Source organism: Arachis stenosperma, chromosome 4 (genome assembly GCF_014773155.1).
Source record: "Arachis stenosperma cultivar V10309 chromosome 4, arast.V10309.gnm1.PFL2, whole genome shotgun sequence".
NCBI classification, from domain to species: Eukaryota; Viridiplantae; Streptophyta; class Magnoliopsida; order Fabales; family Fabaceae; genus Arachis; species Arachis stenosperma.
This window is the reverse complement of record NC_080380.1, coordinates 85329389-85401477: the sequence shown is the minus strand read 5'-3', so window position 1 is coordinate 85401477 and position 72089 is coordinate 85329389. Positions and strand designations below refer to the sequence as shown.

At 37.8% G+C, this 72089-nt stretch overlaps 1 protein-coding gene and 3 non-coding genes across 4 annotated transcripts; 1 reads left to right on the top strand and 3 right to left on the bottom strand.

The window, feature by feature from the left end:
• The first annotated feature begins 21666 nt into the window (after positions 1–21666).
• LOC130978423 (small nucleolar RNA R71) lies at positions 21667–21774 on the top strand. Its single transcript, XR_009086068.1, has one exon. It is a non-coding gene; the product is annotated as a small nucleolar RNA R71 (small nucleolar RNA).
• A 10337-nt stretch (positions 21775–32111) lies between these two features.
• On the bottom strand, positions 32112–38091 carry LOC130972929 (U-box domain-containing protein 13-like). The gene is made up of 5 exons (XM_057897274.1): positions 37709–38091; positions 36093–36209; positions 35291–35740; positions 33873–34152; positions 32112–33220 (listed from the first exon to the last, which is right to left on the bottom strand). Exons 1-5 carry the CDS (start codon positions 37985–37987, stop codon positions 32439–32441), a joined length of 1908 nt encoding a protein of 635 aa, XP_057753257.1. The 5' UTR covers positions 37988–38091; the 3' UTR covers positions 32112–32438.
• A 7091-nt stretch (positions 38092–45182) lies between these two features.
• On the bottom strand, positions 45183–45286 carry LOC130978086 (small nucleolar RNA R71). Its single transcript, XR_009085750.1, has one exon. It is a non-coding gene; the product is annotated as a small nucleolar RNA R71 (small nucleolar RNA).
• Positions 45287–54324: 9038 nt separating this feature from the next.
• Positions 54325–54432, bottom strand: LOC130977531 (small nucleolar RNA R71). Its single transcript, XR_009085220.1, has one exon. It is a non-coding gene; the product is annotated as a small nucleolar RNA R71 (small nucleolar RNA).
• Positions 54433–72089: the final 17657 nt, after the last annotated feature.

Below are 72089 nucleotides of genomic sequence, written 5' to 3'. Positions count from 1 at the left end.
AATGCATTGGTGAACTCATCTTTTCCTCCTCAATTCTAGTGGTTGATCTAAAGAGGGAACTCTTGTTCTTCAAAGATTCAACCACCATCGAGAGAGGGGTTAATCTATATGAATTATGTAGTGAATTTGAGGAATGAGCCACATAATTCAGTTTAGAGTTCATCCTTTCATAATTTCTTTAATCAATACACACCTTGGTTAGTATGTGAGATGTAACTCTCCTTGGTTGAGATTATGGGAGTTGTGTGGCTGGATTAGATTTGAGCTTCATCTCTTCTCATGAACACTTAGATCACGAGAGTTGCAATTGGTGGTCATGTTGAGAGAAATTGAATCACCAAGAGATTGGGATTCAATTACCCACTTGCCATGGATCTACACCCATGATTGTGAAGGATTTGACTAACATCAATTCATGAAAACTTGCATCTCTGATCCCTAATGATCCTCTCTATCATTACTTCTTATTTCTTTTGCTTCTAGTTGTTTGATTACCCATAACCCAATTCCCTTGTTACATTCTGTCAATTTATTATTTTTTGTCATCTACATTTTGTTCCCTTAATTCTTGCTATTTACTCTTATGTTCTTTAAGTTTCTGCACCCTTTAATTCCTTGCCATTTATCTTTGATGTCATTTAAGTTTCTTGCAATTTAAGTTTCCGTTAGTTACTTTCATTTTATTTCTATATTCCTGTTCTTAAACTCCTTGCCATTTAAATTCTTGCAATTTTGTTCAAAATTCACATTGCTCATAAAATCAAAACTATGTTCGCTTGACTAAATCTACCATTTAACTAAAGTTGCTTAATCTACCAATCCTCGTGGGATCGACCTCACTCCTAGTGAGTCTTATTACTTGATGCGACCCGGTATACTTGCCGGTTATACGTGAAATCTAAATTTTACATATCAAGTTTTTGGCGCCGTTGCCGGGGATTGATTAGATTGACAACGATTAAGTGAAAGGTGGTTTAGATTGAGCATTTTTTTAGTGTTTTTGTTAAGCCTACTAACTGTTTGATACTTTGTTTCACTAACCCCAATTCCACTCTAGCTTTAGAGTGTCTCACTTGTGATTTTGGTTTTGTTTGTGTATGTCAGGAACTAATAGACGTAGTATTGAGGACGTGAGAACTCTCCGAAGGATAAGGAGAGCAGAAAGAGGAAAGGGAATAGTTGGTGAAGAGGAGTCAGAGGGAGAAGATCAAGTCATGGAGGATGAGATGCAAAATCCTCCTGGAGGGGTCAACAACAATGATGGACCACCTAGAAGGGTGTTATCTTCATATACTATCCCTGATCCAAGACATTGTGGGAGCAGTATTGCTACACCAAATGTCCATGCTCATAACTTTGAGTTGAAACCTCAGCTTATCACTTTGGTACAGAACAACTGCTCTTATGGGGGGGGACCTCTTGAAGACCCAAATCAACATCTATCTATTTTTCTGAGGATATGCAATACAGTGAAGACAAATGGAGTGCAACCAGATGTCTACAAACTGCTACTATTTCCATTCTCTTTGAGGGACAAGGCCACTCAATGGCTAGAGTCATTCCCCAAGGAAAGCCTCAACAATTGGAATGATGTGATGGGCAGATTTCTAGCAAAGTTTTACCCACCTCAAAGAATCATCAAGTTGAAGACAGAGGTACAAACTTTCAGGCAAATGGAAGGGGAGTCATTGTATGAAGCCTGGGAAAGGTATAAGGCACTCATGAGAAGATGTCCACCTGACATGTTTAGTGACTGGGTCAAACTCCAAAACTTCTATGAAGGTTTAAACCTAGAAGCAAGGAAAGGACTAGACTACTCATCAGGAGGATCACTCAACATGATGAAAACTGCCGAGGAAGCTCAAGACCTCATTGAGATTGTGGCAAACAATCAATATTATTACTCATCAGAGAGGCAGCATAATCCGACCCCAAAGAAAGGTGTAATGGAGCTTGAAGGTGTTGATACTATCTTGGCACAAAACAAGTTAATGCACCAACAAATCGGAGATGATAACAAAGAGAATGGATGGTTTGCAACTTGCAGCAGTGAACACAACAAATCAATCATCACTTGAATGGGGCCAAGGTGAAGGGACCACTGTTGAACAACCACAAGAACAAGTTCAATACATGCAGAATACTTCAAATTCTCAGGATGAATTTCATGGTGATACATACAACTCATCTTGGAGAAATCATCCCAATCTAAAGTGGGGTGAAAACCATTGGCAAAAGAACAACAACCACAATCACTCCCGCAACACAAATAACCAAAATCACCATGCCAACAACACTAACCAATATAGAAAAACACAAAACACATATCAACACCCTCATAATAACTCACAAACTCACCAAAGCAACTTTTCTGCACCAACATCCAACGCACAGAATTACCACACTAATCCACCCAACAACTTTCAACAACAATCAACCCCCATCATATCCCCAATTGACCATCATGAGACTAGAATTTCAAGTCTTGAAGCAACCTTGCAAGCACTTGCTCAAACCACTCAAGCCTTAGCTAAGGGACACAAGGAACATGAGGTCATCATGAAGAATATTGAGAGACAAGGGACAATTAGCCAAACAAGCCGAGCGACCAACCAATGTTCTCCAAGTGACACAATACCCAACCCAAGAGAAGAATGTAAGGCTCTGCAGTTAAGGAGTGGCAAGGTAGTTGGTGAAAGTTCGAATAAAGAAGCAACAAAACCCAAAGAGGAGATACAAGTGGAAAGGCAGGATGAGGAAAGGGTTCAAACATCTAAAAGGCAAAGAGGTTGTCAAGCCACAAGGCAAACTTCCCTCAAGGAAGCAACCATGCTAGCAAGGAGAGTGTGAATCCACAACAAGAAAACAAGAATGAAGGAGTAAAAGCCTATGTACCCAAGCTTCCATCCCAACTAGGGTACAAAAGGAGCAAAGGACCAACAATTCCCAAGGTTCTAGAAATCTTCAAGAAACTTGAAATCAACATCCCATTGGCAGAAGCTCTGGAACAGATGCCATATATGCAAAGTTTCTTAAGGAATTGATCACCAAGAAGAGAAGTTGGCAGGAAAAAGAAACGGTGGTTCTCAATCAAGAGTGTAGTGCCATCATTCAAAAAGGGCTACCGCCAAAACTCAAAGATCCTGGCAGCTTCCTCATACCCTGCACGATTGGGAGCATGGCTGTTGAAATCACTTTGTGACCTGGGAGCAAGCATTAACCTAATGCCCCTTACCATGATGAAGAAAATGATGATGAAGAGCTTAAACCCACAAGGATGTCACTCCAACTTGCTGACAGATCCATCAAAATACCAAATGGAGTAGTTGAGAACCTCTTGGTGAAGGTGGGAAACTTCATATTCCCAGCTGATTTTGTGGTCCTAGACATGGATGAAGGGAAACAATTCAGTCATTCTTGGTAGACCCTTTCTGGCTACAGCTAGAACAATCATTGATGTGGAAAAGGGAGAGATGATTTTCAGAGTGCATGATGAGCAAATGACCATAAATGTCTTCAAAGCAATGCAACACCCTGTTGAGAAAGAAAAATGCATGAGGATTGATGTAATGGATTCGTGGTTGAAGAGGTACTTGACACAAACCATCAAGTGAAACAGGAGGAAGTCCAGAATGTTAAAGGACAAGAAGAGAACAAATTGGAAGCATCAGAGGAACCAAGTGAAACTATGAAAGAAGAGGCACCACAACAAGAGTTGAAACCACTACCCCTCATCTTAAATATGCATTCCTTGGTGAGAAGGACAGCTTCCCAGTGATCATCAATTCCACATTGAGTGCAGAGGAAGAAGAAAAGCTCCTTCTGGTTTTGAAGCTCACAAAGAGGCGTTGGGTTGGACCATTGATGACTTGAAAGGCATAAGCCCTGCCGTATGCATGCACAAGATACTTTTAGAGGAATTCCAAACCAGTGGTACAACCCCAAAGAAGATTGAATCCCACAATGAAGGAGGTTGTTCAAAAGGAAGTCCTGAAGTTGTGTAAAGCTGGGATCATCTACCCTATATCTGAGCCCATGGGTTAGTCCAGTGCAAGTAGTACCTAAGAAAGGGGGGATGACCGTCATTGTTAATGAGAAGAATGAGCTTATTCCAACACGAACAGTGACAGGGTGGAGATGTGCATAGACTATAGGAGGTTGAATGATGCCACACGAAAAGATCACTTTCCTCTCCCTTTCATTGACCAGATGCTTGAAAGGTTGGCTGGCCATGCCTATTTGTTTTCTTGATGGATATTCTGGGTATAACCAGATAGTGGTTGACCCCATGGATCAAGAGAAGACCTCCTTTACTTGTCCCTTTGAGGTCTTTGCATACAGGAGAATGCCATTTGGACTGTGTAATGCTCCAGCTACCTTTCAAAGATGCATGCTATCAATCTTCTCACATGGTAGAAAAATTTATTGAAGTATTCATGGATGATTTCTCTGTTTTTGGTGATTCCTTCAATACTTGCTTGCACCATAACCCTAGTCTTGAAAAGGTGCCAAGAAACAAATCTAGTTTTGAATTGGGAGAAATGCCATTTCATGGTACCCGAAGGCATTGTTCTTGGTCACAAAATTTCAAGAAAGGGTATAGAAGTTGACAAGGCAAAAGTAGAAATTATAGAAAAACTTCCTTTGCCAACTAGTGTGAAAGCCGTTAGAAGTTTCTTAGGACATGCTGGATTTTATAGGAGATTCATCAAAGATTTTTCCAAAATAGCAAAGCCACTAAGCAATTTACTGGTGGTAGACAATCCTTTTATCTTTGATGATGAATGCAAACATGCTTTTGAAACTCTAAAGGCTAAGCTCACCACAGCACCAATCATCACACCCCCAAGCTGGGGACTACCTTTTGAACTCATGTGTGATGCGAGTAACCTCGCAATCGGTGCTGTGTTGGGGCAGAGGAAGGAAAAGAAGCTTCATGTTATCTACTATGCAAGTAAGGTATTGAATGAAGCTCAAAGAAACTACACCACAACAGAGAAAGAGCTACTAGCTGTGGTATATGCTTTGATAAGTTTAGACAATTTGATTGGATCTAAAGTCTTAGTGTATACTGACCATGCTGCTCTTAAGTATCTTATATCAAAACAGGATGCCAACAAGGCTAATCAGATGGGTGCTACTCCTACAAGAGTTTGACATTGATAAAAGATAGAAAGGGCAATGAAAATCAAGTTGCTGATCACTTATCAAGGGTACCACAAGATGCATGCCAAGACAACCTTCCATCAATAAATGAAGAATTTCCAGATGAGCACCTCTTGCAAATTCACATGTCCCTTGGTTTGCAGACATGGCCAACTACAAGGCGGGAAGAATCATTCCACAAGAGTACAAAACAACAAGTCAAGAAGCTGCTGCATGAGGCTAAGTTCTTCTTCTGGGATGAACCTTCTTGTTCAAAAGATGCCCAGATGGAATGATAAGAAGTGTGTGTCGAAGGTGAGATGAAGGACATATTATGGCATTGTCACAACTCTAGTTATGGTGGTCATTTTGGAGCTGAAAGAACAGCTGCAAAGGTCCTTCAAAGTGGTTTCTACTGGCCTTCAATCTTCAAGGATGCTAGGGAGTTTGTGAGCCAATGCAATGAATGTCAAGAACAGGGGGTTTATCAAAAAAAAATGAGATGCCTCAAAAGTTCATTTTGGAAGTGGAACTCTTTGATCTGTGGGGAATAGATTTCATGGGACCCTTCCCTCCATCTTACACATTCAAATACATCTTGGTAGCAGTAGAGTATGTCTCCAAATGGGTAGAAGCAATAGCCACCACCACATGTGATACCAACGTGGTCTTGCAATTCCTCAAGAAGAACATCTTCACTAGATTTGGAGTGCCCAAAGGAATTATAAGTGATGGGGGAAGCCACTTCTGCAACAAGCAACTGAATTCTTCACTCCACAAGTATGGTGTTACACAAAGTGGCCCACCATACACCACAAACCAATGGCAAGCTGAACTTGCCACAGAGAGCTAAAAAGGATCTTGGAGAAACTGTGGGAACAAACAAGAAAGGATTGGGTTAGAAGCTGGATGATGCACTTTGGGCATACAGGACAGCCTTCAAGACACCATAGGAAAATCTCCATTTAGCTGGTGTATGGAAAGGCATGCCACCTCCTTGTGGAGCTTGAAATAAGGCTTTTGGGCACCAAACTTGAATTTAGATGCTCAAGCAGCAGCTTGAACATAAGGCCTTTTGGGCCACCAAACTTCTGAATTTAGATGCTCAAGCAGCAGGAGAGAAAAGGTTGCTACAACTCAATGAACTTGAGGAGTTCAGATTGGTGGCATATGAAAATGCCAAAATATACAAAGAGAGAGCAAAGAGATGGCATGATAAGAGGATCTCTCAAAGAACATTCGAACCAGGCCAAAGAGTGTTGTTATTCAATTCAAGATTGAAGATCTTTCCTGGGAAGCTGAGGTCTAGATGGACTGGTCCATACACCATCACCAAAGTATCACCTCATGGCTATGTCGAATTACTTGATGAAGCCTCAAAACAAACCTTCACAGCCAATGGACATAGGGTGAAGCACTATTTTGGTGGCCCCTGGAGCAAGGAAGAGAGTGTGCAACTCTTAACATGAGCAAAGAAGCTGTAGTGTCAAGCTAAGGACAATAAACAAGCGCTTCATGGGAGGCAACCCATGCACAGGGAGTCTTTTATTTTCATACTTTAGTAACCAATAATGATTAAGTAGACTAGTACATGGTGTATGCAAAGCACTAAGTTTGGTGTGGCCAATCTTGAAGTAATGGCAAAAGTGTGTTCTACAACACTTAGCCACAAACTAAGTTTGGTGTCCATACATACACGAAAATGCTAGACTATGAAAGTACAGTCATCATTTTAGTTATATATAAAAAAAAAAAACGTGAAATAGCATATAATGTTGGTAAAATACTAAGTTTGATGTGGCTATCTTTGGAATTAATTCCATAGAACACTTAGTCACAAACTAAGTTTGGTGTCTTTACTTACATTACTAATGCTAGAAAAAAAATAGATTAGGGAATCAATTCATAAATTTTAATTTTAGTTTAGTCAATTTTGCATAGGAATATCATCATAAGTTGTTAGCTAGTAATGTCACTTTAAGAATCTCAAGCTTTTGGAATTTTGTTGCAGGAAAGAAAGAAAGAAGTGATGGGGAATCTTGGAGAGAGAGGTCACGGATACACAAGGAAGAGAAAGTCACATGAGTCTTGAACTTTGTGCATGGGAAAAACAACTCAACATGCATTGGGCACAAGGAAGCATGCTCCCCATGCTATGACCGAACCCTTAGAGCCATGCATAGCACCACGGAACTCACTAGAATCATGCATCCCCCCAAAGTTCACTTTAAATACTTCAACCATATCATACCTCACTCTTCATCACTCATTCTTCTACCCCCCATAACCTCATTTCACCACCCGAAGTCACACTACACCCCCAACTCATTCCATGTTTCCTATATTCTTGCCTTAGGCCTAATCTTTACCCAACAAAACTCATGAAGCACTACACCCCCTCACATAACCGAAATACTCCACCTCCCCTCACCATCATTTTCTAGCTTGCCTAAGTCACGTTGTTGTCATATATCTCTCCCATTCACTACCATTTTCCTTGTGCTTGAGGACAAGCATTCATCTAAGTTTGGTGTGGAAGATTCAACCCTTGCAAGTGAATTTCAATGGCCTCATCATCAAGGGATAGGAGAGGAGATGAAGGACAAAACACCTTTGATGAAAGAAGATTCAAATCCAAACACAATGAGCGGATCTTTAGTTGGATGTCAAGCAAAGATGTTGTTCCGGAGTTACCTTTCAAGCTAAGAAAAGATGAATACCCTGAGATACAAAAAATAATCAGAAAAAGGGGGGAGCTTCTCTGTGACCAACCTCAAGAAGTGAGCATGCTTCTCATCCATGAGTTCTACACTAATGTGATAAGAGAATATGATGATGAAGAACCATACATGAGTTATGTAAGAGGTGTGACTGTTGATTTAGCCCGGACACCATCAACAGGGTGCTAAAGGTCAAGGCAAAACAGTTCAAACGAGCTAGCTATGAAGAAAGGGTTGAAAATGACCCAAGATATATGGATGTGGTAAGTGACTTATGTAGAGTAGGCACGGATTGGGTGTTGGATTCACATGGACAACCACTCAAACTTCGGAGAGTACCTCAAGCAAAAGGATGGCATGACATAGTGAGGAGATCATTGATGTCCACTTCAAATAATTCTGAGGTAACCGTGAATAGAGCAATAATGATCCATTGTATAATGAAAGGAGGGGAAATCAATGTTGGAGACATTATAGCCAAGAACATCATTGACATAGCTCAAAAAGTCAAACAGGACAGCTGGCTAAGATATCCCAGTACTATTCTGCGCCTATGTGAAGAAGCTGGAGTGCCTCTGGAAGAATTTGGAGAAACTGATGTGGTCTCTGTTGGAAAACCTCTTACCCGAGAAAGGTTGGAATTCATCACCACAACCCAATTGGAAAGGCAACCTTTAGCAAGAAGGAAGAAAAGGAAAGAAGCAGACAAAGAGGAGGAGCCTCAAGAAATGGAAGAACCTCATACATTCACAAATTCAAAGAAGCCAAGAGGAACAAGCTCAACAACAAAGGGACCTTTGGCAATTGATGGATCAACAAGAGGGGTTCAAGTTCAATGGATGAACCAACAAAATGAATACCAAGCACACATGATGGAACTACAACAAGAACAATATGCCAAGATGCATGAAGCCATCAACAATTCAACTGTTGAATATGGAAAAGCCATGGAGAAAGTAATACAAGAACAAGCTCAACTAAGGAAAGAGCAAGCTCAGCAAAGGGAGCTTCTCCATAGGTTGGATGCTAGACATGATACATTTCACAAAGATTTCAATGAAAGCAGAATGTTCAGGGAAGCCAGGCACAAGGACAGACTTGACTATGATATATGCACCCAAGAAAAGCTCAGTTACCTCTGTTCCACACCCCCATTACTCAACCCACAAATTAAAACCTTCAATGAAGCTCGCAAGATATTTGAAGAGCAGGAACTTGCAAGGGTGAGATTTAATCAACAGAGGCTAAAGGAGACAATGATAAGCTCAGGAATTTGGCAAAGAGAGGGGGATACAACAACAAAACAACAGGAGAGCTAAGAAGGAAAAAAGAAAGAAGATCCAAAGGGGGATACAACAACAACAAAACAACAAGGAGAGTTGAGGAGAAAAAGAAAGAAGATCCAAAGGGCAAAGGAAAGCAAGGAGAATCAAGCAAAGGAAAAAGGGACATGAAGACTAAAGGTGGTGAAGTTCCTTTGTTTTTTTTTATGTTTTATTAATAAAGAAGATGTATGTCTGAAATATGGTATACTTCTAGGATGCATTTTCTTTTTTGAAGCATTGTCTTTTATGTTGCCCATTCCATGCATCACCACTCCAGATTTAGAATGGTTGCTGTCTTAAGTACTTTTACATGTCAATGGAATAAAAGATGTAGTTTGAGCAAGAACAGAGAGAATTCTAGCTTAAAAAGAATCATGTTGTCCCATGAGAAAAGTACTAGCATACATGCATTTATTGTGAAAGAATCAAGGCTCAATGAACTCAAAGAATGCTTGCCTATACAAGACTAGTTCGGTTAAAGATCACAAAGACTTTATCAGTAATAGCACAAATAACCTTGACAATAAGAAAACAGAAGACAAAGAATGAAAGGCTAGCATCAATGACAAAGTTTGGATATGTGTCTGGTGATTGATTAGGAGACATACTTGGGCTAGTAAATCCGAGGGGTGCTTCATCACCCGATAACTTGAGTTAACTAACTCGGGATTCGATTGAAAACTCACAATCAAGAGTACTCTATAACAGAACATTAGCAACCCAAAGAGGTGCTGGACACCACTATCCAAACAAAAATTTCAATGTTATATGCCTGTGATTGAATGTGTTAAGGAGAGAGGCTTGAGTTAGTAAATCTTTAAGAGTGTCTCAACACTAACAACTTGAACCAACTGGTTTGGGATTGTTGATGAAAGCTTATGATAAGAGCCGCCTTAAGACAAGATTCGAGCTTAATTGAAGAAAAAAATGGAAAGAAAAAAAGAGAAGCAGAAAAAAATGGTTCAAGGATCATGTGCTACGTATAGAAAAGGAAGTCTAGTGAAGTTAACCAATTTAGTATGAAGCAAGCATTTTAATTGAAAAATTGAATAGCCATGTTCATTTACAATAAATCAAGGACCACACAAATGATGGATGACATGTTCAATGAAAAATTCTTCTCTGGAAAAACATTCAAGTCTTACATCTTAGATTCTTGTGACAAAGTCCTTTTATTTTGCTTGAGGACAAGCAACACTTTAAGTTTGGTGTTGTGATGCAAGTGCATATTTGCTATATTAGTTTTAGTTTAGTTGGTTTTAGCTTAATTTCACTCATTTTCTCAAATAAACAAGTCCTTTTATGAGTTTTGTCTCCATAAATAAACAAGTCCTTTTATGAGTTTGTCTCCATGCATGAGAATACCAAGGAACATGTTGATTCTAGCCAAATTCATGCAAATGATTTAAGGAAAGCATATATGATGAGTATGAATGAATCTCATGAAATTTATGCATGAATTGGTAAGACTTTGAAGCTATTTCCCTTGTGATGATAGGTGATGAAACAAGAAAGCATGGAAGCAAGAATGATGCAAGCTGGGCAAGAAGAAGTTGGCGTTGCCAACTTGGAGATAGGGGGCGTGTTCATGGCAACGCCAGGCAGCCCTGAAGTAGAGAAGTTGGCGTTTGCCAACTTGGAGATAGGGGGCGTGTTCTGGCAACGCCAGGCACCTTGGAAGAGCATATGTTGGCGTTGCCAAACTTGGAGAAGGGCTGCGTTATTGGAGGCAACGCCAGCAGCCTTGGAAGAGAAGTGGCGTGCCAACTTGGAGAAAGGAGTGAGTTTTTATGGGCAACGCACACAGCAAGGAACTTGGGCCATGAAGGAGCTTCGGGGGCGTTGCCAACGTGGGGGAATGGCGTTATTCAAGGCAACGCCAAGCACAAGAATGAAGCCTTGAAGAGGCTCGAGGGCGTTGCCAACGCCAAGAACCATGGCGTATTCAGGCAACGCCAAGCAACCTTGGCACCATAGGAAACAACCTCGAGCACGTTGCCAACGCCCTATCATGGCGTGTCCTTGGCAACGCCAGAAATGGTTGCTTGGCTAGGCACCGCCATTCACGTTGCTAACGCCAGGGAGGAGTGCCTTCACGTTGCTAACGCCAGGGAGGAGTGCCATTCAACGTGTTAACGCCAGGAGGAGTGCCAACCACGTTGCCAACGCCAGCTTCAGGCGTGTCAATGGCACGTGGGAAGCAATATTTGGAGCTAGGAAAGAGCATCGAGCACGTTGCCAACTCAAGAAAGCATTGGCGTGTTTTGGTAACAACGCCAGGAAGCTTTGGATGGTGAAGAGCACGTTGCTAACTTGGAATATAGGGGCGTTATCCACAACAACTCCAACAAGGCAGCTGACCTTACTCCTTCAATGGAAGATATCTTGAGCTACAGAGATCCAAATGAATGCTTCAGTTGCGTTGGAAAGCTAACATTCAGAGCTTTCCAACAAATATATATAGTCTATGGTGGAGCACAAAATTGAAGCCAAACCAGAGTCATCTTTAGGCCCTAAAACAAGAACATGAAGTTGAAATTCAAGAAGGCTAGAGATGAGCCCTGGAGTGGGGCACGAGCACGTTGCCAACGTGCTAGCAAGGGTGCGTTTTGGTTGGCAAATGGGTGCGTTTTTGGCAACAACTTGGCAGCTGACCTTACCTTCTTTGAGGAAGCATAACTTGAGCTAGGAAAGTCCAATTGAGGTGATTCCAGTGGCATTGGAAAATAGACATCAAGAGCTTTCCAATGATGTATAGTAGTCCATATTGAAGCAGAAGGTTGACACTCAAATTCTGGGCTACATTTAGCATGAAAGTAGAGCCAAGAAGAGAAGCAAGTTGTTAGCAACAACTTGGGCTAGCAACGCCCAAGCCTCAAGCTAACTCCAGGAAATTGTGATGCACGTTGCCAACGTGCATTAAGGCCAGCGTTTGACAAAAACGCCAAGCCATTGGGCCAGAAGCATGATGAATGAACTCTTCCTTTCCAAGTCTAGCAACACTTCTTCCAATTGAGCCAAGAATCAACAAGAGGAAGCCATATTGCTAACCCAATTCAAGATCTTTGAAGAGTTTGGGAATAGTATAATAGAGATTGAGTTTGTACTTAGTGGAGACTTTTGACACTTAGAATTTAGACTCTTAGCACTTTATTTTGAGACTCTTTAGTACTTCCGGGAGGATACCGGAGAGCATTTTTGGGGTTCTTCTTGGAACTTCTCTTCTTCATTTCTTAAGCTTTAAGCATTTCCTTATTTTTTTCATCTTTCTTGCATTTAGTTTAATTTTGATTTATGGCAATTGTTGTTGAAATTGGAGTATGACTCACTAAACCCCTTTCATTAGGGGGGAAGAGCTCTGCTTGTTGGATGCATGGTGAACTCATCTTTTCCTCCTCAATTCTAGTGGTTGATCTAAAGAGGGAAACTCTTGTTCTTCAAGATTCAACCACCATCGAGAGAGGGGTTAATCTATATGAATTATGTGGTGAATTTGAGGAATGAGCCACATAATTCAGTTAGAGTTCATCCTTCATAATTCTTAATCAATACCCTTGGTTAGTATGTGAGATGTAACTTCCTTGGTTGAGATTATGGGAGTTGTGTGGCTGGATTAGATTTGAGCTATCTCTTCATGAACACTTAGATCACGAGAGTGGCAATGGTCATGTGAGAGAAATTGAATCACCAAGAGATTGGGATTCAATTACCCTGCCATGGATCTACACCCATGATGAGAAGGATTTGACTAACATCAATTCATGAAAACTGCATCTCTGATCCCTAATGATCCTCTCTATCATTACTTCTTATTTCTTTTGCTTCTAGTTGTTTGATACCATAACCCAATTCCCTTGTTACATTCTGTCAATTTATTATTTTGTCATCTACATTTTGTTCCTTAATTCTTGCTATTTACTCTTATGTTCTTTAAGTTTCTGCACCCTTAATTCCTTGCCATTTATTTTGTCATTAAGTTTCTTGCAATTAAGTTCCGTTAGTTACTTTCATTTTATTTTATATTCCTGTTCTTAAACTCTTGCCATTTAAATTCTTGCAATTTTGTTCAAAATTCACATTGCTCATAAAATCAAAACTATGTTCGCTTGACTAAATCTACCATTTAACTAAAGTGCTTAATCTACCAATCCTCGTGGGATCGACCTCACTCCTAGTGAGTCTTATTACTTGATGCGACCCGTATACTTGCCGGTTATACGTGAAATCTAAATTTTACGTATCACCATTGATGATGGTGATCCTACATACAGCTTGCCATGGAAAGAGTAAGAAGGATTGGATGAAAGCAATAAGAAAGTAGAGATTCGAAAGGATGCTAGCATCTCCACCACGCCTATCTGAAATTCCACTATTGATTTACATAAGTATTTCTATCCCTTTTTATTTTCATTTATATTAATTTTCGAAACCCATAACCATTAATCTGCCTAACTGAGATTTACAAGGTGACCATAGCTTGCTTCATACAACATCTCTGTGGGATCGACCCTTACTCACGTAAGGTATACTTGGTGACCCAGACACTTGCAGGTTAAGTTGAACGGAGTTGGTGGAAAGAAAGTGCTGAGTTAATTTTTTATGCACATGCCAAAGAGCATTATTGTTGATCCCAATTCGTCCACCAGCGTTCAAACGCCCAGTGAGGAAGGAAAACTGGCGTTTAAACGCCAGCCAGGGTGCCTGGCTGGGCGTTTAACGCCCAAAAGGGTAGAGTTTTGGGCGTTAAACGCCAGAATGGATACCATTCTGGGCGTTTAACGCCAGGATAGCACAAGAGGGAAGATTTTGTTTTTAACTCAAATTTTTTTCCAAGTTTTCAAAATTTTTCAAAATCAAATCTTTTTCAAATCATATCTTTTCAATCATATATTTTAAAAAATCAATTCTTCTATTTTCAAAAAATACTTGCTAACAATGAATGATTGATTCAACATTTCAAGTATGTTGCCTTTTCTGTTGAGAAAGGTTTAATGTCTGAATCATATCTTTCTTGTTAGGCAGGTTATTATTTTTTAAAATCAAATCTTTTTAAATTGTTTTTCAAATCATATCTTCTCAATCACATCTTTTTAAAAACCATAACTTTTCAATCATATCTTTTTTATTTCTAATTTCAAAATCTTTTTCAAAAATCACTTGATTTCTTTTCCACTCTTAGTTTTCGAAAATCAATTAGTATTTTTCAAAATGTTTTAAAATCTTTTTAATTTATTTTCGAAAATTTCTTCCCCTCTTCTCACATCCTTCTATTTACGGACTAACACTACTCCTCAATGCACAATTCGAACTCCATCTTTCCTTGATAAGTTTGAATTTTCTACCTCTTCCTTCTATTTTTCTTTTCCTCTGACACCTCAAGGAATCTCTATACTGTGACATAGAGGATTCCATATTTCTTGTTCTCTTTCTTTCTATGAGCAGGAGCAAAGACAAAAGCATTCTTGTTGAGGCTGATCCTGAACCTGAAAGGACCTTGAAGCAAAAGCTAAGAGAAGCTAAGGCACAACTCTCTGTAGAGGACCTAACAGAAATCTTCAAAGAAGAAGAACCCATGGCAGCCAAAAATAACAACAATGCCAACAATGCCAACAATGCAAGGAAGGTGCTGGGTGACGTTACTGCACCTACTCCCGACTTCTATGGGAGAAGCATCTCTATCCCTGCCATTGGAGCAAACAACTTTGAGCTTAAGCCTCAATTAGTTTCTTTAATGCAACAGAATTGCAAGTTCCATGGACTTCCATTGGAAGATCCTCATCAGTTTTTAGCTGAATTCTTGCAAATCTGTGACACTGTCAAGACTAATGGGGTTGACCCTGAGGTCTATAGACTTATGCTATTCCCTTTTGCTGTAAGAGACAGAGCTAGGATATGGTTGGACTCACAACCTAAAGAAAGCCTGAACTCTTGGGAAAAGCTAGTCAATGCCTTCTTGGCAAAGTTCTTTCCACCTCAAAAATTGAGTAAGCTTAGAGTGGAAGTCCAAACCTTCAGACAGAAGGAAGGTGAATCCTCTATAAAGCTTGGGAAAAGATACAAACAATTGATCAAAAAGTGTCCTTCTGACATGCTTTCTGAATGGAGCATCATAGGTATCTTCTATGATGGTCTGTCTGAACTGTCCAAGATGTCATTCGACAGCTGGTCGGCGAAATTGTGAACTATACTTTTTCACAACTCTCATAGTCCCTGGTAATGGCTCCAAAAACTTGGTGCGCTTAATACCATGGCATTACACAACTTCGCACAACTAACCAGCAAGTGCACTGGGTCGTCCAAGTAATAAAACCTTACGTGAGTAAGGGTCGATCCCACGGAGATTGTTAGTAATGAAGCAAGCTATGGTCATCTTGTAAATCTTAGTCAGGCAAACTCAGATATATATGGTGATGACGAAAATAACTAAAGATAAAGATAGTGATACTTATGTATATCATTGTGATGAACGAAATAACATAGAAGATAAAGATAGTGATACTTATGTATCATTGGTGTATGAGCTTCAGACAAGTGTATGAAGATGCCTTCCCTTCCGTCTCTCTGCTTTCCTACAGCCTTCATCCAATCCTTTCTACTCCTTCCATGGCAAGCTCGTGGGTCTCACTGTTGTCAGCAGCTACCTCCCATCCTCTCAGTGAAAGCGATTGCATATGTCCTGTCACGGCATAGCGGAATTCATCTGTCGGTTCTCAATCAGGCGCGGAATAGAATCCATGATTCTTTTGCGTTATCGCTAACGCCCCCGCCCTCAGGGTTTGAAGCACGTCACAGTCATTCAGTCATTGAATCCTACTCAGAACACCACAGACAAGGTTAGACCTTCCGGATTCTCTTGAATGCTGCCATCAGGTCCTGCCTATACCACGAAGACTCGAAGAATCCAAGAGATATTCACTAAGCCTCGAATGCTTGAGAACAAGAATGGTTGTCAGTCACCTTGTTCATAGGTGAGAGTGGTGATGGGCGTCAATCATCACCATCATCATGTTGAAGGTGAGACGTCAAGTGAGAGTGATCTTGGTAAAAGAACAAGCGGAATTGAATGGAAGAACAATAGTAATTGCATTAATACTCGAGGTACAGCAGAGCTCCACACCCTAATCTATGGTGTGTAGAAACTCCACCGTTGAAAATACATAAGAACAGGGTCTAGGCATGGCCGAATGGCCAGCCTCCCAGAGGTCTAAGATAGCATAAAACAAAGATAGCTACCAAAGTCTCGATACAAATACAATAGTAAAAGGTCCTACTTATAGATAACTAGTAGCCTAGGTGTACAAAGATGAGTAAATGACATAAAAATCCACTTCCGGCCCACTTGGTGTGTGCTTGGGCTGAGCAATCAAGGAAATTCGTGTAGAGAACTTTTCTGGAGTTAAACGCCAGCTCCCATGCCAGTTTGGGCGTTTAACTCCAACTTTTATTCCTGTTCCGGCGTTTAACGCTGGAATTCCTGAGGCCGGATTGCTTTGCGGGTTTGGGCCATCAAATCTTGGACAAAGTATGGACTATTATATATTGCTGAAAAGCCCTGGATGTCTACTTTCCAACGCCGTTGAGAGCGCGCCAATTGGGCTTCTGTAGCTCCAGAAAATCCACTTCGAGTGCAGGGAGGTCAGAATCCAACAGCATCTGCAGTCCTTTTTGGTCTCTGAATCAGATTTTGCTCAGGTCCCTCAATTTCAGCCAGAAAATACCTGAAATCACAGAAAAACACACAAACTCATAGTAAAGTCCAGAAAAGTGAATTTTAAATAAAAACTAATAAAAATGTACTAAATCTAACTAAAGATATCAAAAACATACTAAAACAATGCCAAAAAGTATACAAATTATCCGCTCATCACAACACCAAACTTAAATTGTTGCTTGTCCTCAAGCAACTGAAAATCAAATAAGATCAAAAGAGAGAATATGCAATGAATTCCAAAACATCTGTGAAGATCAGTATTAACTAGATGAGCGGGCTTTTAAACCTTCTGTCTCTGAACAGTTTTGGCATCTCAATCTATCCCTTGAAATTCAGAATGGTTGGCTTCTTTAGGAACTCAGAGTCCAGATAGTGTTAATGATTCTCCTAGTAAAGTATGATGATTCTTGAACATAGCTATTTATTGAGTCTTGGCTGTGGCCCAAAGCACTCTGTCTTCCAGTATTACCACCGGATACATACATGCCACAGACACATGATTGGGTGAACCTTTTCAGATTGTGACTCAGCTTTGCTAAAGTCCCCAATTAGAGGTGTCCAGGGTTCTTAAGCACACTCTTATTTGCCTTGGATCACAACTTTATTTCTTTTCTTTTTCTTTCTTTTTTTTTTTTTCGATTTTTTTTTTTTTTTTTTTGGTTTTTTTTTTTTTTTTTTTTTTTTTTTTTTTGAATAGCTTTTCTTGCTTCAAGAATCATTTTATTGATTTTTCAGATCCTCAGTAACATGTCTCCTTTTTCATCATTCTTTCAAGAGCCAACATTCATGAACCACAAATTCAAGATACATATGCACTGTTTACACATACATTCAGAGAACAAAAATATTGCCACCACATCAAAATAATTAAACTATTATAAAATTCAAAATTCATGCAATTCTTCCTTTTTCAATTAAGCACATTTTTATTCAAGAAAGGTGATGGATTCATAGGACATTCATAACTTTAAGGCATAGACACTAAGACACTAATGATCATAAGACACAAACATGGATAACATAAAGCATAAAAATTTCGAAAACAAGGGAATAAAGAACAAGGAAATCAAGGAATGGGTCCACCTTAGTGATGGCGGCTCTTCCTTGCTTTTGAAGGTCCTATGGAGTGCTTGAGCTCCTCAATGTCTCTTCCTTGTCTTTGTTGCTCCTCCCTCATGATTCTTTGATCTTCTCTAATTTCATGGAGGAGAATGGAGTGTTCTTGATGCTCCACCCTTAGTTGTCCCATGTTGGAACTTAATTCTCCTAGGGAGGTGTTTAGTTGCTCCCAATAGTTTTGTGGAGGAAAGTTCATCCCTTGAGGAATCTCAGGGATTTCTTGATGAGAGGGTCTCTTGTGTATTCCATCCTTTTCTTGGTGATGGGCTTGTCCTCATCAATGGGGATATCTCCTTCTATGTCAACTCCAACTAAATAACAGAGGTGACAAATGAGGTGAGGAAAGGCTAACCTTGCCACAGTGGAGGTCTTGTCCGCCACCTTATAGAGTTCTTGGGCTATAACCTCATGAACCTCTATTTCCTCTCCAATCATGATACTATGGATCATGATGGCCCGGTCTATGGTAACTTCGGACCGGTTGCTAGTGGGAATGATTGAGCGTTGTATGAACTCTAACCATCCTCTAGCCACGGGTTTGAGGTCATGCCTTCTCAATTGGACCGGCTTTCCTCTTGAATCTTGCTTCCATTGTGCGCCCTCTTCACATATGACTGTGAGGACTTGGTCCAACCTTTGATCAAAGTTGACCCTTCTAGTGAAAGGATGCTCATCTCCTTGCATCATAGGCAAGTTGAACGCCACCCTCACACTCTCCGGACTAAAATCCAAGTATTTCCCCCGAACCATAGTAAGATAATTCTTTGGATTCGGGTTCACTCTTTGGTCATGGTTCTTTGTGATCCATGCATTGGCATAGAACTCTTGAACCATCAAGATTCCAACTTGTTGAATGGGGTTGGTGAGAACTTCCCAACCTCTTCTTTGGATCTCATGGCGGATCTCCGGATATTCACCCTTTTTGAGTAAAAAGGGGACTTCGGGGATCACCTTCTTCAAGGCCACAACTTCATAGAAGTGGTCTTGATGCACCTTTGAGAGGAATCTATCCATCTCCCATGACTCGGAGGTGGAAGCTTTTGCTTTCCCTTTCCTCTTTTTAGAGGTTTCTCCGGCCTTTGGTGCCATAATGGTTATGGAAAAACGAAAAAGCAACGCTTTTACCACACCAAACTTAAAATGTTTGCTCGTCCTCGAGCAAAAGAAGAAAGAACGGAGTAGAAGAAGAAGAAATGAGGAAGAGGGGGAGGGTAGTGTGTTCGGCCAAAGGGGGAAGAAGTGGTCTTTAGGTTGTGTGAAAATGAAGGGTTGAAGAAGGGTATTTATAGGAGAGGGGGGGTAAAGGTTCGGCCATTTGAGGGTGGGTTTGGGAGGGAAAGTGGTTTGAATTTGAAGGGTGAGGTTGGTGGGGTTTTATGAAGGATGGATGTGAGTGGTGAAGAGAAAGATGGGATTTGATAGGTGAGGGGTTTTTGGGGAAGAGGTGTTGAGGTGATTGGTGAATGGGGGAAGAAGAGAGAGAGTGATGGTAGGGTCCTGTGGGTCCACAGATCCTGTAGTGTCAAGGAAAAGTCATCCCTGCACCAAAAGTTGCTCAAAATCACGTTTTGAGCCATTTCTGGCGTTAAACGCCGGGCTGGTGTCCATTCCTGGCGTTTAACGCCAGGTTGTTGCCCTTTACTGGCGTTTAACGCCAGTCTGGTGCCCTTTTCTGGCGTTAAACGCCCAGAAAGGTGCCAGACTGGGCGTTAAACGCCCAACTGCTAGGCTGACTGGCGTTTGAACGCCAGCAGCATCTTCCTCCAGGGTGTGCTGTTTTTCTTCCTGTTTTTCATTTTGTTTTTGCTTTTTTCATTGTTTTTGTGACTTCTTATGATCATCAACCTACAAAAAAAGATAAAATAACAAAAGAAAATAATTAATTATAAACATTGGGTTGCCTCCCAACAAGCGCTTCTTTAGTGTCATTAGCTTGACAGAGGACTCCCATGGAGCCTCAGAAACACTCAGAACCGTGTTGAAACCTCCCAACACCAAACTTAGAGTTTGAATGTGGGGTTTCAACACCAAACTTAGAGTTTGGTTGTGGCCTCCCAACACCAAACTTAGAGTTTGACTGTGGGGGCTCTGTTTGGCTCTGTTTTGAGAGAAGCTCTTCATGCTTCCTCTCCATGATGATAGAGGGATATCCTTGGGTCTTAAACACCATGGATTCTTCATTCACTTGAATGATCAACTCTCCTCTATCAACATCAATCACAGCCTTTGCTGTGGCTAGGAATGGTCTGCCAAGGATGATGGATTCATCCATGCACTTCCCAGTCTCTAGGACTATGAAATCAGTAGGAATGTAATGGTCTTCAATCTTCACCAAAACATTCTCTATAAGTCCATGAGCTTGTTTTCTTGAATTGTCTGCCATCTCTAATGAGATTCTTGCAGCTTGCACCTCAAGGATCCCTAATTTCTCCATTACAGAGAGGGGCATGAGGTTTACACTTGACCCTAAGTCACACAAGGCCTTCTTGAAGGTCATGGTGCCTATGGTACAAGGTATAGAAAACTTCCCAGGATCCTGCCTCTTTTGAGGTAGTTTCTGCCTAGACAAGTCATCCAGTTCTTTGGTGAGCAAGGGAGGTTCATCCTCCCAAGTCTCATTTCCAAATAACTTGTCATTTAGTTTCATGATTGCTCCAAGGTATTTAGCAACTTGCTCTTCAGTAACATACTCATCCTCTTCAGAGGAAGAATACTCATCAGAGCTCATGAATGGCAGAAGTAAGTCCAATGGAATCTCTATGGTCTCGTTTTGAGCCTCAGATTCCCATGGTTCCTCATTGGGGAACTCACTGGAGGCCAGTGCACGCCCATTGAGGTCTTCCTCAGTGGCGTTCACTGCCTCTCCTTCCTCCCAGAATTCGGCCATGTCTATGGCTTTGCACTCTCCTTTTGGATTTTCTTCTGTATTACTTGGGAGAGTGCTAGGAGGGAGTTCAGTAACTTTCTTGCTCAGCTGACCCACTTGTCCTTCCAAATTTCTGATGGAGGACCTTGTTTCATTCATGAAACTTTGAGTGGTCTTTATTAGATCAGAGACCATTGTTGCTAAGTCAGAAGTATTCTGCTTAGAACTCTCTGTCTGTTGCTGAGAAGATGATGGAAAAGGCTTGCCATTGCTAAACCTGTTCCTTCCACCATTATTGTTATTGAAACCTTGTTGAGGTCTCTCTTGATTCTTCCATGAGAGATTTGGGTGATTTCTCCATGAAGAATTATAGGTGTTTCCATAGGGTTCTCCTAGGTAATTCACCTCTTCCATGGAAGGGTTCTCAGGATCATAAGCTTCTTCCTTAGATGAAGCATCCTTAGTACTGTTTGGTGCATTTTGCATTCCAGACAGACTTTGAGAAATCAAATTGACTTGTTGAGTCAATATCTTATTCTGAGCCAGTATGGCATTCAGAGCATCAATCTCAAGAACTCCTTTCTTCTGATTAGTCCCATTGTTCACAGGATTCCTTTCAGAAGTGTACATGAATTGGTTATTTGCAACCATTTCAATCAGCTCTTGAGCTTCTGCAGGCGTCTTCTTCAGATGAAGAGATCCTCCTGCAGAGCTATCCAAGGACATCTTAGATAGTTCAGAGAGACCATCATAGAAAATACCTATGATGCTCCATTCAGAAAGCATGTTAGAAGGACATTTTCTGATTAATTGTTTGTATCTTTCCCAAGCTTCATAGAGGGATTCTCCATCCTTTTGTCTAAAGGTTTGGACTTCCACTCTAAGCTTACTCCATCTTTGTGGTGGAAAGAATTTTGCCAAGAAGGCATTGACTAGCTTTTCCCATGAGTCCAGGCTTTCTTTAGGTTGAGAGTCCAACCATATTCTAGCTCTGTCTCTTACAGCAAAAGGGAATAGCATCAGTCTATAGACTTCAGGGTTAACCCCATTAGTCTTGACTGTGTCACAGATTTGCAAGAATTCAGCTAAAAACTGATGAGGATCTTCCATTGGAAGTCCATGGAACTTGCAATTCTGTTGCATTAGAGAAACTAATTGAGGCTTAAGCTCAAAGTTGTTTGCTCCAATGGCAGGGATAGAGATGCTTCTCCCATAAAAATCAGGAGTAGGTGCAGTAAAGTCACCCAGCACCTTCCTTGCATTGTTTGCATTGTTGTTGTTTTCTGCTGCCATGTTTTCTTCCTTGAAGAATTCGGTCAGGTCCTCTAAAGAGAGTTGTGCTTTGGCTTCTCTTAGCTTTCTCTTCAAAGTCCTTTCGGGTTCAGGATCAGCTTCAACAAGAATGCCTTTGTCCTTGCTCCTGCTCATATGAAAGAGAAGGGAACAAGAAAATGTGGAATCCTCTATGTCACAGTATAGAGATTCCTTTAAGTGTCAGAGGAAAAGAGAAATAGAAAGAAGAAGGAGAAGATAAATTCGAACTTTAGTTAGATAAGGTTCGAATTGTGCATTGAGAAGGAGTGGCACTCCATAAATAGAAGGATGTGGGAAGGAGGGAAGTTTATTTTCGAAAATCAAGTGAAAAATTTTGAAGTTATTTTGAAAAACATTAATTAATTTTCGAAAATAAAAGTGGAAAAGAAACCAAGTGATTTTTGAAAAAGATTTTGAAATTAGAAATTAAAAAGATTTGATTGAAAACTGTTTTGAAAAAGATGTGGTTAAAAAGATTAAAAAAAAATGTGATTGAGAAGATATGATTTGAAAACTATTTGAAAAGATATGATTTTAAAAATGAATGACTTGCTTAACAAGAAAAGATATGATTTGAAACATTCAAACCTTTCTCAACAGAAAAGGTAACAATCTTGTGATGTTCAATCAAATCATTAATTGTTAGTAAGTATCTTTTAAAAGGAAAGAAATTGATTTTGAAAACATTTGATTGAAAAGATTTGATTTGAAAAAGATTTGATTTTGAAAAATTTGAAAAAAATTGATTTGAAAACAAAATCTTCCCCCTGCACCATCCTGGCGTTAAACGCCCAGAATGGTATACATTCTGGCGTTTAACGCCCAAAATGCTACCTCTTTGGGCGTTAAACGCCCAACCAGGTACCCTGGCTGGCGTTTAAACGCCAGTCTGCCTTCTTCACTGGGCATTTTTGAATGCTCAGCTTTTTCTGTATAATTCCTCTGCAGCATGTTTTGAATCTTCAATTCTTTGTATCATTGACTTGAAAGGACACAAATTAAAAATATTTTTGGATTTTTTTTTTTGATAATCAAAATGCAAAAGGAATCAATTAACAATGCATGCAAGACACCAAACTTAGCAGTTTGTGTACTACTGACACTAACAACATGAAAATGCATATGAGACACACAAAATACTTCAAGTCAATAGAATTCAAAGATCAAAACAAAGAAATATATGCATGGATTCGAAAAATATAACAAAAACATGCATTTGACACTAAACTTAAGATGAGACTCTAGACTCAAACAAGAAATATTTTTGGGATTTTATGGTTTTGCAAATTTTTTTGTATTTTTCGAAAATTAAGTGAAAAAAAAGTATCAAAATTCTTAATGAGAATTCCAGGAATCAGTGCAATGCTAGTCTAAGGCTCCGGTCCAGGAATTAGACATGGCTTCACAGCCAGCCAAGCTTTCAAAGAAAGCTTCGGTCCAAAACACTAGACATGACCAAGGTCAGCCAAGCCTTAGCAAATCACTGCTCCAACAGCAAGATTGATACGAAATCAACAAGCTCTTGTGGTGATAAGTTGAAACCTCGGTCCAATCAGATTAGACATGGCTTCTCAGCCAGCCAGATTTCAACAAATCATCATGAAACTCTAGAATTCACCTTCAAGAATTTCGAAAAAAAATACCTAATCTAAGCAACAAGATGAACCGTCAGTTGTCCAGCCTAAACAATCCCGGGCAATAACACCAAAAATTTGATGTTGTTGCCGGATCTTGGCTCTGATGTTACCAAAAGCTTGCTCAAAACATGAACAATCCCCGGCAACGGCGCCAAAAACTTGGTCGGCGAAATTGTGAACTATACTTTTTCACAACTCTCATAATCCCTGGTAATGGCTCCAAAAACTTGGTGCGCTTAATACCATGGCATTACACAACTTCGCACAACTAACCAGCAAGTGCACTGGGTCGTCCAAGTAATAAAACCTTACGTGAGTAAGGGTCGATCCCACGGAGATTGTTAGTAATGAAGCAAGCTATGGTCATCTTGTAAATCTTAGTCAGGCAAACTCAGATATATATGGTGATGAACGAAAATAACATAGAAGATAAAGATAGTGATACTTATGTATATCATTGGTGTATGAGCTTCAGACAAGTGTATGAAGATGCCTTCCCTTCCGTCTCTCTGCTTTCCTACAGCCTTCATCCAATCCTTTCTTACTCCTTTTCATGGCAAGCTCGTGTAGGGTCTCACTGTTGTCAGCAGCTACCTCCCATCCTCTCAGTGAAAGCGATTGCATATGTCCTGTCACGGCATAGCGGAATTCATCTGTCGGTTCTCAATCAGGCGCGGAATAGAATCCAGTGATTCTTTTGCGTTATCGCTAACGCCCCCGCCCTCAGGGTTTGAAGCACGTCACAGTCATTCAGTCATTGAATCCTACTCAGAACACCACAGACAAGGTTAGACCTTCCGGATTCTCTTGAATGCTGCCATCAGGTCCTGCCTATACCACGAAGACTCCGAAGAATCCAAGAGATATTCACTAAGCCTCGAATGCTTGTAGAACAAGAATGGTTGTCAGTCACCTTGTTCATAGGTGAGAGTGGTGATGGGCGTCAATCATCACCATCATCATGTTGAAGAACAAGTGATATCTTGGTAAAAGAACAAGCGGAATTGAATGGAAGAACAATAGTAATTGCATTAATACTCGAGGTACAGCAGAGCTCCACACCCTTAATCTATGGTGTGTAGAAACTCCACCGTTGAAAATACATAAGAACAGGGTCTAGGCATGGCCGAATGGCCAGCCTCCCAGAGGTCTAAGATAGCATAAAACAAAGATAGCTACCAAAGTCTCGATACAAATACAATAGTAAAAGGTCCTACTTATAGATAACTAGTAGCCTAGGTGTACAAAGATGAGTAAATGACATAAAAATCCACTTCCGGGCCCACTTGGTGTGTGCTTGGGCTGAGCAATCAAGGAAATTCGTGTAGAGAACTTTTCTGGAGTTAAACGCCAGCTCCCATGCCAGTTTGGGCGTTTAACTCCAACTTTTATTCCTGTTCCGGCGTTTAACGCTGGAATTCCTGAGGCCGGATTGCTTTGCGGGTTTGGGCCATCAAATCTTGGACAAAGTATGGACTATTATATATTGCTGGAAAGCCCTGGATGTCTACTTTCCAACGCCGTTGAGAGCGCGCCAATTGGGCTTCTGTAGCTCCAGAAAATCCACTTCGAGTGCAGGGAGGTCAGAATCCAACAGCATCTGCAGTCCTTTTTGGTCTCTGAATCAGATTTTTGCTCAGGTCCCTCAATTTCAGCCAGAAAATACCTGAAATCACAGAAAAACACACAAACTCATAGTAAAGTCCAGAAAAGTGAATTTTAAATAAAAACTAATAAAAATGTACTAAAATCTAACTAAAAGATATCAAAAACATACTAAAAACAATGCCAAAAAGTATACAAATTATCCGCTCATCAAGCAACTAATCTCCTCTGTTAAGGTTAGAAGCTCTGTTCATATTTTTATGGATTTTTTAATCTAAGTGTTTTATTTTATTTGATGTTTATGCTTTGATCTATTTCATGATTGAGTTTTTGTTCTTCATCCCTAAAGATCTAGAATTGTTGGAAAACATTCTAACTCTGTTTTGGAGTCTAAATATTGTTATAGAAAAAATAATAATGAAATTAGCTTGAAAACTCTTCCTCACTACTTTTTTATCTAACTAGGAATAGTGTTTTAAAGAGTATGCGACACTTTTTTATTTTCAATTGCTCTAGTTTGAATAAGTGACATAAAATTTGGATTAGAAAACTTTTAGAAATTATTCTTTCTTGTAAGTTTCTATTATTTAGGAGTAGCTTGGATAACTGACATATAATTTAACCTAAAAACTACTTTTAAATCTTATTTGAAACAAAATTAGATTTGTGCTTAACCTCTTTCTTAATTTGTTGACCAAGGAATTGGCAATTAGTTAATTAAGGAGAAATTGGGTTATCAAGGAATTGAAATTCAATTATACATGATTTTGTTGTGATTGATCTCTGCATGCCTCAAATAAATGAATAATGCAAGGATTGTTTTCCTAGAAAGTGAACATCTCTGAAACCTTAACATTCTCATCATTATTATTTTCACTTACTATTTGCTATTTTTTTTGCTTCACTATTTATTTGCCTCTGTTTACACGATTAAATTCCTCACTCCTCTCTTATTGATTTATCTAATTAGAACAGTCAATTAATCATTGTTGCTTAGTCCGTTAATCCTAATGGGAATGATAACCCGGTCACCGTGGTATTACTTGATACGATTCGGTGCACTTGCCGAGTTGTGGTTTTGGAAAATAGACATGGTCAGTTGTTCATCCTCACTTAACTCCTCAAGGTTGTGCTTCACCACCACCGACTCCTCCTCCCAATATAAATAGAACATGTATTACGACCTCTCGTTCATCTAGAAAGGCCGAGTACCCTCGATAGGATAGACCTTGAAGTAGTAGTTTTTAGAAACATAAAAAGACTCTTTAAAAATCAAAAAACCTTCCTTCTCTAAACATCTTGGAAGGAAGACATTGTTGTTTCTTACTACTAAATGGTTTTTTCAAATGAAAAAAATAGAAAAAGACCTTCAAATTGGAAGATCCAGAGTCCGACACACAAGCTGAAAGACTTTCATGAGTTTGGGTGCAACTGAGTAGGAGCAACTCGGGAGTCCAACAATACATCCTATTCAAAGTCGGTAAATGGGAACCTAACCCCTAATCGGGTAAAGAGACACTCATATATAAAAAGAAAGTGGTCTCCTGGCCTGTCAAAGTGGGCATAGAAAATCCACTCTTCAGGATCAGGGGCCTCAAGGGTACAACTTTTCCCATCCTCCTACCAAGTACAAATCAATTACTTAAGACGGAAACTCTTTAGGGTTCTCCTATCCATTATCGACACAGCACCTAAGACAGCAGAATCTACCTAATCTAACTCTTTTGGTATGTTGGAAGGCGTGATTTGAACTACAGATTGAGACATATAGAGAACACCTATAAAAGAAAAAAGCAACTAGACATGTAAACAACAACTACAAGTCAAGTAACACAACAAACCGAATCATCTTTAATAAAATCACACAAACAACTTATATCGCTCTCAACGGTCACAAAATCAAAAATAATTTTCACACACATAAACTTTCCAACTTGTGCTATTATCAGAAACAATAGCACCATTTAGGGGCAAAAAGGCAGGACCAAGTACCAAAAGTATACACAACAAAGAAAACACCAAGCACGTTGCAAAAACTCAAAGAAATACGCCTTCTCACTACAAACAGATACACCAAGAAGCACTACAACAGTCATTCTCAACAAAATCCCTCAAAGAAAATTCACATTCCTCAAAAGAGACCCCTTCTATACCAGAAATAACAAAACAAACACCTAAGCGGGACAAAAGAAAATTAGATAAACACCAACCTCTGTGAAGTAAAGAAATGAAGATTCGTGCACACAACGACGAAAAAAGCAACCTCGAATGGGGACAACTACCAGGGAAAGAAGAATTTGAAGAAACAGAAGCTTTGGAAACGAACAATTTTTAAAGAAAAAAGAAAGAAGATTGTCTCAGAGAAGAGAGAAAGCCTTTGAAAATGAGGAAGCGAAAAAGAAAAAAGCGAATAAGATGAAAATATATATAGGGCAGAGATAAGGGCAAAACAGTAACTTTGCCCCCACTTTAAATGATAGCGCATGGTTACCGAAAAATGCGGGAACCATTACAGAATGGGAAATGCTACTAAAATGTTACAACTGCTCAAAATCACGTCGAGACTCTGACTTCCCGACCTGTTCCCAAAAATCACGTCGAGAATCCGACGTGATTCACTGGCCAAAACGACAAAAGGTAACCCAAAAAGCGACTCAGTAGATTCTTCAATCCCGACTTACAAAGAACTCGGCCTCGAGTAGGGGTACTGTTCATACCTTGACCCACAACTCAGTCTAGCCTAAAAACAGGCAAGGCCCAACTAACAGAACCCAAGACCTACCTACCAGCACACCCAACCTGATGCACAAAACTAACTACTCCTACAAACGTGTTCATATATTCAAATATGAGATCTCAACAATTCCCAAGCTAAGATAAAAAGTGGAAGATAACCTCCCACCAAGAAAAGTGGATAAGTTACCAAAGATAACATATCTTCACTATTATATAAATACCCCCACTATCTCAGGTAATTCTCAACTCTAATCTATTAAAACAATCTTTCTAAGACACTTGCTGACTTAAGTATCAGAGTTTTATGTAGGTACCACTCTACACCTCCTCATAAGGAACTCATACACCTTCATCCCTACAGGAGAAGACGACAAATCTTTCACCTGAATGCACTTCAACCTCACGTTTAAGTCCAAACCACCCTGTTTCTAAGTAAACTTAGAAACAATTAGTAATTGCTTATTTATCCTAGTAAAAATTTAAAACAATAGTGTGTTGCATTTTGGCTATAAATTAACGATCATTTAGTCAATTGTGATTATTTAATGATGGTAAAGGTATGGAAAAGACTAAAGAGGCTTTAGATATATCTAATCAAATCAAATTATTCCGTAATAGATTCAAATTAACGTGTTGACCAACTTTTTCAGCCAAACAAAATGGGGTTCACAAGAGATAGAAGACAATTCCATGCACAAATGTTAAGTGTGTATACTTTTTTGCGTAGTGCGCTCGTGTTCCTCATGAAAAACAAATTTATATACATTATCTACACTCAATTATTTTAAATAATAGAATAAATTACCAAGCATCATTTTTGTTATAATGCTGTCAGTCTTTCAATTATTTATGGCTTTGGACTCGTAATGGAAAATATTTGAGTGCCTGATATAGATTTTGCGGGGGTAAATTGTTTATTTATTTATTTATTTATTTATTTATTTATTTTGCATGGAATATGAAAATGGATGTTTGCATGAGCATGCACTGAATGATCTAATTATCATCATTGAAAAACTATTTTTTATTTCCGTGCATTGAGGATTAGACTACGATAATGAAGTATAAATGCTCTGGGGTCAAAAGTCAAAACTATATATAAGTCGATTTTCCAGGAGTTTTGCTATGAAATTTTGTCAAAATTCATAGAAAATTTTGTTTTTTACGTATTTTGTTGCTAATTTTGTTATGAGAAGCACTCCTACTTTGTAACTAATTTCTGGAAAGATTAGATGATCTTATCAAATTTTACTATAAATTTAGTTGTGAATTTTGTGACATGTATCAAATTCGCTAAAAAAACAAGGTCACCAGTATGGCGACAACAAATTTCACAAATGATACATTCACAACAAAAATTACAAGTAATCTTTGTAGAGCTAACGAGATCTGCAACCAAAATTACTTGTAACCTTTGTAGTAAATTTCATTGATAATTGATTCACAACAAAATTCAAAGGTAAACCACAAACATTCTATTTTCATTTTTCATATTTAGGATTTGCAACTAAATCTACGAGCAATAGATTCATAGATAAATTTCAAAATTAAATTTGCAACAAAATCCAGATCTAAGGATCTAATGAAAGAATTAATCTCTACGTACAAGTCATTTAATCAAATAAGTCCGACAAGTCACTTACACTTACGCATCTCTGCTGCACGTTCTTCTTCTTTTTCTTTTTCTTCTTTTTCATTATTTTTCTTTTTCGTTATCGTCGTCGCCAACACCACCTCCTCCTCTTCCTCCTTTTTCTCATTGGATTTTCTTCTCCTCCTTTCTCTCCCTCCTTCTCCTCCATAATCTTCATCATCATGATCATCATCATTTTAGTCATCGTTGTCTTCTTATACATATCGTCGTTATCGTTATAGTCGTTATTATTATCATAGAATTTTTGCCATATTGATGATTTTTGCCTGATCCAAAATTTTTGCTATAGAATTTTCTCAAATTTCTTCTTATTTTACTCTCTTAACAAGAATAAAAGTAAAAAAAATCAAACAAAGAAGAAGAAACACATAATGCTGCAAAATTACTTGGAAGAGGATGAACTTACATTCATTCCACCAAAAGAAAGAAAGAAATAAAAAAAAAAAGAAGAAAAAAATGCAACATTAAAAAAATATTTTTGCATATTTGTAGCAAATTTCGGTATATAACTAAGACATTTCTGTGTATTGTTAAAAAATTTTAGTGTATCTATACTGATAAGTTTTGCATAATTCAAAACTCTTCCTCTTCCTCCTCCTCATCTCTGCTGCTTCTTCTTTTTTATCATCATCATCATCTTTTTTTCTTATTCATCATTTTCTTCTTGTTTTACCTTCTTAAGTTTCTTCTTATTTTACTCTCTTAACAAGAATAAAAACAAAAAAAAAACAAATAAGAAAAAACACATAATACTACAAAATTATTTGGAAGAGAATGAACCTACATTCATTCAACTAAAAAAAAAGAAAGAAATAAGAAAAAAAGAAGAAAAAAATGCAGTATTAAAAAAATATTTTTATGTATTTACAGCAAATTTTTGAATAAAACTAAGACATTTATGTGTAATTTTGGGATAAAACTAAGACATTTATGTGTATTATTAAGAATTTTTGGTGTATTTATACTGATCATTTCTAAATAATTCAAAACTCTTCCTCTTCCTCCTTTTCATCTTGCTTTTTTTTTCATAATCATCTTTTTTTTTCTTATTCATCTTTTCCTTCTTGTTTTACCTTCTCAAGTTTATTCTTGTTTTACTCTCATAACAAAAATAAAAACAAAAAAATCAAACAAAGAAGAAAAAGAAACACATAATGCTGTAAAATTTATTGGAAGAGGATAAAACTGCATCCGTTCAACTAAAAGAAAAAAAGAAATAAGAAAAAAAGAAGAAAAATGCAACATTAAAGAAATATTTGTGTATTTATAACAAATTTCGGTGTAAAATTAAGATATTTGTATGTATTGTTAAGAATTTTCGGTGTATAATCAAGTTGGGTTGGCCTAATGGTTAGCTCACTAGTCTGCTTAACCAGTGTCGGGGGTTCGGAGAATTTTCGGTATATTTGTATTGATAAGTTCTGCATAATTCAAAACTCGAGCACAAAGAAAGAGGAGGAGGAGGAGGAGAGGAACGGCGTGATTTCACGCACACGTGATGAAGTGAATTTTGCTGGATTAGGATTAATTTGTTTGGACTTATTTGCCAAAAAGTCTTGTATGTGTAACAGGACTATTAATAAAAAATGGGGAATGCTAGGGGGACAATGAATTTGGTGAACAATATGAACAACCACCAATCAAATAAAAACACACTATACTTTTAAATTAACCCTCTAAATTTTAATATTAAAATAACCATCCGTACACTAGTAAAATGAACATCCAATTTACATTGTTTAATATTTTCATTGTTCACCTATACTTTTCCATAAAAAATTGATACCAGTTCATTCATAACAAAATCTGCCGATAATATCAATAACAAAATCTAATCTACAATTAAAAACCATTATAGCATCACTAATAATTAACATTCAAGTTATTAATTGAATGAGTATAATTAATGTCAAAACCATTATGTCATTAAACTAAAATTAGCATAGATAACTTTAACAAGTATCAAAGTCGAAAACATCAACTAACAAGATTTGACAAAATACTAACAGATGTACAGTATACTATTCAAAGAAAATATAAAATATAAAACTTAAAGATCCAACTGAGAAAGCACTCAGTAGCTGGCAACCCTCTTCAAAAAAAAAAAAAAAAAAAAAAAAAAAAAAAAAAGAGAGGAGGGAAAAAAAGAGAGGGGAGACAAACTATAATAGTGACTTCATTGGATACAGAATTTGTGAGTAACACACGCACCACCGAAAAAGCACAAATCATAGAATGTTCAACAGTGGAACACTAGACAAAGCAACTGTTAAATAAATAGAATTAAATTAAAATTAATGGGAAAAAATTTGTTAAGAAATTTCATCGCAAAAACATGAATGGCCGGCTGGGTGTTTGAGCTGAAGTATGCCTGCACTTCAACCGAGTCAAATTACATCATGTGTGACTTTCCAGCATGAATAACTGAATGCCACAAAATAATTGGCCAAGTAAAATAGAGATTTCCTTTCACTCAAAAAATGAAAAGGAAACAATGATGATCCTATGGTTAATCACTACCTAAAATCTATGCCAGCTGCTGCATATTAAAAATGGCATCAGCTATGCCTAAACTTAATCTAGCCGACGGTTTTCCTATAGCATATCTACAACGATCTCAGAATGCCGATCAGCTCAAGAAGCTGTGCGGCTTTGCGCTTGCCCCTCTCCGAACCATTTTCTGCAAGGTCCAAGAGAGGATTGATCACCCCAAGTGAACAGGCACTTGATACATTCATTGGATCTCCGATACAGAGGTAAACGAGCACAGAAGTTGCATTCTCTTTGTTCTTAGGAGATCCATTAGTGACTATATCCACCAAAGTTGGCATAGCATTCATGGATCCAACTACTGCTTTTCCCTCCGGGTGGCTAACTAGTAAAGCCATAAGTGCCAATGCTACATCCCTCATCTCCTCACCAGGTTCAGTTACCATTTCCGTCAACTTAGGCATGATACCAGCCCTAATTGAACGTCCTTTATTCCCTTGATATAAGCACAGATTGAATAAGGCTGTTGCAGCATCCATCTTCCCTCTTTGACTTCCCTCACAGAAAAGAGTGACTAGTGCTTTAATTGCTCCAGATGCTCCAATTAACACTTTATTCTCATTCAGTGCAGAGAGACTGAAAAGGGTGGCTGCAGCATTTTCCCGTGCTTCCATAACACCATTTTTCAGCACGTGAACAATTCCTGGAACAGCTTCAGAAGCCATGATGCGCTCTTTGTTATTCCCACAAATAGATAGGTTCAGAAGAACAGTAACTGCATGCTCTTGAGTGCGCTTGTCAGGTACATAGAGGAGATCAACAAGAAGGGGTATAGCACCAGCCTCAGCAATCAATATTCGGTTTTGGCTGCTTCGCTTGGCTAGAAGACGGAGCTCCTCTGCAGCATGGTTACATGGTAAATAGTTATTTACAAGACACCATTAGGAAGCAAGTATAAGGTTTTTTAGGAGATCCCACAAAAGCATAGTTCTCAACTCAGAGATAAAGATGTAAAAAGGAACACCCCCTTATTCACAGAACTGAAAAACATCAACAACATCTTGGGTTATCCTTGCTAGAGAAACTTGTAAGCTTTTAATGCCTAGAACCTCATTACTGTAGTTCACACCAGGAGTTATCAGCTATCCAATTGCAAAATACCCATTTCCAAGTTCTTCACATAACCCAAAAGTTGAAAAGCTTACCCCTGGAAACACATTCTGTTGCTGCATCCTGCCTTTAAATACCCACAATAACCCTACAATATTCCTATTTCCACCGTTGCCTAATTCTAATCTCCCAAACATTCAACTGTACTACATTAAATGAAAGAATATGGTCGCATCCACAAATAGTTGCAGCTATTGAGAAAACAAACGTGAAGATCATATGAAGGTAAACTGTATTAAAAATATTAGAAACAAGAACACTAGCATACTTTCAGGCTCAAAATTGAGCCAGTAGTTTCGCTCTCAACCTGTGTGTATGTGTGGCGGGTTCACTAGGTAGAGGGAGAGAGAGGAAGTGCAGAAGTACATTGTAACACTCACCTGCTGTGCATCGCTGATCCTCAATGTCACTGGAAGTAAGTCTGCTCAATAGAGTATCAATATCTATAAATTCAGAAGAGCCATCTGATGTTGCCTTGCAGAGTCGTAACTTCTCTGTTCTTTTAGGTGGCTCCACTCCATTTGCTTCACACCAATTCGATATCAGGATATATAAAACATGGTTGGGTATAAGGACAGAGCTTGAAAGAATCTGCTGAGTCTTAGGACATGTTCCATGGCCTGCTTCAAGCCATTTCTTTATGCACGCTCGCTCGTATGTCTGCAGAAAGAGAGAGGATAAAAAGAGAAGGATTATAAAGAGTCTAAAAATGGATGAATATTGACTAGTTTATTACCACCATACTCAAGTATTGAAATCCTACCTTTGGATTATACATTGCTATTAAAAGACAAAAGAACTCACAGTAACAAAAAGTTTCCAATTTCATATCTACCCAGATATCAAGCTGTTATAACAACTTAATGATTTTTAACAGGTTATCTCATAATGTGCTTGATAGATTTCTGAAAATGAGAAGAGCATTGATGGTTGCAGTTTTTTAGAAAGGAAAAAATAGATGATTATTTATTAACTCATAGCAATAAATAAAGCTAACCAACTAAATTATTCAAGAATAATTTGTAAGCACTTTTTCAACAACTATTTCAATATATACATGAATAATAAAAAGAGAAGACACTCAAATATAGTCAAATAATTACTTAATGATTTTTAACAGGTTATCTCATAATGTGCTTGATAGATTTCTGAAAATGAGAAGAGCATTGATGGTTGCAGTTTTTTAGAAAGGAAGAAACAGATGATTATTTATTAACTCATAGCAATAAATAAAGCTAACCAACTAAATTATTCAAGAATAATTTGTAAGCACTTTTTCAACAACTATTTCAATATATACATGAATAATAAAAAGAGAAGACACTCAAATATAGTCAAATAATTTTCTAGTTTCACATTTCAGTTATTTCATTCACAGCTTCCAGAGGATATTAATCCTTGTCAATGATCAAGGAAGCTGATCTTCACATCAATTTATTTTCTATTTTCTTCCATAAGCTACAGAGTATCATTCTCATTTAATTTATGTTCAGAATACTTACATTGAACATGCAAGGGACTCGGGTTATTGCTTAAAATAGAAGGAAACAGAACAGATAAGTGCTCTTAAACTAACGGTTAAGGAATTCTCTTACAATAAATTACAAACAAAGAAACAATTCTGATGGTCTCAATAAAGGAGTTAACAAGCACGATTGATTTCTGTATTTTTGTGCTATGAAACTAAAAGGTATTAGTATGACATACAAGACAATAAGCTTTTAGCGTACCTAAAATAATTCTCTTCTAAAAACAAAGAATTATATGACAGAAAAATACGGCATTTTCATGTGCACACCTGCCCCGTAGAAATGATTACAGGATCTTTCATTAGCTCCAGAGATATTGGGCAGCGAAACTCATCTGGTATAACCAGTGATTGAGAACATAATTTTGTGTATGACTCATCAGCTTGAGTAGAGGAATCATCACTTGATAGCATAATAACATCTGCAGATTCTGTCAGTATGAAATCTTCAATTTTTTTCAAGACTGTAGACATATCCTGTGTGCTTTTCTCAAAATGACCACCCATGTCTACAACCATCTTATCGAGTGCAATCAACTCTTGTTTGATGTCACCCACATTTGTAAAGTGCAGCTTTTTGCAGATTATATGCAGTTTATCTTGTTCGGGAATCACATCATAGCTCTGGTTGCAAATGGACAACAGATTATCATAAAGCTGAAGATCAGGTGGATCAAAAAGTTCCCTGGCTCTTCCAAACTGTGCAGTCACAAGTGCAACCTGATGAACAAATGAAAAATCAAGGAACCTTTTAAAAATAAAAACAAAGGCACCAAATTAGACCATACTTTCTTACATTCATTGAAACAGTAACACTTTTTAACATAGGCACCAAAGTAGACCATACTTTCCTACATTCATTGAAACAGTAACACTTCATAGGATAATAAGAACAAAAGGGTAACTTATTTCGCAATATTTAGAATGTATTCAATATCCTTCAAAACATTAAAGCACATTACAAGGGATGTCTATGATCAGTTATAAATAACAGAAACAGAATAAATAATGGTCTGCAAGCATTATATGAAACTCCCATTCTAATGTGCAGTTATGTTCAGCATATATTTACCTGCTCCTTGACTTCTTCAGATATATCAAGTTTGTCACAGGATATCTTGCCTATAGCTTCTTCAAAATTAAAAGCGAGATCATTAAATTTGCATTTAATTTGCTCCCTCTCCAGTATCTACAATTGCAAAAAGGAAAAATGCATTTGAGAAGAATGTTTCAGATAAGCAAGTGGAGTTCTGTAGATATAGTAAAATTGTACAAGTCATCAGCAATTATTTTACCAAATTTATCCCACAAACAAAAACAGTTAAGTTCAGATAAGAGAAACAATGTTGAGCCTATTACTATTATACGCTAAACAAGTAAAAGGTGGTAACCTGTATAACTCTAGAAGGAGAGGGGAGAATGAAGATTGGATATGATGCATTTTAAGCAAAAAATTTTAAACAAAACTCATGGAGCAAAGTCATTGTTTATATGACAATTTTTATTTGGAAATTATGCAAGTAGATAACTAGTTTATAGTCTAAGTTCAACTAAACCAATATTAACAATCATCACCAACATGTATATCCGAACATAGCCCACTAAAATATACTACAAAAATGCATCTTTTCTAAGTCAATTTGGTTGCGTTAAACCAGCATCACTGCCATCAATTAAATATAAACAATCTATTTAGATAAACAACTTAAATAGGTGCTCATTCATGTCAACTTTCAAGTAAGTTCTAGCTGTCTAAAAGAAGCTTAACAGCACTAAGATAAACACTTCAAGAAGCAATAGACACCAATGTTTTTTAATAACAATTAGTGAAGGTTATTAGGTTAATTTTGTAAAATTTATTGTTGTTATTACTACAGAAACTGTTAAATGCTAACAGCCTAACACGTAGACCTAGAACAGCTTCAAAAGTTAATTGCATAATCAAACAAGACAACATGTTTCTTTTATGTGCTCATTAGAGTTAGAAAGTCCCAAATGATCTAGCAAGCACTTAGAAAGCATTTCATCATTATCTGGATAAAGCTTATGACTTATAACAAAATCTTTGATCAAGTGTGTTGAATTCCACTTCCCCTAAAACAATAAACGCATATCTGGCCCCTTAAAAATAAAATGGTTATTAAAATACCCAAAATCTAAGCAGTAAAATGAGTAATTGGTACATTTTATCAAACATCGTTCATATTTAGAAGATCATGAGTTCATTTCTTTCTTTCAAGGAGTAAATTTTCAACACCACAATCTTTTGAGGGTCAAATTAGTGGTTTACTCCGTTAACTTACTTTCCCTTCAATATGAAACTCTCACATACTTAAGGGAAAAATAAAACGCAACAATGATTATCAAATCATAATGTTCCTAAATAAGGACAAAATCTACAATGCAGAAAAATAAAATGCAACATTAGTTATCAAATTAACAATTGATTCGTTTTTCCCTTTCTTGTTCACATATTCATGCTTGTTGTCTTATTAGACCTATTTGTGATATTATTTCACTCATCAATAAAATTTGATCTATATTTTGCCAAAAACGAAATAAAAAACAAAAACAAAACAATTGATTCGTTTTTTATTAAGAAAATAAAAAAAATCATCCAAATAAGTCAAGAAACGAATGAAGAAACGGCATCGATTCTGGAATCAGAAAACGAAACAATGCACGAACCATGAAAACCTGGCTTGCTCGGCAACAAAAGTGGAGGAGTTCCTTGGCTGAGGCAAGAGCTTTCTTAAGAGAGAGGAGCGCCGAAACGGCGTCGTTTGGGACGGCGTCTGTAACGTCGAGAAGTTCCTGAAAGAGAGGAGCGAGAAACCTAATCCTACGGCTGAGGTCGAAGCACTGTCTCTTGATGACGTGCTTGAAGCCGTCGATCTCTGAGATTTCGGTGGCGGCTAAGATGAGGTGGTTGAGTACCGAAGAAACCTCGCATTCTTCTTCCTCCATGAAGAAACGATGATAATGCGTTACGAAGCGACCGAGCGAGAGAGAGAGAGAGAGAGAGAGAGAGAGGGAGAGGGAGAGAGAGTTATTTGCAGTGAAAGAGTTCTTTCCTTATTCCCTGTTAATGTTATAAAAAAAGGAAAGAAAGTTTAAAAGGATATTTATGGGGACTAAAATACGACTTTTTTTTTAAATAAATGAAATAAATATTTTACTTTTGAAAATACGTGATTTATAATATTTTTATTAAAATATATTTTATTTTTATTTTGTTTATGCGGTAAATAAGACATGTAAATATTTATGACATTTATAATGTAAACGAAATACGTAACGATAAATTTTTAATCATGGTAAAAGGATGTGCAACCCTTTGTATCCTCCACAAAATTTCACTTCTTTTTTTCTACTCTTTTTCTTTCGAAAAATAAACCAAAATGTCTAGTAATAGTGAATATTTGGTTGTAAGCGTATATCCCAATTGTCATATGAGAAATAATGATACTGGGTGATTTTTGAGTGAGAAACCCATTTTGTTGTGTACCTGCCGAGTAAGTTCATTGTTCGAGCTGAAGAGTCTGATATTGAGTAGCATTGGTGCTAGCGGGAGAAAAGAAATCGGAAGAGTGGGTATAGGTTGTTAGCACCGATGGGTAACGGAGTTTTTCGATTTTTCCTGTTTTGGCTCCATAACAACGAGCATGTGCGCTTGATGTTTGACATCCGTGGGAGAATCATGGCGAAACAAGTGATGGAGCTTTCTGCGGAGGTTGGTGATGTCGGTGGCGGTGGATCTAGCCAGTCGAACTTTGTGCAAAATGACCTACCTCCCGCACCCAAACCGATACGCGCTACTAGTCCAATGGAAGACATGGACGTTGACTGTGAGGACTCCGACAAGGAGTATGTTGCGGATAGCAACGAGAGCAGTTCTTTTGAAGATGATGATAAGGAGGAGTTTGCACTAGAGACCTTGATCGAGGCATTACGTTGGTATCTTCTATCTGCTCCGCACTCAATTTTGGCCTTGTCATCTATACCCAGTCATTATCACACATTGGATCTCGACGCGATGCAAGAGAAAAATCTATTTTTCAGCACGGGTGAAAGCTTTTACAACTTAGACGGTGGTGTGGAGTTTCGGATTGGCCACAGATTCAAAAGCAAAGATATAGTAATGCAGGATGTGAAGAATTACAACATTCACAGAAGTGTTGAGTACCGAATCGTGGAGTCGGATTGAATAAAGTACCATGTGCATTGCCGACAATCTGAAGCAGGCTGCCCTTGGCATCTCTGTGTTGCTCTCCGACAGAATCTCAGATATTGATAAGTTCAAGTTTAACTGTGTTATATATTCTCGTTTATCATTGTTATGCTTGTTGTACATGTCAACCACGATTGTTTTATTTCTTTAGGGAGGTGCGTAGGGTTGGAGGAGCGCACACAAGTTTAGCACCCACCATATCTCAAGACCACCGACAATTGGACAGTAGTCTAATATGACATGTCATCCTCTCATTGATACAATCCTCGCCATTCGTGAGTATCTCTGTCCGAAAAAGTGCAGTTATCACGACAAACCCTCGTAAAGAAAGGTCTAGATGGCAAAGCAAAAGGTAATTGTCTAGATATACGGTGATCGGGAGGAGTCATACAATAAAGTGTCGAGGTTACTGCAAGCACTGCAGAGTTGCTGTCCTGGAACGATATGTGAAATCAGGGCTATACCGTACTATGATGGGCACTTTATAGTGCGTGAGTGCAGTATGTTTGATAAGATATTTTGGGCCTTTCCATCCTGTGTGGAGGCTTTCAAGCATTGCAAATCGTTCATCTCCGTCGATGGCACGTATCCGTATGACAAATATGGTAGTGAGTTGTATATTGTTGTGGCACAAGATGGTAATAGCAATATCCTTCTTGTAGCTTTTGCAATTATTGATTCTGAGACCACGGAGTCCTAGTCTTTCTTCCTTACCAATATGAGGCGACACGTGACCCTAAGCCTTTTGATTATTTCTGACAGATCCTAGGCGATCAAAGCTGCACTGAGAGCTGAAGATAGTGAGTGGCAGCCTCCTAGAGTGTTTCATGCTTATTGTGTCTAGCACATGGGGGCAAACTTTATGTCTTGTTTTAAGTCTACCAAGGGAAAGCGGTATCTCATAAATGCTGCTTACAGTCCAAGCAAGTTTAGGTACGAGTGGTACATGAATGCATTGACGGGTTTGCCGCAGGATATGGCGGAGTTGGCTAGTAGGTTCAACAAAGAGATCTGGTTACAACACTATAACCGGTCGCCGGTTCGAATAGATGATGACGAACCTTTCCGAGTGCATGATGCTATGCTTAAGGGTACACGCTATTTACCAATTTCAGCCATCGTGCGATGCACCTACGAGAGGCTACATCAGTTGTTCGTCAGGATGGGATGGGAGGCACATGCCTAACTAGTGGCAGATAATCAATTTTCCCAACGGTTAATAAATGGTATCAAGAAGAAAAGAGAGAAAATCTCCCAGATGCGCATCGCTCATTGCAACAGACAGGCTTCAGTGTTCCTGGTTGAGGAATTAGAGCCTTTCGAGGGTTAGTCCCAAGGTTTGTTCTGTGTTTGCTTGAGGCAGGCACGTGTGACTGTGGCCTTCTCCAGTCACTAAATTTTTCATGTCGTCATGCACTAGCATCCTGTGCCGCCGTGAGTGTCAAATGGAGTCCATTTGTCCATTTGGTATACATGCAGCAAGCTGTGTTCAAAGTATATGAGGCGGAGTTTCTCCCGATACCAGATGAGAAGCTTTGGCCGGAATGGTACGGGACACAGCTTTGTCCTAATTCTGCCATGCGCAAGAAGTCTACTAATCGAACATTTCCACGCACGACGTGTAGTTTATAGTCGCTACGTTGTTTGTGTTTGTTGAGGTTGTTGTTTCTGTAGTTCATGTGATTGTGTGGTTTACTTTATTGTTCACTTTGTTATATTTTCAATAAGGAAATGTTGTACTCGAATTTTATGTGATTTAAGTTATCCATGTTTACGGCATTCATGTTGTACAGGAATTCTAAAGTTTAAACTTCAACACATAGCAACGTTCACATAAAACATCCAAAAAAAGAGCTCAATAATTGATGAGCGGAAAATTTATACGCTTTTTGGCATTGTTTTTAGATAGTTTTTAGTATAATCTAGCTACTTTTAGGGATGTTTTCATTAGTTTTTATGCTAAATTCATATTTTTGGACTTTACTATCAGTTTGTGTGTTTTTCTGTGATTTTAGGTAACTTCTGGCTGAAATTGAGGGACCTGAGCAAAACTCTGATAAGGAGGCTGACAAAGGACTGCTAATGCTGTTGGAATCTGACCTCCCTGCACTCGAAATGGATTTTCTGGAGCTACGGAACTCCAAATGGCGCGCTCTCAACGGTGTTGGACAGTAGACATCTAGAGCTTTCCAGCAATATATAATAGTCCATACTTTATTCGTGATTAGATGATGTAAACTGGCGTTTAACGCCAGTTCTATGCTGCATTCTGGAGTCAAACGCCAGAAACACGTCACGACCCAGAGTTGAACACCAAAAACACGTTACAACTTGGCGTTCAACTCCAAGATAAGCCTCAACTTGTGTAAAGATCAAGCTCAGCCCAAGCACACACCAAGTGGGCCCCGGAAGTGGATTTCTGCATCAATTACTTATTTCTGTAAACCCTAGTAACTAGTTTAGTATAAATAGAACTTTTTACTATTGTATTTTCATCTTTGGTCTCGGTTTTATTCCATTATTCATCTTAGGAGACTATTGATCACGTTTTGGGGGGCTGGCCATTTGGCCATGCCTGATCCTTCATCACTTATATATTTTTAACGGTGGAGTTTCTACACACCATAGATTAAGGGTGTAGAGCTCTGCTGTACCTCAAGTTTTAATGTAATTACTACTATTTTCTATTCAATTCTGCTTGTTCTTATTCTAAGATATTTGTTGCACTTCAACATGACGAATGTGATGATCCGTGACACTCATCATCATTCTCACCTATGAACGCGTGACTGACAACCACTTCCGTTCTACTTTAGGCCGGGCGCATATCTCTTGGATTTCTTAATCAGAATCTTCGTGGTATAAGCTAGAATCGATGGTGGCATTCATGGGAATCCGGAAAGTTTAACCTTATCTGTGGTATTTCGAGTAGGATTCCGGGATTGAATGTGACGATCTTCAAACTCGCGATTGTTGGGCGTGATGACAAACGCAAAAGAATCAAGGAATTCTATTCCAACATGATCGAGAACCGACAGATGATTAGCCGTGCTGTGACAGAGCATTTGGACCTTTTTCACTGAGAGGATGGGATATAGCCATTGACAACGGTGATGCCCTACATACAGCTTGCCATGGAAAGGAATAAGAAGGATTGAAGGAAGGCAGTAGAAAAGCAGAGATCCAACAGGGACAAGAATCTCCATATACTTATCCGAAATTCCCACCATTGAATTACATGAGTAACTCTATCTTTATTTTCTGCTTTATTTATTATTCAAAAACTCCATAACATTTATTATCCGCCTAACTGAGATTTACAAGATGACCATAGCTTGCTTCATACCAACAATCTCTGTGGGATTGACACTTACTCACGTAAGGTATTACTTGGACGACGCAGTACACTTGCTGGTTAGTTGTGTGGAGTTATGACTAAGTGTGATTCACGTTTGAGAGCACTACCAAGTTTATTGGCGCCATTGTTGATGATCACAATTTCGTGCACCAAGTTTTTGGCGCCGTTGCCGGGGATTATTCGAGTTTTGACAACTGACGGTTCATCTTGTTGCTCAGATTAGGTAATTTTCTTTCTATTTTCTTTTCAAAAAGTTTTCAAAAATATTTTTCAAAATTTTTCCTTTGTTTTCAAAAATTATTCCAAAATTTTTAAGAATGAATTCTAGAGTTTCGTAGTAACATGTTGAAGCCTGACTGGCTATAAAGCCATATCCAAATCCTTTTGGATTGAGGCTTCCACTTGTCAACATAACGGGTTTGTATATGGAGTTGGATGAAATATCAGCTGTTGCATGCCTGATTTATATCTTCTAAAGCTGGCTGGCTATTAAGCCATGCCCAACCCTTGGATTAGAGCTTTAGACTAACATTGAAAGATTCCTGGAATTCTTATTAAAAATTTTGAATTTCTTATTTTATTTTTCCAATATGTTTTCGAAAAATCTATTAAGAAAATACAAAAAAATCATAAAATCATAAAAAATCAAAAATATTTTGTGTTTCTTGTTTGAGTCTTGAGTCAATTTTTAAGTTTGGTGTTAATTGCATGTTTTTTAAAATTTATGCATTATTTTTCGAAAATTCATGCATTCATAGTATTCTTCATGATCTTCAAGTTGTTCTTGGTAAGTCTTTTTGTTTGATCTTGATGTTTTCTTGTTTTGTGTCTTTTATTGTTTTTCATGTGCATTTTTGCATTCATATTGTCTAAGCATTAAAGATTTCTAAGTTTGGTGTCTTGCATATTTTCTTTGCATAAAAATTTTTTCAAAAAAATGTTCTTGATGTTCATCATGATCTTCAAAGTGTTCTTGGTGTTCATCTTGACATTCATAGTGTTCTTGCATGCATCATGTGTTTTGATTCATAATTTTCATGTTGTGAGTCATTTTTTATGTTTTTCTCTCTCATAATTAAAAAATTCAAAAATAAACAATATCTTTTCTTTTTTTCTCTCAATATTTCGAAAATTTGGGTTGACTTAGTCAAAAAATTTTAAAATTAGTTGTTTCTCGTAAGTCAAGTCAAATTTTCAAATTTTAAAAATCTTATCTTTTTAAAACTTTTTCAAAAATTAAATCCTTTTCATTTTTCTTTTTAATTTTCAAAAATTCTTTAAAATATTTTTCAAAAATCTTTTTCTTAGTTTTATCTTTATTTTCGAAAATTATGCTAACAATTAATATGATTGATTCAAAAAATTTGAAGTTTGTTACTTTCTTGTTAAGAAAGGTTCAATCTTTAAATTCTAGAATCTTATCTTTTAGTTTCTTGTTAGTTAAGTAATTAATTTTATTTTTAAAAATTAAATATTTTCTAACCATATCTTTTTAATCATATCTTTTTATCTTATCTTTTATATCATATCTTTTTTTTTCAAAAATTTGATTTTAAAATATCTTTTCTAACTTCTTATCTTCTTATCTTCTTATCTTTTCAAATTTGATTTTCAAATCTTTTTCAACTAACTATTTGACTTTTTGTTTGTTTCTTATCTTTTTCAAAACCACCTAACAACTTTTCTCTCTCTAATTTTCGAAAATACCTCCCTCTTTTTTTCAAAAAATTCTTTTTAATTAATTAATTGTTTTAAATTTTAATTTTAATTTTATTTTTTATCTTAATTTTCGAAAATCATTAACTGCTTTTCAAAATTAATTTCAAAAATTTCTCCCTCTCTCATCTTTTCCTATTTATTTATTCATTTACTAATACTTCTCTTCACCTATCTTCATCTCAAGTCACTACCCCTATCCTCACCCTTCTGTTTGGATTCTCCTTTCTTTATTCCCTTTCTTCTTCTACTAACAACAAAGAACCTCTTTACTGTGACATAGAGAATTCCTCTTCTTTTTCTGTTCTCTTCTCTTTCATATGAGCAGGAACAAGAAAAAAGGCATTCTTGTTGAAACTGATCCAGAACCTGAAAGGACTCTGAAGAGAAAACTAAGAGAAGCTAAATTACAACAATCCAGAGACAACCTTGCTAAAATTTTTGAACAAGAAAAGGAGATGGCAGCCGAACCTAACAACAATAATGCAAGAAGGATGCTTGGTGATTATACCACACCTACGTCCAAGTTTGATGGAAGAAGCATCTCAATTCCTACCATAGGAGCAAACAATTTTGAGCTGAAACCTCAATTAGTTGCTCTAATGCAACAGAACTGCAAGTTTCATGGACTTCTATAAGAAGATCCTTACCAGTTCTTAACTGAGTTCTTGTAGATCTGTGAGACTGTTAAGACTAATGGAGTAGATCCTGAAGCCTACAGGCACATGCTTTTCCCTTTTGCTGTAAGAGACAAAGCTAGAACATGGTTGGACTCTCAACCTAAAGATAGCCTGGACTCCTGGGATAAGCTGGTCATGGCCTTCTTGGCTAAGTTCTTTCCTCCTCAAAAGCTGAGCAAGCTTAGAGTGGATGTTCAAACCTTCAAACAAAAAGATGGTGAATCCCTCTATAAAGCTTGGGAAAGATACAAGCAGATGACCAAAAGATGTCCTTCTAACATGTTTTCAGAATGGACCATGATAGATATATTCTATTATGGTCTATCTGAGTTCTCTAAGATGTCATTGGACCATTCTGCAAGTGAATCCATTCACCTAAAGAAAATGCCTGCAGAAGCTCAAGAACTTATTGACATGGTTGCAAATAACCAGTTCATGTACACTTCTGAGAGGAATTCCATGAACAATGGGACGCCTCAAAGGAAGAGAGTTCTTGAAATTGATGCTCTGAATGCCATATTGGCTCAGAACAAAGTGTTGACTCAACAAGTCAACATGATTTCTCAAAGTCTGAATGGATGGCAAAATGCATCCAACAATACTAAAGAGGCATCTTTTGAAGAACCCTGCAATAGCAGAGGTAAATTACATGGGTGAACCTTATGGAAACACCTATAATTCATCATGGATAAATCATCCAAATTTCTCATGGAAGGATCAACAAAAGCCTCAACAAGGCTTTAATAATGGTGGAAGAAATAGGCTCAATAATATCACGCCTTATCCATTATCTTCTCAGCAACAGACAGAGAATTATAAACAGAATACCTCTAACTTAGCAAATTTAGTCTCTTATCTGTCTAAGGCCACTTTAAGTTTCACGAATGAAACAAGGTCCTCCATCAGAAATCTGGAGGCACAAGTGGGCCAGCTGAGTAAAAAAATCACTAAAACTTCTCCTATCTCTCCCAAGCAATACTGAAGAGAATCCAAAAAGAGAGTGCAAGGCCATTGATATAATCAACATGGCCGAATGCAAGGAGGAAGAGGAGGACGTGAATCCCAATGAGGAAGACCTTATGGGACATCTCTCAACCAAGAAGGAGTTCCCTATTGAGGACCCAAAGGAATCTGAGGCTCATATAGAGACCATAGAGATTCCATTAAACCTCCTTCTGCCATTCATGAGCTCTGAAGACTATTCTTCCTCTAAAGAGGATGAAGATGTAACTGGAGAGCAAGTTGCTCAATATCTAGGAGCTATCATGAAGCTGAATGCCAAATTGTTTGGTAATGAGACTTGGGAAGGTGAACCTCCCTTGCTCATTAGTGAACTTGATACATGGGTTCAGCAAACCTTACCTCAAAAGAGACAAGATCCTGGCAAATTCTTAATACCCTGTACCATAGGCACCATGACCTTTGAAAAGGCTCTGTGTGACCTGGGGTCAAGCATAAATCTTATGCCACTCTCTGTAATAGAGAAGTTGGGGATCATTGAGGTACAGCCTGCCTTATTCTCATTACAAATGACAGACAAGTCAGTAAGACAAGCTTATGGATTGGTAGAGGACGTGTTGGTAAAGGTCGAAGACCTTTACATCCCTGCTGATTTCATAATCTTAGACACTAGGAAGGAGGAGGATGAATGCATCATCCTTGGAAGACCTTTCCTAGCCACAGCAGGAGCTGTGATAGACGTTAACAGAGGAGAATTAGTCCTTCAATTGAATGGGGACTACCTTGTGTTTAAGGCACACGACTATTCTTCTGTAACAAGGGAGAGTAAGCATGCAGAGCTTCTCTCAGTACAGAGTCAAACAGAGCTCCTACAGTCAAACTCTAAGTTTGGTGTCGGGAGGCCACAACCAAACTCTAAGTTTGGTGTTGAATCCTGATGAGCAGATAATTTATACGCTTTTTGGCAGTGTTTTTAGTATATTTTTAGTATGTTTTAGTTAGTTTTAAGTATATTTTTATTAGTTTTTAGTTAAAATTCACTTTTCTGGACTTTACTATGAGTTTGTGTGTTTTTCTGTGATTTCAAGTATTTTCTGGCTGAAATTGAGGGACCTGAGCAAAAATCTGATTCAGAGGCTGAAAAGGACTGCAGATGCTGTTGGATTCTGACCTCCCTGCACTCGAAGTGGAATTTCTGGAGCTACAGAATCCCAATTGGCGCGCTCTCAACGGTGTTGGAAAGTAGACATCCTGGGCTTTCCAGCAATGTATAATAGTCCATACTTTGCCCGAGATTTGATGGCCCAAACCGGCGTTCCGAATCAGCTCAAAACTGCCCAGCGTTAAACGCCGGAACTGGCACAAGAATGGGAGTTAAACGCCCAAACTGGCACAAAAGCTGGCGTTTAACTCCAAGAGAAGTCTCTACACGAAAATGCTTCAATGCTCAGCCCAAGCACACACCAAGTGGGACCGGAAGTGGATTTTTATGTCATTTACTCATCTTTGTAAACCCTAGGCTACTAGTTCTCTACAAATAGGACCTTTTGCTATTGTATTTTATATCTTTGAATCTTTGGATCACTTTAGATCTTTAGATCATCTTTGGAGGTCTAGTTCTTAGATCATTGGGAGGCTGGCCTCACGGCCATGCCTAGACCTTGTTCTTATGTATTTTCAACGGTGGAGTTTCTACACACCATAGATTAAGGTGTGGAGCTCTGCTGTACCTCGAGTATTAATGCAATTACTATTGTTCTTCTATTCAATTCAGCTTATTCTTGTTCTAAGATATCACTTATTCTCCAACTTGATGAATGTGATGATCCGTGACACTCATCATCATTCTCACCTATGAACGTGTGCCTGACAACCACCTCCGTTCTACCTTAGATTGAGTGGATATCTCTTGGATCCCTTAATCGGAATCTTCGTGGTATAAGCTAGAATTGATGGCGGCATTCAAGAGAATCTGGAAGGTCTAAACCTTGTCTGTGGTATTCTGAGTAGGATTCAATGATTGAATGACTGTGACGAGCTTCAAACTCCTGAAGGCTGGGCATTAGTGACAGACGCAAAAGAATCAATGGATTCTATTCCAACCTGATTGAGAACCGACAGATGATTAGCCGTGCCGTGACAGGGTACGTTGAACATTTTCACTGAGAGGACGGGACTGTAGCCACTGACAACGGTGATGCCCAATATACAACTTGCCATAGAAAGGAGTAAGAAGGATTGGATGAAGACAGTAGGAAAGCAGAGAGACGGAAGGGACAAAGCATCTCCATATGCTTATCTGAAATTCTCACCAATGAATTACATAAGTATCTCTATCCTTGTTTTATGTTTTATTCATAAATCATCCATAACCATTTGAATCTGCCTGACTAAGATTTACAAGGTGACCATATCTTGCTTCATACCAACAATCTCCGTGGGATCGACCCTTACTCGCGTAAGGTTTATTACTTGGACGACCCAGTGCACTTGCTGGTTAGTTGTGCGAAGTTGTGATAAAGAGTTGAGATTTCAATTGAGCGTACCATGTTTATGGCGCCATTGATGATCACAATTTCGTGCACCAAGTTTTTGGCGCCGTTGCCGGGGATTGTTGAGTTTGGACAACTGACGGTTCATCTTGTTGCTTAGATTAGGTATTTTTCTTCAGAGTTCTTAAGAATGAATTCTAGTGTTTCAAGGTGATGTTCTTATCATCACCAAAGCTGATTGATCCTCATCAATTTAGCTCTTGAATGCAATGTCCTGCTGAAGCTTAGCTAGCCATGTCTAATTCCTTTAGACTGAAGCTTTAGACTAACATTGCATGATTCCTGGAATTCTCATTAAGAATTTTGATACCTTTATTTTCTTTTCCACTTAATTTTCGAAAAAAACAAAAAAAAATTACAAAATCATAAAAACCAAAAATATTGTATGTCTCTTGTTGAGTCTAGTGTCTCATGTTAAGTTTGCTGTCAATTGCATGTTTCTATTCTTCTTGCATTCATTCATGTGTCTTAAGTGATCTTCAAGATGTTCTTGATGATTTCCTTGCTCTGATCTTTAAATTCTCTTGTCTTGAGTGTTTTGTTGTTTTTCATGTGCATTCTCAATTTATTAGTGTCAGTAGTATACAAACTTCTAAGTTTGGTGTCTTGCATGCATTGTTTATTTGATTTTAGTTGCATTGTGATTATTCCTCATTATTAAAAATCCAAAAATATTTTTAATTTGTGTCTTTTCAAGTCAATAATACAGAGAATTGAAGATTCAGAACATACAGCAGAGGAATTATACAGAAAAAGCTGGACGTTCAAAACGCCCAGTGAGGAAGGCAAACTGGCGTTTAAACGCCAGCCAGGGTGCCTGGTTGGGCGTTTAAAGCCCAAAAGGGTAGCAATTTGGGCGTTAAACGCCAGAATGGATACCATTCTGGGCGTTTAGCGCCAGGATGGCACAAGAGGGAAGATTCTGTTTTCAATTCAAATTTTTTTTCAAGTTTTCAAAATCTTTTCAAAATCAAATCTTTTTCAAATCAAATCTTTTCAATCAAATCTTTTTCAAAATCAATTTCTTTCCATTTTCAAAAATACTTGCTATCAATTAATGATTTGATTCAACATTTCAATTGTGTTGCCTTTTCTGTTGAGAAAGGTTTAATGTTTGAATCATATCTTTTCTTGTTAACCAAGTCATTAATTTTTAAAATCAAATCTTTTTTTTTAATTGTTTTTCAAATCATATCTTTTCAATCACATATTTTTCTCACAATTTTTTTTAAAATAGTTTTCAACCATATCTTTTTGATTTCTAATTTCAAAATCTTTTTCAAAACTCACTTGATTTCTTTTCCACTCTTGGTTTTCGAAAATCAATTAGTGTTTTTCAAAATGTTTTTAAAATATTTTTAATTTATTTTCGAAAATTTCTTCCCCTCTTCTCACATCCTTCTCCATCTTTCTTGATAAGTTCGAATTCTTCTTCTTCTTCCTTCTATTTTTCTTTTCCTCTGACACCTCAAGGAATCTCTATACTGTGACATAGAGGATTCCATATTCTCTTGTTCTCTTCTCTTTCATATGAGCAGGAGCAAAGACAAAAGCATTCTTGTTGAGGCTGACCCTGAACCTGAAAGGACCTTGAAGCGAAAGCTAAGAGAAGCTAAGGCAGAACTCTCTATAGAGGATCTAACAGAAATCTTCAAAGAAGAAGACATGGCAGCCAAAAACAACAACAATGCCAACAATGCAAGGAAGGTACTGGGTGACTTTACTGCACCTACTCCCGACTTCTATGGGAGAAGCATCTCTATCCCTGCCATTGGAGCAAACAACTTTGAGCTTAAGCCTCAATTAGTTTCTCTAATGCAACAGAATTGCAAGTTCCATGGACTTCCATTGGAAGATCCTCATTAGTTTTTAGCTGAATTCTTGCAAATCTGTGACACTGTCAAGACCAATGGGATTGACCCTGAAGTCTACAGACTTATGCTATTCCCTTTTGCTGTAAGAGACAGAGCTAGGATATGGTTGGACTCACAACCTCAAGAAAGCCTGAACTCTTGAGAAAAGCTAGTCAATGCCTTCTTGGCAAAGTTCTTTCCACCTCAAAAATTGAGTAAGCTTAGAGTGGAAAGGCGCTGATGAGCAGATAATTTATACGCTTTTTGGCATTGTTTTTAGGTAGTTTTTAGTAGGATCTAGCTACTTTTAGGGATGTTTTTATTAGTTTTTATGCAAAATTCACATTTCTGGATTTTACTTTGAGTTTGTGTGTTTTTTTGTGATTTCAGGTATTTTCTGGCTGAAATTGAGGGACCTAAGCAAAAATCTGATTCAGGCTGAAAAAGGACTGCTGATGTTGTTGGATTCTGACCTCCCTGCACTCAAAATAAATTTTTTGGAGCTACAAAACTTCAAATGGCGCGCTCTGAATGGCGTTGGAAAGTAGACATCCAGAGCTTTCCAGCAATATATAATAGTCCATACTTTGTTCGAGTTTAGATGATGCAAACTGGCGTTCAATGCCAGTTCCATGCTGCATTCTGGAGTAAAACGCCAGAAACACGTCACAAACCAGAGTTAAACGCCAAAAATACGTTACAACTTGGCGTTTAACTCCAAGAGAAACCTCTGCATATGTAAAGCTTAAGCTCAGCCCAAGCACACACCAAGTGGGCCTCGGAAGTGGATTTCTGCATCAATTACTTATTTCTGTAAACCCTAGTAACTAGTCTAGTATAAATAGAACTTTTTACTATTGTATTAGGCGTCTGTCTCTTAGACCAATTTCGTCTTGGTTATTCTGGTTCCCTCTCTGGGGCCAAAGCCAATGAACACTATTTTCACTTATGTATTTTCAACGGTGGAGTTTCTACACACCATAGATTAAGGTGTGGAGCTCTGCTGTACCTCGAGTTTTAATGCAAAGTACTACTGTTTTCTATTCAATTCATGCTTATTCTTATTCTAAGATATTCGCTGCACTTAAACCTGATGGATGTGATGATCCATGACACTCATCATCATCCGTTCTTATGAACGCGTACTTGACAACCACTTCCGTTCTACCTTAGACCGAGCGTGTATCTCTTGGATTCCTTGATCAGAATCTTCGTGGTATAATCTAAAACCCTTTAGCAGCCACTTTTGAGAATCCGGAAAGTCTAAACCTTGTCTGTCGTATTCTGAGTAGGATTTAAGGATTGAATGACTGTGACGAGCTTCAAACTCGCGATTGTTGGGCGTAGTGACAGACGCAAAAGAATCAATGGATTCTATTCCGACATGATCGAGAACCGACATATGATTAGCCGTGCTGTGACAGAGCATTTGGACCATTTTCATTGAGAGGATGGGAAGTAGCCATTGACAATGGTGATGTGATGCCCTACATACAGCTTGCCATGGATAGGAGTATGAAGAATTGAAGGAAAGCAATAGGAAAGCAGAGATTCAACAGGAACAAAGCATCTCCATACACTTATCTGAAATTCCTACCAATGATTTTCATAAGTATCTCTATCTTTATTTTATGCTTTATTTATTATTATTTTCGAAAACCATTATAATCATTTGAATCAGCCTAACTGAGATTTACAAGATAACCATAGCTTGCTTCATACCAACAATCTCCGTGGGATCGACCCTTACTCACGTAAGGTTTATTACTTTGACGACCCAATGCACTTGCTGGTTAGTTGTGCGGAGTTGTGAAGAATGTGAGTGAACCATAGTAGTGTGCACCAAGTTTTTGGAGCCATTGCTAAGAATTTTTCAAGTTATGAAAAGAGTAAATCACAATTTTGCCTATCAAGTTTTTGGCGCAGTTGCCGGGGATTGTTCGAGTTTGGACAACTGACAGTTCATCTTGTTGCTAAGATTAGGTAATTTTCTTTTCAAAAAGTTTTCAAAAATCTTTCAAAAATTTTTTATTTGTTTTCGTTTTCCAAAAAAATAATTTTCGAAAAAAAAAATAAAATCATAAAAAACCAAAAATATTTTGTGTTTCTTGTTTGAGTCTAGTGTCAATTTTTAAGTTTGGTGTCAATTGCATGTTTTAAAAACTTTTGCATTTTTCAAAAATTCATGCATGTATTCTCCATGATCTTCAAGTTGTTCTTGACAAGTCTTCTTGTTTGATCTTTAAAATTTTCTTGTTTTGTATCTTTTGTTGTTTTTCATATGCATTTTTTGCATTAATAGTGTCTAAGCATTGAAAATTTCTAAGTTTGGTGTCTTGCATGTTTTTCTTTTCTTGAAAATTTTTCAAAAATAAGTCTTGATGTTCATCTTGATCTTCAAAGTGTTCTTGGTGTTCATCTTGACATTCATAGTGTTCTTGCATGCATCATTGGTTTTGATCCAAAATTTTCATGTTTTGGGTCATATTTGTGTTTTTCTCTCTCCTCATTAAAAATTCAAAAATAAAAAATATCTTTTCCTTATTTTACTCAAAAATTCGAAATCTTTGGGTTGACTTAGTCAAAAATTTTTAAAATTAGTTGTTTCTTATTAGTCATGTCAAGATTTCATTTTTAAAAATCCTATCTTTTCAAAATCTTTTTCAAAAATCAAATCTTTTTCAAATTTTTTTTATTATTTTCGAAAATTTTTAAAATTTATTTTCAAAATCTTTTTCTTATCTTTATTTCATGATTTTCAAAAACTTTACTAACAATTAATGTGATTGATTCAAAAATTTAAAGTTTGTTACTTTCTTGTTAAGAAAGGTTTAATCTTTAAATTCTAGAATCATATCTTTTAGTTTCTTGTTAGTCAAGTCATCAACTTTAAAAATTTAATATCTTTCAAAACAAATTTCAATCATATCTTTTAAAAAATTTGATTTCAAAATATCTTTCCTAACTTCTTATCTTTTCAAAATTGATTTTCAAATCTTTCTCAACTAACTAATTGACTTTTTGTTTGTTTCTTATCTTTTTCAAAACCACCTAACTACTTTCCTCTCTCTAATTTTCGAAAATTACCTCCCTCTCTTTCAAAATTCTTTTAATTAACTAATTGTTTCAAATTTTAATTTCAATTTTATTTCCTCTCTTAATTTTCGAAAATCACTAACCATTTTTCAAATAATTTTCGAAAACTCTCTCTCTCTCTCTTATCTCCTTCTATTTATTTTAATTATTTACTAACACTCTTCTCTTTATCTAAAATTCGAACCCTCTCTTCTCCTCTGTGTTCTAATTTTCTCATCCTTTTTCTATTCTTTTCTTCTTCTACTCACATAAAGGAATCTCTCTACTGTGGTAAAGAGGATCCCTATTATTATTTTCTGTTCCCTTCTTTCTCATATGAGCAGGAGCAAGGACAAGAATATTCTTGTTGAAGCAGATCCTGAACCTGAAAGGACTCTGAAGAGAAAACTAAGAGAAGCTAAATTACAACAATCCAGAGACAACCTTACAGAAATTTTCAAAAAAGAAGAGGAGATGGCAGCCGAAAATAATGACAACAATAATAATGCAAGGAGGATGCTTGGTGACTATACTACACATACTTCCAAATTTGATGGAAGAAGCATCTCAATCCCTGCTATTGAAGCAAACAACTTTGAGCTAAAACCTCAACTAGTTGCTCTAATGCAACAGAACTGCAAGTTTCATGGACTTTTATCAGAAGATCCCTATCATTTTTTAACTGAGTTCTTGCAGATCTGTGAGACTGTTAAGACTAATGGAGTAGATCCTGAATTCTACGGGCTCATACTTTTTTCTTTTGCTGTAAGAGACAGAGCTAGAGCATGGTTGGACTTACAACCTAAAGATAGCCTGGACTCCTGGGATAAGCTGGTCACGGCCTTCTTGGCTAAGTTCTTTCCTCCTCAAAAGCTGAACAAGCTTAGAGTGGATGTTCAGACCTTCAAACAAAAAGATGGTGAATCCCTCTATGAAGCTTGGGAAAGATACAAGCAGATGACCAAAAGGTGTCCTTCTGACATGCTTTCAGAGTGGACCATTTTGGATATAATCTATTATGGTCTATCTGAGTTCTCTAAGATGTCACTGGACCATTCTGCAGGTGGATCCATTCACCTAAAGAAAACGCCTGCAGAAGCTCAAGAACTTATTGACATGGTTGCAAATAACCAATTCATGTACACCTCTGAGAGGAATCATGTGAGTAATGGGACGCCTCAGAAGAGGGGAGTTCTGTAAATTGATGCTCTGAATGCCATATTGGCTCAGAACAAAATGTTGACTCAGCAAGTCAACATAATTTTTCAGAGTCTGAATGGATGGCAAAATGCATCCAACAGTACTAAAGAGGCATCTTCTGAAGAAGAAGCTTATGATCCTGAGAACCCTGCAATGGCAGAGGTGAATTACATGGGTGAACCCTATGGGAACACCTATAACTCCTCATGGAGAAATCATCCAAATTTCTCATGGAAGGATCAACAAAAGCCGTAACAAGGCTTTAATAATGGTGGAAGAAACAGGCTCAGCAATAGCAAGCCTTTTCCATTATCTTCTCAGCAATAGACAGAGAATTCTGGGCAGAGCCCCTCTAGCTTAGCAAACATAGTCTCTGATCTGTCTAAGGCCACTTTAAGTTTTATGAGTGAAACAAGGTCCTCCATCAGAAATCTGGAGGCACAAGTGGGCCAGCTGAGTAAGAAAATAACTGAAACTCCTCCTAGTACTCTCCCAAGCAATACAGAAGAGAATCCAAAAAGAGAATGCAAGGCCATTGATATTTTCTATATGGCCGAATCCAAGGAGGAAGGAGAGGATGTGAATCCCAATGAGGAAGACCTCATGGGACGTCCCTCAGACAAGAAAGAGTTCCCTATTGAGGACCTAAAGGAATCTGAGGCTCATATAGAGACCATAGAGATTCCATTAAACCTCCTTCTACCATTCATGAGCTCTGAGAACTATTCTTCCTCTGAAGAGGATGAAGATGTAACTGGAGAGCAAGTTTCTCAATATCTAGGAGCCATCATGAAACTGAATGCCAAGTTGTTTGGTAATGAGACTTGGGAAGGTGAACCTCCCTTGTTCATTAGTGAACTAGATACATGGGTTCAACAAACTTTACCTCAAAAGAAATAAGATCCTGGTAAATTCTTAATATCCTGTACCATAGGCACCATGGCCTTTGAGAAGGCTCTATGTGACTTGGGGTCAAGTATAAATCTTATACCACTCTCTGTAATGGAGAAACTAGGAATCTTTGAGGTACAAGCTGCCACATTCTCATTAGAGATGGCAGACAAGTCAATAAGACAAGCTTATAGATTGGTAGAGGACGTGTTAGTAAAGGTTAAAGGCCTTTTAAATCCCTGCTGATTTCATAATCTTAGACACTAGGAAGGAGGAGGATAACTGCATCATCCTTGGAAGACCCTTCCTAGCCACAGCAAAAACTGTGATTGATGTTGACAGAGGTGAACTAGTCCTTCAATTGAATAGGGGACTACCTTGTGTTTAAAGCTCAAGGATCTTCCTCTGCAACCATGGAGAGGAAGCATGAAAAGCTTCTCTCAATACAGAGTCAAACAAAGCCCCCACAATCAAACTCTAAGTTTAGTGTTGGGAGGCCACAACCAAACTCTAAGTTTGGTGTTAAACCCCCACATTTAAACTCTAAGTTTGGTGTTGGGAGGTCCCAACAATGCTCTGATGATCTGTGAGCTCCATGAGAGCTCACCGTCAAGCTATTGACATTAAAGAAGCACTTATTGGGAGGCAACCCAATTTTTATTTATCTATATTTCTATTGTTCTTTTATGTTTTATTAGGTTTATGATCATGTGGAGTCACAAAACAATTGCAAAAATGAAAAACAGAATCAAAAACAGTAGAAGAAATAGCACACCCTGGAGGAAGAGCTTACTGGCGTTCAACGCCAAAACAGAGCATGAAGCTGGTGTTGAACGCCAGAAACAAGCAGTAGTCTGGCGTTTAAATGCCAGGATTACACCATGAGGAGAGCTGGCGTTAAACACCAGAAACAAGCATGGAACTGGCATTCAACGCCAGAAACATACTGCAAATTGGCGTTGAATGCCCAAAACAAGCATGGAGGTGGCGTTTAACGCCAGAAACATGCTGCAGTCTGGCGTTAAACGCCAAGATTGCATGCAGAGGGCATTTTACACGCCTAATTGGTGTAGGAATGATAAATCCTTGACACCTCAGGATCTGTAGATCCCACAGGATCCCCACTTACCTCAACTCACCTTCTCTCCTCTTCACACAATCCAATAACACTCTTCCCCAAACACCCTTCACCAATCACCTCAATCTCTCTTCCCCATCACCTCTTTACCACTCACATCCAACCACTCTTCCCCATAAACCCCACCTACCTTCAAATTCAAAATCTCTTTCCCACTCAAACCCACCCTAAATGACCGAACCCACTACCCTTTCCCTCCACTATATAAACCCCTCCATCCTTCTTCATTTTCACACAACAAAACCCCCTCTTCTCCCCCTTGTCCGAAACACACAACTCTCTCTTTCTCCACTATATCTTCTTCTTCTTCTTCTATTCTTTCTTCTCTTGCTCGAGGATGAGCAACATTCTAAGTTTGGTGTGGTAAAAGCATAGCTTTTTTTGTTTTTCCATAACCATTTATGGCACCTAAGGCCGGAGAAACCTCTAGAGAGAGGAAATGGAAGACAAAAGCTTCCACCTCCGAGTCATGGGAGATGGAGAGATTCATCTCAAAAGCCCATCAAGACCACTTCTATGAAGTTGTGGCCAAGAAGAAGGTGATCCCCGAGGTCCCTTTCATGCTCAAGAAAAATGAGTATCCGGAGATCCGACATGAGATCCAAAGAAGAGGTTTGGAAGTTCTTACCAACCCCATTCAACAAGTCAAAATCTTAATGGTTCAGGAGTTCTATGCCAATGAATGGATCACTAGGAACCATGATCAAAGTATGAACCCGAATCCAAAGAATTATCTTACAATGGTTCGGGGGAAATGCTTAGATTTCAGTCCAGAAAATGTAAGGTTGGCATTCAACTTGCCTATGATGCAAGAAGACGCACGCCCCTACACTAGAAGGGTCAACTTTGATCAAAGGTTGGACCAAGTCCTCATGGACATATGTGTGGAAGGAGCTCAATGGAAAAGAGACTCAAAAGGCAAGCCGGTTCAATTAAGAAGACTGGACCTTAAGCCTGTGGCTAGAGGATGGTTGGAGTTCATCCAACACTACATCATCCCCACTAGCAACCGATCTGAAGTAACTGTGGATCGGGCCATTATGATCCATAGCATTATGATTAGAGAGGAACTAGAAGTTCATGAAGTCATCTCTCTTGAATTCTACAAAGTAGCCGAAAAGCCCTCCACCTTGGCAAGGCTAGCTTTTCCTCATCTTATTTGCCATCTATGCTACTTAGTTAGAGTTGTCATAGAAGGAGACATCCTTATTGAAGAGGACAAGCCCATCACTAAGAAGAGGATGGAGCAAACAAGAGAGCCTACCCATGGATCTCAAGAGACACATGAGGAAGCTCGTCATCAAGAAATCCCTGAGATGCCTCAAGGGATGCACTTTCCTCCAAACAACTATTGGGAACAACTCAACACTTCTCTAGAAGGATTGAGTCATGATATGAACCAATTATGGGTGGAACACCAAGAGCACTCCATCATTCTCCATGAGATTTGAAAAGATCAAAGAGCTATGAGGAAGGAGCAACAAAGGCAAGGAAGAGACATAGAGGAGCTCAAGGACGCCATTGGTCCTTCAAGGAGAAGGCGCCACCATCACTAAGGTGGACTCATTCCTTAACTTCCTTGTTCTTACTTTTCTGTTTTTCGATTTATGAGCTTCATGTTTGTCTATGTTTGTGTCTTTGTTACATGATCATTAGTATCTAGTGTCTATGTGTTAAGGCTATGAATAATTCCATGAATCCTTCACCTCTCTTAAATGAAAAATGTTTCTAATACAAAAGAACAAGAAGTACATGAGTTTCGAATTCATCCTTTAAATTAGTTTAATTATATTGATGTGGTGACAATACTTTTTGTTTTCTAAATGAATGCCTGAACAGTGCATATTTTTTATCTTGTTGTTTATGAATGTTAAAATTGTTGGCTCTTGAAAGAATGATGAACAAGAGAAATATTATTGATAATCTGAAAAATCATAAAATCGATTCTTGAAGCAAGAAAAAGCACTGAAAAAAAGGTGGCGAAAAAATAATAATAATAATAAAAGAAAAAGAAAAAGCAAGCAGAAAAAGCCAATAGCCCTTAAAACCAAAAGGCAATGGTAAAAATGATCCAAGGCTTTGAGCATCAATGGATAGGAGGGCCCAAGGAAATAAATCTAGGCCTAAGCGGCTAAATCAAGCTGTCCCTAACCATGTGTCTATGGCATTTATGTATCCAGTGGTAATACTGGAAAACAAAGTGCTTAGGGCCACAACCAAGACAAATAAAAGTAGCTGTGTTCAAGAATCAACATACTTAACTAGGAGCATTAATAACACTATCTGAACTCTGAGTTCCTATAGATTCCAATCATTATAAACTTCAAGGGATAAAGTGAGATGCCAAAACTGTTCAAAAGCAAAAAGCTACTAGTCCCGCTCATCTAATTAGAACTAAGCTTCATTGATGTTTTGAGATTTATAGTATATTCTCTTCTTTTTATCCTAATTGATTTTCAGTTGCTTGGGGACAAGCAACAATTTAAGTTTGGTGTTGTGATGAGCGGATAATTTATACGCTTTTTGGCATTGTTTTTAGGTAGTTTTTAGTAGGAACTAGCAACTTTTAGGGATGTTTTTATTAGTTTTTATGCAAAAATTCATATTTCTGGACTTTACTATGAGTTTGTGTGTTTTTATATGATTTCAGGTATTTTCTGGCTGAAATTGAGGGACTTGAGCAAAAATCTGATTCAGGCTGAAAAAGGACTGCTGATGTTGTTGGATTCTGACCTTCCTGCACTCAAAATGGATTTTCTGGAGCTACACAACTCCAAATGGCGCACTCTTAACGGCGTTAGAAAGTAGACATCCAGAGCTTTCCAGCAATATATAATAGTCTATACTTTGTTCGAGTTTAGATGACGCAAACTGGCGTTCAATGCTAGTTCTATGCTGCATTCTGGAGTAAAACGCCAAAAACACGTCACAAACCAGAGTTAAACGCCAAAAACACGTTACAACTTGGCATTTAACTCCAAGAGAAGCCTCTGCATGTGTAAAGCTTAAGCTCAGTCCAAGCACACACCAAGTGGGCCCCGGAAGTGGATTTTTGCATCAATTACTTATTTCTATAAACCCTAGTAACTAGGAAAGCAGAGATTCAACAGGAACAAAGCATCTCCATACACTTATATGAAATTTCCACCAATAATTTACATAAGTATCTCTATCTTTATTTTATGCTTTATTTATTATTATTTTTGAAAACCATTATAATCATTTGAATCAACCTAACTGAGATTTACAAGATGACCATAGCTTGCTTCATACCAACAATCTTCGTGGGATCGACCCTTACTCACGTAAGGTTTATTACTTGGATGACCCAGTGCACTTGCTAGTTAGTTGTGCGGAGTTGTGAAGAATGTGAGTGAACCATAGTAGTGTGCACCAAGTTTTTTGAGCCATTGCTAAGAATTATTCAAGTTATGAAAGGAGTAAATCACAATTTTGCCTATCAGGCGCCAATCACCAGGTCCAAGACTCAGTCCCACGGTATACATTCCTTCCATCAGCTGTAGCCACTGCATCGTTCCGGGTCACAAATATGCTCAAGCTGCTGCATATCTCCCGTGCGTGAAAGGAGGGTGGATAGGCTCGTCCGTTCTTTTTCCTCCGCCGTGCACATCCCAGTGTCATCGCAAGGCTTCCCAACTGCCCCATTGTCGTCATCCTCAACATTCCCCCCGTACCCTGTTGTGCGCTGCTCGATCGCACCCTTTTCTCGCTTCCAGGTTCGCCCTCTCCCCCTTTTCTTGCTCTTCCAGTTTCATCTTTTGGCCTGGTACCACTGTTTGAATTGAATAATTTTGATTGTTGATTGGATCTGTGTGCACCAAATTTGTTTACCCATCAATTCCCAATTCGGTCCCTAATCTAGTTCGAACCGTAGTCCCAATTCGGTCCCTAATCTAATCCCAATTTAATTGCTCCCAATTCCTTGCTGAAAATATATGGATGATAACGGCTGCAATCTGAGGATGGATGTTAGGCTAGCTGTATAATTTGAATTGATACTCAAACCCACCCAAAGCCATGTGATTAGTACCAATTATCCAAGAGCACTCTTAAGTTTTCCTTTTGTGGTATGTCAATGGAGCAGGAAACCAAGTCAAAAATTTTTACTAGGAAAGATACAAGCAAAAGTAAAACAGAATGAAAGAGTTATAAAACAGAGTTCAGTATTGAGAACATAATCATTTATGTGTCTCTTTTTATATATCATGATTTATACGAATTTAGTTTAATGTTGCTTGTTTCCAATTTGTTTTCCATTTTGGTTCGAACCCTTATCTAATTTAATTCGTTTGGTTGTTGATCGATTAATGTTTGCATCAAATTTTCTACCTATGTCTTCTGAGTGTTGGTACGAACAAGGTTGATTAATTTTGCTCCAATTTGCATTCCCCAACTTACATGATGAGAATTTGTTTCTAATTTAGCATTTGTATTTTCTAATATGTGTCATTTTTAGTTTGGATTGAACTACATTATAATTTTCTCACTGAACAAGCTGTTTTTCCATTTCTTGGTATCAAGTGATTAAGATAATCTTGACTGTCCTATTTCATTTAGATGTACTTTTTAATTTTTATTTGTAAGGACAGATTCCCTAAATATATGTTGATGACCACAACCACAGAGGCATCATGTCATGAAAGAGTAGTATATTATACTGTGAAGCTTTACTTTTTACAACCGAAGATAATGATGATTCTGTTATATATAGGGCCTTCCTAACAGCCTCGAAGTTAATGCTTTTGTTTTATGCATGCATGAATGACATTCTCTATTTTAAGCAAGAAGCTAAAGAATGAAATTGAATGATCATAAACTTTATTTGGTAACACAATGAAAAGTTCTATATATATCTTGTGCATAGGTCCCATGTTTCAAGTGAGATACAGTAGAGTTCTCCGACAATTTTGAAGATATATATATATATATATATATATATACCTTTTAATTAAACTTGTTTGTCATGTTTTTGACAAAAAAATTTCACCTTGCTTTAATTTATAGGCTCATTGGTACTTATAATGTGGGAATGTTTAATTATTCCTTTGCATACCTCTAATAAAAAGAGAGAAAAAAGATTTGACTAGGAACATGAATTTGAAGTTGGGTCCATATATATATATATATATATAAATGAGAAATTGGGAATCATTATGATATTAAAAGAGTTTGTGTATAGGAAGAAAATGAGAGATAGAGGAGAAAATGGAGAAGGATGCAGAGGAATGAAGGATCACAGAAGAAAAATCTATATTCTGTTATGACTTGTTATACAAGCTATTGAATGTCAAAACAATTAATCATTACTCAACATTTCATACAATTCCTTTTACATACATCAGTAAGATAGATGGAGAGAAGACTTTAGACCACACTAACTAACTTGTAGCTAATTTGTATGGGGTAATTACTCTGTTACCCTTATCAGATATGATTCATTTCTAATTCAAACCCCACATAGATGACGTGTTACCTATTTTTCCCCATGTGTTTGAATTGTTCTTCACTAGTTAGGCCTTCACAGAATAATAATGAATTTTTAAGTGTAATACCCATGACGTAGTTTGAAAGGATAATAGACTTTGTCTATCACCACCAGTACGTTATTATTGTAGATTATTTAAACATATTTAAATTATTGTAGATTAACTAAATATATTTAAATTAAACAAATCTTAACCTGTGCATATTTAAATTCCTTATGTTACTTTGTTCACATTCAATTATGTCATTTTCTGGATTATCTGAATTTTCACGCAAATATGTTCAAGTTGAGTTAATCATTAGTCCCAAATGTATGTTACCATCTTCTTTTTCTCTTTTTCTTTTTTTTTTCTAATTTATTTTTTAAATGCTTATGAGATAATTTATGGGTTCTGTTTTCTCCGATGATATAGGATAAAATTAAAACCCTTGAAGCAGGTTCTCTGACGAGTGGATATCTCGAAAATTTGAAATAAATTATTTCAGGTGCGTCCTTGTACCTTTAACTATGACAGGTACTTCATTTGTTAAGAAGCAATGAATCTTGCACAAAATCTTTTCGAGAATTTATCAAGTATTTTTTTAATCTAAAGACCTATAAATTAATGGCAAACCTCTTCTTATTGTAATTTTACTCATTGTAATTTGAGGGGAAGAACATGGTATGTCGTTTCCAAATAGAAGTGCATGATTCTTGTGTGAGCCCCTGAATCCTTTTATAAAGTACTAGGAAATAGGAATTCAATGTTCAATATAGAAGTGTAGATATGACTTTTATGCATGCCACATGGATAATGCAGTAAATTGTTGGATAATGCAGTAAAATATTTCATAGCCGGTACTAGTTTCCAGAATGTTCGTTGATATTCACCTTAGCAAATAGCAAGAAGCAAATCTATATAATCATCTAGATAGTAATATAGGTGAACTACACGCACATGTATATATACAATAACAATAATTTTGTTATGGAGTACGCATATAATAGTTAGTTTTCCATATTAGAGTTGTACCTTACTTAATATTATTTAATTAAAAAGTACACATCTAGTAAGTAACCAAACTTATATATATTTATAAGCTTGATGTGCATGTTAAAACTAGTGTACTTAAGCCCTTTATCTATTAGTAATTTTTTATTTATTTAATTGTAAAATTATCAAAATCTTTTTTTAGAATTGATTGTTTAGTTTTTTTATGCTTTTGTCTTAAGTATGATCTTAACTCTAACTATTATACCTCTCTTCTTTTTATTTTTTGTAAGGTTTTATTTTCCATTTCAATTTTTTGGCTTTGCGACCAGCATTTCTTTATTCCAGTCATTTTTTTCTAAAGTGCAGAATTTTCCAATGAGTAAGCAAATTTCAATAAATTATCTTGTGTGATGCGTATTGTTCTGAAGGATAGTATCTGTGTTTTGTGATTTTCATTTTAAGGGTTATTGTCCGCATCTATTTTATAACTGTTTTATTAGTTATTATCTATTACTCTGACTTTTTTATTTAAATTTTCGGTGTTCTATTATATCATTGAAGTAGACATTGATAAGAGTTGGATTTCAAAGCCATGAATTGGTCCAGAGTATAAGGACGGTTTGAACAAATTCTTAGATTTCACATTTACCAATGCATCATTCGATGCGATGATACATTGTCCATGTTCGAAATGCGGGTTCCGCCTTCTCCAAACTAAAGAGGATGCGTATGATCATTTGATAATAAAACCTTTGCCCTCTAGTTATACATTTTGGGTACATCACAATGAGAGATGCATGGCAGAGAGCTCTAGTGAAGGATAAGAAGTAGAACCCGATAGAAACCTCAGAGACCTAATGCTTGACATGGTTCAGGAGGCATTCAACTTCCCAAGACTTCATGTTGACGAAGACGATTCAGTGAATGAACATGTTGGCGGGGATCGGGAGGAGTTGCTACACTTATCAAATGAAAGTAGTCGCGAGGTCCGCAACTTGCATGACCTGCTCAAAGATGGAGCGTAGGAGCTATACCCGGGATGTTTAAGGTTCTCTAAATTGTCTTTCTTGGTGAGGCTCTATCATATAAAGTCCCTATGCAGAGTGAGCGACAAGGCCTTCGGAATGATACTAGAGTTCCTGGCAGATGCCTTTGAGCATGCAAGGATTCCTTGCACTATATACGATGCCAAGAGGATCATAAGAAAGCTCGTTATCGCATACAAAAAGATATATGCATGTCTAAATGACTGCATGCTATACTAGGACAGTGACAAAGAGTTGTCTAAATGCAAGCGATGTGGGAGATCAAGATGGAAGCAAAAGACTAATAAGAACTCCAGAGTGAGGATCAACAATGTTGTTAAGAAGAACAGAAAACCTCAAGCGGCGAAGACTCTTCGCTACTTCCCCCAGCGGCTCTACATGTCTAGTAAGACAGCGGTTGACATGTTGTGGCATAAGAGTGGTCATAGCTCTGACGGTATTTATCAGCATCCACGGGACGGCGATGCACGGAAGGCATTTGATAGAACTTATTCCGACTTCTCCAGCGATCCGCGCAGTGTTCGCCTAGCCTTGGCTAGTGGTGGCTTTAACCCTTATGGAAACATGAGCTCGAAGTACTCAATTTAGTCAGTGGTTCTTATTCCGTACAACCTACCCCCATGGATTTGCATGAAACTGATAAACCACTATTTTATGGTTTATCTTGTGCTCAATTGAGTGGTTTTTATCAAGCCTTTTCCCACTTATTCATATGATTTGCATGGTTTTACATTCTCCTTCCTGATTTTGTGCTATGATTGAAAGCATGTTTCTTTGGTCTTAATTTAGTTAATTTTAAATCCTCTCTTATTATCATTCGATGCCTTGATACGTGTGTTAAGTGATTTCAAGGATTACAGGGCAAGAATGGCTTAGAGGATAGAAAGGGAGCATGCAAAAGTGGAAGGAAAACAAGAAGTTGAAGAAATTACTAAGCTGTCCAGCCTGACCTCTTCGCACTCAAACGGTCATAACTTGAGCTACAAAGATCCAAATGATGCGGTTTCAGTTGCGTTGGAAAGCTAACATCCGGGACTTCACAACGATATATAATTTGCCATAGCTGCCTTGAAGTCAAGGGACGCGAACGCGTGAATGACGCCTCCGCATCACTATGCCGCGACCTGTACGGACCAGAAAGCGCTGGGAGTGACTTCTGGGCTGTTTTTGACCCAGTTCTCGGCCCAGAAAACATAGATTAGAGGCTGGGAGTGGAGCAGAATCAGATCATTCATTCACTACTCACAATTTTAGGTTTTAGATGTAGTTTTTAGAGAGAGAGTCTCTCTCCTCTTTCTTAGGATTTAGGATTAGGATTTTTAGAAATTAGGATTTTATCTCATCTTCATATCAGGTTCAATATTCCTTTATTTTGACTTCTCTTCTACTTTGAGATACTTTAATGCTTTTATTTGTATTTGATTTATGTTGCCCAATTGGCTTATGAACTTTTCCATGTTAGATTTTACTGCTTTGAATGAATGTTACTTGAGGTATTTCAGATATTTATGATTTCAATTTAGCTTTCTACATTCTTGGCTTTGGTTAGGAAATTCGTAACTCTTGAGTTATCAAACTCAACGTGATCGATAATCGCTATCTTTGCCAATTAGCTTGAACTTCTATAATCCCAATCTTTTTCTAGGAATTAACTAGAATTTGGAGATCAAACTAATTAGCCACTTGACCTTCCTGTGCAACAACAGAGGTTAACTAAGTGGAGTTAAGATTCAATTTTCGTCATCATTGATAAGGATAACTAGGATAGGACTTCCAATTTCTCATACCTTGCCAAGAGTTTATTTTACAATCATTTATTTACTTTACTTGTCATTTATCATACTCGTTCATCATTCTCAAAACCCCCAATTTACAAAACTCATAACCAATAATAAGAACATACCTCCCTGCGATTCCTTGAGAAGACGACCCGAGGTTTAAATATTTCGATTATCAATTTATTCAGGGGTTTGTTACTTGTGACAACCAAAACGTTTGTACGAAGGGATTTCTGTTGGTTCAGAATCTATACTTACAATATGACTTTATAAAATTCTTTACTAGCAAAAATCTCGACGTCAAAATGGCGCCGTTGCTGGGGAATTGCAAACGTGTGCCTTATTATTGGTTATTGTAAATATTTTTGTTTTACTTGTTTATTTGTTTTCTCTCTTCCTTCTTATTTCTGATAGCTATTATGAATTCTCACCTTTCTCGCTTTGAGTTTGGTTCTAATTTTGTTGCAAGGAATGGAAGCTATAACAGGAATATGCATCAAGGTCAAAGCAATCAAAGATGGATGGAGCCAAGAGGATCTGATCAACCCTTTAGGCAACAACACCATCCTAGATATCACAGACAAAGACCATTCTACAATGCATACCAAGCTGATAGGTATGGTGGACCGCCTAGTAGCTACCAACAAGCCCCACCATATGCTCAGAGACCATCCTCACAACATAACTTTGAACCACCGCATTCACAAGCCCCTTCCCACCATTCACCTCCATATGACCCCAACCCTTGTCCACCACACCAACCACCATATGAACCATACCCAGAACTACCACCTCAATATACACCATCTCCCTATCCTTATCAAGAGAAACCACCTCCGTGTTATGAACTTTTTCCCCCAACAAATGAACCATCCTACCCACCCCAAACCCCCATGGAGAGCACACTTGCCTCTATCACTAGTCTCACCTCTACTCTTCAAGAACTTTTATCCCGCATGGACCAACCCTCTACCCCCAATATTCAACCCTCAAGCTCCAATGCACTTCCATCTCAACCACATAATGATCTACCCATCCCATCACTACCATCCGTGGAAGAGCACCAACATCCATCAATCCAAGAGCAACATGATCCCATTGATACAATTGACATGGAACAAGAGAGAAAGGATTATCTTCGCGAATCTATACTTCATAAGGAGCTAGAGGAGGCACTAAAGGTGAAGGTAATAGAGACCCTTGAAGTTGACAGTGCGATTGAAGAACTAGTGAAAGAAGACAACAAGGAGGATTTTGTACTTGAAGGTGAAGAAATAGTTGAACAAGAAATCATCAAGGATGAATACGATTTCATACTTAAACACCTAGATCAAGCAATAAATCGATTGCCTTTCTGACGTTCGGACATCCAAGGAACCCCAATGGCTTCATGGGGAGAATCTACTGAAGAACGTAGTAGGAAGGAGAAGTTAGGCACTCCGGTGGATAGTGAGCAGCACGATTTGGTATTGGAACAAGTGGAGGAAGCTGGAATTATTGAAGAAAAAGAGGAGGCAGTGGTTGAAGACTTAGGAGATGCTGAACCTCCATGGGAAAGTCAAGTTATAGAGCCTCCTTCAAAGACGTTTGAAACTGATGTTGAGGAGGGTGTACAACCTCCAAAGCACATCATGGTTGAAGACTTTGAAGAAGACGATCAATAGATGGATTCAATCATTAATGAATTCTTATCTATATTTGAATCCTCTCCCATTGGACTTGACATGGAGATTAAAGAAAAAGAAGCACAACCTCCCATGCCCTTGGTGAACAATGAAGAAGAGATTGAATTGGAAGAAATCCACCAAGAGGAAGAGGTTGATATTGAAGAAGATTGCAAAGAGGTGGAAGATGTCGAAGAAGAGCACAAGGGAGTGGAGTTTGTACGTTCATTAGAAACACCTCCCCCTAAGTTGCCATCATCCTTCACAACATTCGAGTGGGTAAAATTCATATCACTTAGCTTTTTAATTCCACTTGAATATGGGCTACTGGAGACGGATGGTCAACTTAGAGCTCTTTGTGGCATAAAGAGTAAGAGGAAGATGGACAGTGGTAAGAATTGTCCTGCAAGGTTCATTATGGTTGGAAGCTTTAAGTTTAAACGCAAAGGTTGGTGTCGAGCTCAATTGAATGGGTCTAGGACGCTGTTTGGTGGCTGCAGTGAGAATTTAAATTACTTATCACCCAGCTGGAAAACTACAGATCCCGACCAAAATAGGTGTAAAAGCAAGATTTGGGATCCTGGAATCTACTCTGACATTTGTCACCCCGGGAGCCTAAGAATATGTTTGAAGCTTCTTAAGGGATTTACATGCTTAGTTTGGGACCCCAGAGGTTACAGGAGATACAAACATTGGTGGAGATTCCTGGATGAGTTCAAGCACAAGCCACCATAACAGGGAGCTCACCAAATGTCCAACTTAAGGACTTTAACTAAAAGTGCTAGGTGGGAGACAACCCACCATGGTATGATCGTTCCTTTTTCAGTTTTAATTTTAGTCTGTTTTTGAGTTTTGATTGAACCTGGAATCATGCATAGCATTCATATTAAGCATTGCATTTTGCATACTGCATTCTAAAAAAAGAAAAAATCACGCACGCGACGCGACAGCATTGCCGACGCGTCCGCGTCATATGTGCGTTGGGAAGAAAAGAAAAGTGAACAGAGAGTCACGCGAGAGCGTGGCTGGAGACGTGCCTTTGGCACAATTTAACTGACGCGACCGCGCCACTGACGCATCCGCGTCATGTGGGAAAAATGCCTCCCACGCGTCCGCGTCACCCATGCGAACGCGTGCCTCAAACTCGATGTAAAGAGGGTGTATGGCCGAAAGTTGTGATAGAGTGGGGCTGGAGCCATGCCAGAAGCACAAGCCCTACCACGCAAATGCGTGCCCCACGCGTTCGCGTCGTTTTTCAAAAATGGCCAATCACGCGATCGCGTCCCCCACGCGACCGCGTCACCCTACAAATTGGCAATATGAGTTTCAAACAGAGAGTTGCGCGACCGCGAGGCTGCCCTCGCGCTAATAGCACAAGTCGATCCACGTGACCACGTGGATGACGCATCCGCGTCATTTCATAGAAGCGTTATTCGCGCGAACGCGTCGCTCACGCATCCGCGTCACAAGCGGCACACAGAATATCCAAATCAGCCAAAATATCTTATCTTTTCTTCCCCAAATCCTAATTTCTTTCTTCTTCTTTCTTCTTTCTTTCTCTTCTTCTCCCCCTCTACTCCTCTTTCCCTTTAATTTAATGCATTTATTTGTTCTTTCCTTTTGGTTTCTTTTTCAATTCTTTTTCATGCATTTTTATGTTGGTGTTGGAGTTTTATTTGAATAGTACCTTATTTTATTTGAGCATGTGGCTACTCTGAGGAGAGATTTGACAATTGACATTTACTTATGGGTCTCATATACATTTGGATTACATTATTTTCATCCCTATTTTAACTTGCACACCTAATGTATTTGGGATTATCATTCACAATTGTCATCATTACACATGCTCTTTAATTTGGCACATTTATTACTTGATGTTTGAGCTATACTTCTCATGCCTATTATTTGCATGTTTTTACCCTCTTGCATTTAATTATTTTGAATTGCCCTTTTTGATCTTTATTGTTGTCTTCCCTACATGTTGTAGCTACCATGTAGTTGGACTATCATCTTTCCTTTGGCATTCCTTATTACTTGGAATTTCCTCTCTTCCGGTCTGAGTTTTCTATATTTCACACTCTTCTTTTTTTTCCTCTTCCTTAGGCATGGGTACCAAGAAAGGAAAAGAGAAGGCCACTGACAATACACCGGCACGGAGAGGAACCAAGAGACCCCCAGCTAAGGCGCCTCTATTTACAAGCGTCAATTGTAGCAACCCGTCTACTTGTACATCTCAGCATGCACCGAGGACTGTGCAATCTTTAAGTGTGGGGAGGTCGATACCGATCTCCATGGGTTATTTACTCTTCTGTCTCAACACCAATGGTTTATTTTCCTTGTTAGTTGTTGCATTTGCATGTTTGTTTGATTTTGTGCATATTTTGCCACTTGGTTGAAGTAATATTTTCTTTTTCAAGAAATTTTTGTAGTATTTCACTAATTTAAATTGAAAAATTTGTGTTAAACTTGTTTAGAAGTTTTATTTGGAACATAGGTAAAAGCTAGAACACACAACCTGTAAGATTTGAGCTTAATTGTATGGTTACATTATTTAACCATAATATTTTGTTCTTGTGTGTTTTCTTCTCTATGATTGCAATCTTTGCTTTGTTCCATTCTATATGTCCATTATTTAGTATATTTACATGCTTGCATATGATTGAGGCCATTGTTTGATTCTAGCTCACCATTCCCAAATTAGCCTACCTTTTACATCACCCTTGTTAGCCCCCTTGAGCCTTTAAATCCCCTCTTGTTTTATAACCACATTACTAGCCTTAAGTAGAAAAACAAAATAAAAATTTCAAGTTGAATTCTTGGTTAGTTTAAGATAAATATTGTGCAAAATTTAAGTGTAGGGAATTTTATGGGAACATGGGATGATAGAAAAAAGTAGGAAATTAATTTGAATAAGTTATTTAAAAATTTGGGAAGCATGCTCATATGAAATCAAAATAAGTAAATTACCATGTGCATTGAAAAAAAAATAAAAAAAGAGAATTTTTAAGTAATTGAATAAGGGGATACAAAAAAATAATAAAATAAAAAAATATTATCCCAAATAAAAAAAAAAAGAATCAATGCACACGGGACAAAATTCAAAAATAAGTTTGATACATGAGCATGTAATACAAAAGTGGGAAAAAATTTGGGTAGCTAGGTAAAGCATTTTAAATTGTATAACGTATGTATATGTTAGGTGAGATCTTAGACTAATCAAGGATTCAATTATTTAGCTCACTTAACCTTATATATATACCCTAACCCTTACCTTAGCCCCATTACAACCTTGAAAAAAGACCTCATGATGTTTGTATGTATACATTAAATATTTGTTGATTGATTAGATGAAAAACAAAGTTTAGAAAGTATGACCAGGGAAGAGTAGAGTGGATTACCCTATACACTTGAGAGACTAGAGTGGTATACACTACCAGTGAGGGTTCAATGCTTAATTCTATGTTCCCTGCTTTCATTAGCTATCTTCTTACAAGTTTATTTATTTTTTATTGTGTAATTTGAATTAGTGGAATTTAATTCATATTTGTCTTGAGAACTTATTTACTTTTAACCAAGTAGGTAGAAACATTTTGCATGTAGTTGCATTCACATAGATAGGTTGCATTTCATATTCTCTATCATTCTTCTTCACTCCTTTATAGCTTCTCTTGAGCTTAGCATGAGGACATGCTAATGTTTAAGTGTGGGGAGGTTGATAAACCACTATTTTATGGTTTATCTTGTACTCAATTGAGTGGTTTTTATCAAGCCTTTGCTCACTTATTCATATGATTTGCATGGTTTTACATTCTCCTTCCTGATTTTGTGCTATGATTGAAAGCATGTTTCTTTGGTCTTAATTTAGTTAATTTTAAATCCTCTCTTATTATCATTCGATGCCTTGATATGTGTGTTAAGTGATTTCAAGGATTACAGGGCAAGAATGGCTTAGAGGATGGAAAGGGAGCATGCAAAAGTGGAAGGAATACAAGAAGTTGAAGAAATTGCTAAGCTGTCCAGCCTGACCTCTTCGCACTCAAACGGTCATAACTTGAGCTACAAAGGTCTAAATGACGCGGTTTTAGTTGCGTTGGAAAGCTAACATCCAGGGCTTCACAACGATATATAATTTGCCATAACTGCTCCGAAGTCAAGTGACATATATATATATATATATATATATATATATATATATATATATATATATATATATATATATATATATATATATATATATATATATATATATATATAACGCGTGAATGACGCGTCCGCATCGCAGCTGCGAACTTCAATCCACGCAAACGCGTGGATGATGCCTCCGTGTCACTATGTTGCAACCTGTACAGACCAGAAAGTGCTGAGAGTGACTTCTGGGCTGTTTTAACCCAGTTCTCGGCCCAGAAAACACAGATTAGAGTCTGGGAGTGGAGCAGAATCAAATC

What these genes read in the sequence shown, in the direction of transcription:
- LOC130972929 (XM_057897274.1), bottom strand. Translation starts at nt 37,987, where the DNA reads ATGGAGGAAGAAGAATGCGAGGTTTCTTCGGTACTCAACCACCTCATC. An exon ending in CTGAAGAAGTCAAGGAGCAG is followed by an intron (nt 35,741 to 36,092) that starts GTAAATATATGC and finishes TTTGTTCATCAG; the next exon opens with GTTGCACTTGTGACTGCACA. An exon ending in GGATCAGCGATGCACAGCAG is followed by an intron (nt 33,221 to 33,872) that starts GTGAGTGTTACA and finishes ACCATGCTGCAG; the next exon opens with AGGAGCTCCGTCTTCTAGCC.